Here is a 72089-nt window from a genome sequence, read left to right on the forward strand (position 1 = left end):
AAGCCGTAACACTCAGCAATACATAAGAACGCCCACTTTACATTACACACAGCCGTAACACTAAGCACTACATAAGAACGCCCACTTTACATTACACACAGCAGTAACACTCAGCACTACATAAGAACGCCCACTTTACATTACACACAGCCGTAACACTCAGTACTACATAAGAACGCCCACTTTACATTACACACAGCCGTAACACTCAGTACTACATAAGAACGCCCACTTTACATGCACTACATAAGAACGCCCACTTTACATTACACACGGCCGTAACACTCAGGACTACATAAGAACTCCCACTTTACATTACACACAGCCGTAACACTCAGCACTACATAAGAATGCCCACTTTACATTACACACAGCCGTAGCACTCAGCACTACAAAAGAACGCTCACATTACATTACAAACAGCCGTAACACTCAGCACTACATAAGAACGCCCACTTTACATTACACACAGCCGTAATACTCAGCACTACATAAGAACGCCCACTTTACATTACACACAGCCGTAACACTCAGCACTACATAAGAACGCCCACTTTACATTACACACAGCCGTAATACTCAGCACTAAATAAGAACACCCACTTTACATTACACACAGCCGTAACACTCAGCACTAAATAAGAACACCCACTTTACATTACACTTAGCCGTAACACTCAGCACTACATAAGAACACTCACTTTACATTACACACAGCCGTAACACTCAGCACTACATAAAAATGCCCACTTTACATTACACACAGCCGTAACACTCAGCACTACATAAGAACGACCACTTTACATTACACACAGCCGTAACACTCAGCACTACATAAGAACGCCCACTTTACATTACACACAGCCGTAACACTCAGCACTACATAAGAACGTCCACTTTACATTATACATGGCCGACACACTCATCACTACATAAGAACGCCGACTTTACATTACACACGGCCGTAACACTCAGCACTACATAAGAACGCTCACTTTACATTACACACAGCCGTAACACTCAGCACTACATAAGAACGCCCACTTTACATTACACACAGCCTTAACACTCAGCACTACATAAGAACGCCCACTTTACATTACACACGGCCGTAACACTCAGCACTACATAAGAACGCCCACTTTACATTACACACAGCCATAACACTCAGCACTACATAAGAACGCCCACTTTACATTACACACAGCCGTAACACTCAGCACTACGTAAAAACGCCCACTTTACATTACACACAGCCGTAACACTCAGCACTACATAAAAACGCCCACTTTACATTACACACGGCCGTAATACTTAGCACTACATAAGAACGCCCACTTTAATTTACACACAGCCGTAACACTCAGCACTACATAAGAACGCCCACTTTACATTACACACAGCCGTAACACTCAGCACTACATAAGAACGCCCACTTTACATTACACACAGCCGTAACACTCAGCACTACATAAGAACGCCCACTTTACATTACACACAGCCGTAACACTCAGCACTACATAAAAACGCTCACTTTACATTACACACAGCCGTAACACTCAGCACTACATAAGAACGCCCACTTTATATTACACACAGCCGTAACACTCAGCACTACATAAGAACGCCCACTTTACATTACACACAGCCGTAACACTCAGCACTACATAAGAACGCCCACTTTACATTACACACAGCCATAACATTCAGCACTACATAAGAACGCCCACTTTACATTACACACGGCCGTAACACTCAGCACTACATAAGAACGCCCACTTTACATTACACACAGCCGTAGCACTCAGCACTACATAAAAACGGCAACTTTACATTACACACAGCCGACACACTCAGCACTACATAAGAACGCCCACTTTACATTACACACAGCCATAATACTCAGCACTACATAAGAACGCCCACTTTACATTACACACAGCCGTAACACTCAGCACTACATAAGAACGCCCACTTTACATTACACACAGCCGTAGCACTCAGCACTACATAAGAACGCCCTCTTTACATTACACACAGCCGTAATACTCAGCTCTACATAAGAATGCCCACTTTACATTACACAAGGCCGTAATACTCAGCTCTACATAAGAATTCCCACTTTATATTACACACAGCCGTAATACTCAGCTCTACATAAGAATGCCCACTTTACATTACACACGCCCGTTACACTCAGCACTACATAAGAACGCCCACTTTACATTACACACAGCCTTAACACTCAGCACTACATAAGAACGCCCACTTTACATTACACACAGCCGTAACACTCAGCACTACATAAGAACGCCCTCTTTACATTACACAGAGCCGTAACACTCAGCACTACATAAGAACGCCCACTTTACATTACACACAGCCATAACACTCAGCACTACATAAGAACGCCCACTTTACATTACACACGGCCGCAACACTCAGCACTACATAAGAACGCCCACTTTACATTACACACAGCCGTAACACTCAGCACTACATAAGAACGCCCACTTTACATTACACACAGCCGTAACATTCAGCACTACATAAGAACGCCCACTTTACATTACACACGGCCGTAACACTCAGCACTACATAAGAACGCCCACTTTACATTACACACAGCCGTAGCACTCAGCACTACATAAAAATGGCAACTTTACATTACACACAGCTGACACACTCAGCACTACATAAGAACGCCCACTTTACATTACACACAGCCATAATACTCAGCACTACATAAGAACGCCCACTTTACATTACACACAGCCGTAACACTCAGCACTACATAAGAACGCCCACTTTACATTACACACAGCCGTAGCACTCAGCACTACATAAGAACGCCCTCTTTACATTACACACAGCCGTAATACTCAGCTCTACATAAGAATGCCCACTTTACATTACACAAGGCCGTAATACTCAGCTCTACATAAGAATTCCCACTTTATATTACACACAGCCGTAATACTCAGCTCTACATAAGAATGCCCACTTTACATTACACACGGCCGTAACACTCAGCACTACATAAGAACGCCCACTTTACATTACACACAGCCTTAACACTCAGCACTACATAAGAACGCCCACTTTACATTACACACAGACGTAACACTCAGCACTACATAAGAACGCCCTCTTTACATTACACACAGCCGTAACACTCAGCACTACATAAGAACGCCCACTTTACATTACACACAGCCATAACACTCAGCACTACATAAGAACGCCCACTTTACATTACACACGGCCGTAACACTCAGCACTACATAAGAACGCCCACTTTACATTACACACAGCCGTAGCACTCAGCACTACATAAAAACGGCAACTTTACATTACACACAGCCGACACACTCAGCACTACATAAGAACGCCCTCTTTACATTACACACAGCCGTAATACTCAGCTCTACATAAGAATGCCCACTTTACATTACACAAGACCGTAATACTCAGCTCTACATAAAAATTCCCACTTTATATTACACACAGCCGTAATACTCAGCTCTACATAAGAATGCCCACTTTACATTACACACGGCCGTAACACTCAGCACTACATAAGAACGCCCACTTTACATTACACACAGCCGTAACACTCAGCACTACATAAGAACGCCCACTTTACATTACACACAGCCGTAACACTCAGCACTACATAAGAACGCCCTCTTTACATTACACACAGCCGTAACACTCAGCACTACATAAGAACGCCCACTTTACATTACACACAGCCGTAACACTCAGTACTACATAAGAACGCCCACTTTAAATTACACACAGCCCTAACACTCAGCACTACATAAGAACGCCCACTTTACATTACACAAGACCGTAACACTCAGCACTACATAAGAACTCCCACTTTACATTACACACGGCCGTAACACTCAGCACTACATAAGAACGCCCACTTTACATTACACACGGCCATAACACTCAGCACTACATAAGAACGCCCAGTTTACATTACACACGGCCGTAACACTCAGCACTACATAAGAACGCCCACTTTACATTACACACAGCCGTAACACTCAGCACTACATAAGAACGCCCACTTTACATTACACACAGCCGTAATACTCAGCACTACATAAGAACGCCCACTTTACATTACCCACAGCCGTAATACTCAGCACTACATAAGAACGCCCACTTTACATTACACACAGCCGTAACACTCAGCACTACATAAGAACGCCCACTTTACATTACACATGGCCGTAATACTCAGCACTACATAAGAACGCCCACTTTACATTACACACGGCCGTAATACTCAGCACTACATAAGAACGCCCACTTTACATTACACACAGCCGTAACACTCAGCACTACATAAGAACGCCCACTTTACATTACACAAAGCCGTAACACTCAGCAATACATAAGAACGCCCACTTTACATTACACACAGCCGTAACACTAAGCACTACATAAGAACGCCCACTTTACATTACACAAAGCAGTAACACTCAGCACTACATAAGAACGCCCACTTTACATTACACACAGCCGTAACACTCAGTACTACATAAGAACGCCCACTTTACATTACACACAGCCGTAACACTCAGTACTACATAAGAACGCCCACTTTACATGCACTACATAAGAACGCCCACTTTACATTACACACGGCCGTAACACTCAGGACTACATAAGAACTCCCACTTTACATTACACACAGCCGTAACACTCAGCACTACATAAGAATGCCCACTTTACATTACACACAGCCGTAGCACTCAGCACTACAAAAGAACGCTCACATTACATTACAAACAGCCGTAACACTCAGCACTACATAAGAACGCCCACTTTACATTACACACAGCCGTAATACTCAGCACTACATAAGAACGCCCACTTTACATTACACACAGCCGTAACACTCAGCACTACATAAGAACGCCCACTTTACATTACACACAGCCGTAAAACTCAGCACTAAATAAGAACACCCACTTTACATTACACACAGCCGTAACACTCAGCACTAAATAAGAACACCCATTTACATTACACACAGCCGTAACACTCAGCACTACATAAGAACACTCACTTTACATTACACACAGCCGTAACACTCAGCACTACATAAAAACGCCCACTTTACATTACACACAGCCGTAACACTCAGCACTACATAAGAACGCCCACTTTACATTACACACAGCCGTAACACTCAGCACTACATAAGAACGCCCACTTTACATTACACACAGCCGTAACACTCAGCACTACATAAGAACGTCCACTTTACATTATACATGGCCGACACACTCATCACTACATAAGAACGCCCACTTTACATTACACACGGCCGTAACACTCAGCACTACATAAGAACGCTCACTTTACATTACACACAGCCGTAACACTCAGCACTACATAAGAACACCCACTTTACATTACACACAGCCTTAACACTCAGCACTACATAAGAACGCCCACTTTACATTACACACGGCCGTAACACTCAGCACTACATAAGAACGCCCACTTTACATTACACACAGCCATAACACTCAGCACTACATAAGAACGCCCACTTTACATTACACACAGCCGTAACACTCAGCACTACATAAAAACGCCCACTTTACATTACACACAGCCGTAACACTCAGCACTACATAAAAACGCCCACTTTACATTACACACGGCCGTAATACTTAGCACTACATAAGAAAGCCCACTTTAATTTACACACAGCCGTAACACTCAGCACTACATAAGAACGCCCACTTTACATTACACACAGCCGTAACACTCAGCACTACATAAGAACGCCCACTTTACATTACACACAGCCGTAACACTCAGCACTACATAAGAACGCCCACTTTACATTACACACAGCCGTAACACTCAGCACTACATAAAAACGCTCACTTTACATTACACACAGCCGTAACACTCAGCACTACATAAGAACGCCCACTTTATATTACACACAGCCGTAACACTCAGCACTACATAAGAACGCCCACTTTACATTACACACAGCCGTAACACTCAGCACTACATAAGAACGCCCACTTTACATTACACACAGCCGTAAAATTCAGCACTACATAAGAACGCCCACTTTACATTACACACGGCCGTAACACTCAGCACTACATAAGAACGCCCACTTTACATTACACACAGCCGTAGCACTCAGCACTACATAAAAACGGCAACTTTACATTACACACAGCCGACACACTCAGCACTACATAAGAACGCCCACTTTACATTACACACAGCCATAATACTCAGCACTACATAAGAACGCCCTCTTTACATTATACACAGCCGTAGCACTCAGCACTACATAAGAACGCCCACTTTACATTACACACAGCCGTAGCACTCAGCACTACATAAGAACGCCCTCTTTACATTACACACAGCCGTAATACTCAGCTCTACATAAGAATGCCCACTTTACATTACACAAGGCCGTAATACTCAGCTCTACATAAGAATTCCCACTTTATATTACACACAGCCGTAATACTCAGCTCTACATAAGAATGCCCACTTTACATTACACACGCCCGTTACACTCAGCACTACATAAGAACGCCCACTTTACATTACACACAGCCTTAACACTCAGCACTACATAAGAACGCCCACTTTACATTACACACAGCCGTAACACTCAGCACTACATAAGAACGCCCTCTTTACATTACACAGAGCCGTAACACTCAGCACTACATAAGAACGCCCACTTTACATTACACACAGCCATAACACTCAGCACTACATAAGAACGCCCACTTTACATTACACACGGCCGCAACACTCAGCACTACATAAGAACGCCCACTTTACATTACACACAGCCGTAGCACTCAGCACTACATAAAAACGGCAACTTTACATTACACACAGCCGACACACTCAGCACTACATAAGAACGCCCTCTTTACATTACACACAGCCGTAATACTCAGCTCTACATAAGAATGCCCACTTTACATTACACAAGGCCGTAATACTCAGCTCTACATAAAAATTCCCACTTTATATTACACACAGCCGTAATACTCACCTCTACATAAGAATGCCCACTTTACATTACACACGGCCGTAACACTCAGCACTACATAAGAACGCCCACTTTACATTACACACAGCCGTAACACTCAGCACTACATAAGAACGCCCACTTTACATTACACACAGCCGTAACACTCAGCACTACATAAGAACGCCCTCTTTACATTACACACAGCCGTAGCACTCAGCACTACATAAGAACGCCCACTTTACATTACACACAGCCGTAACACTCAGTACTACATAAGAATGCCCACTTTACATTACACACAGCCCTAACACTCAGCACTACATAAGAACGCCCACTTTACATTACACACGGCCGTAACACTCAGCACTACATAAGAACGCCCACTTTACATTACACACGGCCGTAACACTCAGCACTACATAAGAACGCCCAGTTTACATTACACACGGCCGTAACACTCAGCACTACATAAGAACGCCCACTTTACATTACACACAGCCGTAACACTCAGCACTACATAAGAATGCCCACTTTACATTACACACAGCTGTAATACTCAGCACTACATAAGAACGCCCACTTTACATTACACACAGCCGTAATACTCAGCACTACATAAGAACGCCCACTTTACATTACACACAGCCGTAACACTCAGCACTACATAAGAACGCCCACTTTACATTACACATGGCCGTAATACTCAGCACTACATAAGAACGCCCACTTTACATTACACACGGCCGTAATACTCAGCACTACATAAGAACGCCCACTTTACATTACACACAGCCGTAACACTCAGCACTACATAAGAACGCCCACTTTACATTACACAAAGCCGTAACACTCAGCACTACATAAGAACGCCCACTTTACATTACACACGGCCGTAATACTCAGCCCTACATAAGAATGCCCACTTTACATTACACACAGCCGTAATACTCAGCTCTACATAAGAATGCCCACTTTACATTACACACGGCTGTAATACTCAGCTCTACATAAGAATGCCCACTTTACATTACACACGGCCGTAACACTCAGCACTACATAAGAACGCCCACTTTACATTACACACAGCCGTAACACTCAGCACTACATAAGAACGCCCACTTAACATTACACACGGCCGTAACACTCAGCACTACATAAGAACGCCCACTTTATATTACACACAGCCGTAACACTAAGCACTACATAAGAACGCCCACTTTACATTACACACAGCCGTAACACTCAGCACTACATAAGAACGCCCACTTTACATTACACACGGCCGTAACACTCAGCACAGCATAAGAACGCCCACTTTACATTACACACAGCCATAACACTCAGCACTATATAAGAACGCCCACTTTACATTACACAAAGCCATAACACTCAGCACTACATAAAAACGCCCACTTTACATTATAAACGGCCGACACACTCATCACTACATAAGAACGCCCACTTTACATTACACACGGCCGTAACACTCAGCACTACATAAGAACGTCCACTTTACATTACACACAGCCGTAACACTCAGCACTACATAAGAACGCTCACTTTACATTACACACAGCCGTAACACTCAGCATTACATAAGAACGCCCACTTTACATTACACACAGCCTTAACACTCAGCACTACATAAGAACGCCCACTTTACATTACACACAGCCATAACACTCAGCACTACATAAGAACGCCCACTTTACATTACACACAGCCGTAACACTCAGCACTACATAAAAACGCCCACTTTACATTACACACAGCCGTAACACTCAGCACTACATAAAAACGCCCACTTTACATTACACACGGCCGTAATACTTAGCACTACATAAGAACGCACACTTTAGATTACACACAGCCGTAACACTCAGCACTACATAAGAACGCCCACTTTACATTACACACAGCCGTAACACTCAGCACTACATAAGAACGCCCACTTTACATTACACACAGCCGTAACACTCAGCACTACATAAGAACGCCCACTTTACATTACACACAGCCGTAACACTCAGCACTACATAAAAACGCTCACTTTACATTACACACAGCCGTAACACTCAGCACTACATAAGAACGCCCACTTTATATTACACACAGCCGTAACACTCAGCACTACATAAGAACGCCCACTTTACATTACACACAGCCGTAACACTCAGCACTACATAAGAACGCCCACTTTACATTACACACAGCCGTAACATTCAGCACTACATAAGAACGCCCACTTTACATTACACACGGCCGTAACACTCAGCACTACATAAGAACGCCTACATTACATTACACACAGCCGTAGCACTCAGCACTACATAAAAACGGCAACTTTACATTACACACAGCCGACACACTCAGCACTACATAAGAACGCCCACTTTACATTACACACAGCCATAATACTCAGCACTACATAAGAACGCCCACTTTACATTACACACAGCCGTAACACTCAGCACTACATAAGAACGCCCACTTTACATTACACACAGCCGTAATACTCAGCTCTACATAAGAATGCCCACTTTACATTACACAAGGCCGTAATACTCAGCTCTACATAAGAATTCCCACTTTATATTACACACAGCCGTAATACTCAGTTCTACATAAGAATGCCCACTTTACATTACACACGGCCGTAACACTCAGCACTACATAAGAACGCCCACTTTACATTACACACAGCCTTAACACTCAGCACTACATAAGAACGCCCACTTTACATTACACACAGCCGTAACACTCAGCACTACATAAGAACGCCCTCTTTACATTACACACAGCCGTAACACTCAGCACTACATAAGAACGCCCACTTTACATTACACACAGCCATAACACTCAGCACTACATAAGAACGCCCACTTTACATTACACACGGCCGTAACACTCAGCACTACATAAGAACGCCCACTTTACATTACACACAGCCGTAGCACTCAGCACTACATAAAAACGGCAACTTTACATTACACACAGCCGACACACTCAGCACTACATAAGAACACCCTCTTTACATTACACACAGCCGTAATACTCAGCTCTACATAAGAATGCCCACTTTACATTACACAAGGCCGTAATACTCAGCTCTACATAAAAATTCCCACTTTATATTACACACAGCCGTAATACTCAGCTTTACATAAGAATGCCCACTTTACATTACACACGGCCGTAACACTCAGCACTACATAAGAACGCCCACTTTACATTACACACAGCCGTAACACTCAGCACTACATAAGAACGCCCACTTTACATTACACACAGCCGTAACACTCAGCACTACATAAGAACGCCCTCTTTACATTACACACAGCCGTAACACTCAGCACTACATAAGAACGTCCAATTTACATTACACACAGCCGTAACACTCAGTACTACATAAGAACGCCCACTTTACATTACACACAGCCCTAACACTCAGGACTACATAAGAACGCCCACTTTACATTACACACGACCGTAACACTCAGCACTACATAAGAACGCCCACTTTACATTACACACGGCCGTAACACTCAGCACTACATAAGAACGCCCACTTTACATTACACACGGCCGTAACACTCAGCACTACATAAGAACGCCCAGTTTACATTACACACGGCCGTAACACTCAGCACTACATAAGAACGCCCACTTTACATTACACACAGCCGTAACACTCAGCACTACATAAGAACGCCCACTTTACATTACACACAGCCGTAATACTCAGCACTACATAAGAACGCCCACTTTACATTACCCACAGCCGTAATACTCAGCACTACATAAGAACGCCCACTTTACATTACACACAGCCGTAACACTCAGCACTACATAAGAACGCCCACTTTACATTACACATGGCCGTAATACTCAGCACTACATAAGAACGCCCACTTTACATTACACACGGCCGTAATACTCAGCACTACATAAGAACGCCCACTTTACATTACACACAGCCGTAACACTCAGCACTACATAAGAACGCCCACTTTACATTACACAAAGCCGTAACACTCAGCACTACATAAGAACGCCCACTTTACATTACACACAGCCGTAACACTAAGCACTACATAAGAACGCCCACTTTACATTACACACAGCAGTAACACTCAGCACTACATAAGAACGCCCACTTTACATTACACACAGCCGTAACACTCAGTACTACATAAGAACGCCCACTTTACATTACACACAGCCGTAACACTCAGTACTACATAAGAACGCCCACTTTACATTACACACAGCCGTAATACTCAGCACTACATAAGAATGCCCACTTTACATTACACACAGCCGTAGCACTCAGCACTACATAAGAACGTCCTCTTTACATTACACACAGCCGTAATACTCAGCTCTACATAAGAACGCCCACTTTACATTACACACAGCCGTAATACTCAGCACTACATAAGAACGCCCACTTTACATTACACACAGCCGTAACACTCAGCACTACATAAGAACGCCCACTTTACATTACACACGGCCATAACACTCAGCACTACATAAGAACGCCCACTTTACATTACACACGGCCGTAACACTCAGCACTACATAAGAACGCCCACTTTACATTACACACGGCCGTAACACTCAGCACTACATAAGAACGCCCACTTTACATTACACACAGCCGTAACACTCAGCACTACATAAGAACGCCCACTTTACATTACACACAGCCGTAACACTCAGCACCACATAAGAACGCCCACTTTACATTACACACAGCCATTATACTCAGCACCACATAAGAACACCCACTTTACATTACACACAGCCGTAACACTCAGCACTACATAAGAACGCCCACTTTACATTACACACAGCCGTAATACTCAGCACTACATAAGAATGCCCACTTTACATTACACACAGCCGTAACACTCAGCACTACATAAGAACGCCCACTTTACATTACACACAGCCGTAACACTCAGCACTACATAAGAACGCCCACTTAACATTACACACGGCCGTAACACTCAGCACTACATAAGAACGCCCACTTTATATTACACACAGCCGTAACACTAAGCACTACATAAGAACGCCCACTTTACATTACACACGGCCGTAACACTCAGCACTACATAAGAACGCCCACTTTACATTACACACAGCCGTAACACTCAGCACTACATAAAAACGCTCACTTTACATTACACACGGCCATAACACTCAGCACTACATAAGAACGCCCACTTTATATTACACACAGCCGTAACACTCAGCACTACATAAGAACGCCCACTTTACATTACACACAGCCGTAACACTCAGCACTACATAAGATCGCCCGCTTTACATTACACACAGCCGTAACACTAAGCACTACATAAGAATGCCCACTTTACATTACACACGGCCGTAACACTCAGCACTACATAAGAACGCCCACTTTACATTACACACGGCCGTAACACTCAGCACTACATAAGAATGCTCACTTTACATTACACACGGCCGTAACACTCAGCACTACATAAGAACGCCCACTTTACATTACACACAGCCGTAACACTCAGCACTACATAAGAACGCCCACTTTACATTACACACAGCCGTAACACTCAGCACTACATAAGAACGCCCACTTTACATTACACACAGCCGTAACACTCAGCACTACATAAGAACGCCCACTTTACATTACACACGGCCGTAATACTCAGCCCTACATAAGAACGCCCACTTTACATTACACACGGCCGTAATACTCAGCCCTACATAAGAATGCCCACTTTACATTACACACAGCCATAATACTCAGCTCTACATAAGAATGCCCACTTTACATTACACACGGCCGTAATACTCAGCTCTACATAAGAATGCCCACTTTACATTACACACGGCCGTAACACTCAGCACTACATAAGAACGCCCACTTTACATTACACACAGCCGTAACACTCAGCACTACATAAGAACGCCCACTTTACATTACACACAGCCATAACACTCAGCACTACATAAAAACGCCCACTTTACATTACACACAGCCGTAATACTCAGCACTACATAAGAACGCCCATTTTACATTACACACAGCCGTAACACTCATCACTACATAAGAACGCCCACTTTACATTACACACAGCCGTAACACTCAGCACTACATAAGAACGCCCACTTTACATTACACACAGCCGTAACACTCAGCACTACATTAGAACGCCCACTTTACATTACACATGGCCGTAACACTCAGCACTACATAAGAACGCCCACTTTACATTACACACAGCCGTAACACTCAGCACTACATAAGAACGCTCACTTTACATTACACACAGCCGTAACACTCAGCAGTACATAAGAACGCCCACTTTACATTACACACAGCCGTAACACTCAGCACTACATAAGAACGCCCACTTTACATTACACACAGCCATAACACTCAGCACTACATAAGAATGCCCACTTAACATTACACACGGCCGTAACACTCAGCACTACATAAGAACGCCCACTTTATATTACACACAGCCGTAACACTAAGCACTACATAAGAACGCCCACTTTACATTACACACGGCCGTAACACTCAGCACTACATAAGAATGCCCACTTTACATAACACACAGCCGTAACACTCAGCACTACATAAAAACGCTCACTTTACATTACACACGGCCATAACACTCAGCACTACATAAGAACGCCCACTTTGTATTACACACAGCCGTAACACTCAGCACTACATAAGAACGCCCACTTTACATTACACACAGCCGTAACACTCAGCACTACATAAGATCGCCCCCTTTACATTACACACAGCCGTAACACTAAGCACTACATAAGAACGCCCACTTTACATTACACACGGCCGTAACACTCAGCACTACATAAGAACGCCCACTTTACATTACACACGGCCGTAACACTCAGCACTACATAAGAAGGCTCACTTTACATTACACACGGCCGTAACACTCAGCACTACATAAGAACGCCCACTTTACATTACACACAGCCGTAACACTCAGCACTACATAAGAACGCCCACTTTACATTACACACAGCCGTAACACTCAGCACTACATAAGAACGCCCACTTTACATTACACACAGCCGTAACACTCAGCACTACATAAGAACTCCCACTTTACATTAAACACGGCCGTAATACTCAGCCCTACATAAGAACGCCCACTTTACATTACACACAGCCGTAACACTCAGCACTACATAAGAACGCCCACTTTACATTACACACAGCCGTAACACTCAGCACTACATAAGAACGCCCACTTTACATTACACACAGCCGTAACACTCAGCACTACATAAGAACGCCCACTTTACATTACACACGGCCGTAATACTCAGCCCTACATAAGAACGCCCACTTTACATTACACACGGCCGTAATACTCAGCCCTACATAAGAATGCCCACTTTACATTACACACAGCCGTAATACTCAGCACTACATAAGAACGCCCACTTTACATTACACACAGCCGTAACACTCAGCACTACATAAGAACGCCCACTTTACATTACACACGGCCGTAACACTCAGCACTACATAAGAACGCCCACTTTACATTACACACGGCCGTAATACTCAGCACTACATAAGAACGCCCACTTTACATTACACACAGCCGTAACACTCAGCACTACATAAGAACGCCCACTTTACATTACACACAGCCGTAACACTCAGCACTACATAAGAACGCCCACTTTACATTACACACAGCCGTAACACTCAGCACTACATAAGAACGCCCACTTTACATTACACACAGCAGTAACACTCAGCACTACATAAGAATGCCCACTTTACATTACACACAGCCGTAACACTCAGTACTACATAAGAACGCCCACTTTACATGCACTACATAAGAACGCCCACTTTACATTACACACGGCCGTAACACTCAGCACTACATAAGAACTCCCACTTTACATTACACACAGCCGTAACACTCAGCACTACATAAGAATGCCCACTTTACATTACACACAGCCGTAGCACTCAGCACTACAAAAGAACGCTCACATTACATTACAAACAGCCGTAACACTCAGCACTACATAAGAACGCCGACTTTACATTACACACAGCCGTAATACTCAGCACTACATAAGAACGCCCACTTTACATTACACACAGCCGTAACACTCAGCACTACATAAGAACGCCCACTTTACATTACACACAGCCGTAATACTCAGCACTAAATAAGAACACTCACTTTACATTACACACAGCCGTAACACTCAGCACTACATAAGAACGCCCACTTTACTTTACACACAGCCGTAACACTCAGCACTACATAAGAACGCCCACTTTACTTTACACACAGCCGTAACACTCAGCACTACATAAGAACGCACACTTTCCATACACACAGCCGTAATACTCAGCACTACATAAGAACGCCCACTTTACATTACACACAGCCGTAACACTCAGCACTACATAAGAACGCCCACTTTACATTACACACAGCCGTAGCACTCAGCACTACATAAGAACGTCCTCTTTACATTACACACAGCCGTTATACTCAGCTCTACATAAGAACGCCCACTTTACATTACACACGGCCGTAATACTCAGCACTACATAAGAACGCCCACTTTACGTTACACACGGCCGTAATACTCAGCACTACATAAGAACGCCCACTTTACATTACACACGGCCGTAGCACTCAGCACTACATAAGAACGCCCACTTTACATTACACACGGCCATAACACTCAGCACTACATAAGAACGCCCACTTTACATTACACACGGCCGTAACACTCAGCACTACATAAGAACGCCCACTTTACATTACACACAGCCGTAACACTCAGCACTACATAAGAACGCCCACTTTACATTACACACGGCCGTAATACTCAGCACTACATAAGAACGCCCACTTTACATTACACACGGCCGTAATACTCAGCACTACATAAGAACGCCCACTTTACATTACACACAGCCGTAACACTCAGCACTACATAAGAACGCCCACTTTACATTACACACAGCAGTAACACTCAGCACTACATAAGAACGCCCACTTTACATTACACACAGCCGTAACACTCAGCACTACATAAGAACGCCCACTTTACATTACACACAGCAGTAACACTCAGCACTACATAAGAACGCCCACTTTACATTACACACAGCCGTAACACTCAGTACTACATAAGAACGCCCACTTTACATGCACTACATAAGAACGCCCACTTTACATTACACACGGCCGTAACAGTCAGCACTACATAAGAACTCCCACTTTACATTACACACAGCCGTAACACTCAGCACTACATAAGAATGCCCACTTTACATTACACACAGCCGTAGCACTCAGCACTACAAAAGAACGCTCACATTACATTACAAACAGCCGTAACACTCAGCACTACATAAGAACGCCCACTTTACATTACACACAGCCGTAATACTCAGCACTACTTAAGAACGCCCACTTTACATTACACACAGCCGTAACACTCAGCACTACATAAGAACGCCCACTTTACATTACACACAGCCGTAATACTCAGCACTAAATAAGAACACTCACTTTACATTACACACAGCCGTAACACTCAGCACTACATAAGAACACTCACTTTACATTACACACAGCCGTAACACTCAGCACTACATAAGAACGCCCACTTTACATTACACACAGCTGTATCACTCAGCACTACATAAGAATGCCCACTTTACATTACACACAGCCGTAACACTCAGCACTACATAAAAACGCCCACTTTACATTACACACAGCCGTAACACTCAGCACTACATAAGAACGCCCACTTTACTTTACACACAGCCGTAACACTCAGCACTACATAAGAACGCCCACTTTACATTACACACAGCCGTAATACTCAGCACTACATAAGAACGCCCACTTTACATTACACACAGCCGTAACACTCAGCACTACATAAGAACGCCCATTTTACATTACACACAGCCGTAGCACTCAGCACTACATAAGAACGTCCTCTTTACATTACACACAGCCGTTATACTCAGCTCTACATAAGAACGCCCACTTTACATTACACACGGCCGTAATACTCAGCACTACATAAGAACGCCCACTTTACGTTACACACGGCCGTAATATTTAGCACTACATAAGAACGCCCACTTTACATTACACACGGCCGTAACACTCAGCACTACATAAGAACGCCCACTTTACATTACACACGGCCATAACACTCAGCACTACATAAGAACGCCCACTTTACATTACACACAGCCGTAACACTCAGCACTACATAAGAACGCCCACTTTACATTACACACAGCCGTAACACTCAGCACTACATTAGAACGCCCACTTTACATTACACATGGCCGTAACACTCAGCACTACATAAGAACGCCCACTTTACATTACACACAGCCGTAACACTCAGCACTACATAAGAACGCTCACTTTACATTACACACAGCCGTAACACTCAGCACTACATAAGAACGTCCACTTTACATTATACACGGCCGACACACTCATCACTACATAAGAACGCCCACTTTACATTACACACAGCCGTAACACTCAGCACTACATAAGAACGCCCACTTTACATTACACACGGCCGTAACACTCAGCACTACATTAGAACGCCCACTTTACATTACACATGGCCGTAACACTCAGCACTACATAAGAACGTCCACTTTACATTACACACAGCCGTAACACTCAGCACTACATAAGAACGCTCACTTTACATTACACACAGCCGTAACACTCAGCACTACATAAGAACGCCCACTTTACATTACACACAGCCGTAACACTCAGCACTACATAAGAACGCTCACTTTACATTACACACAGCCGTAACACTCAGCACTACATAAGAACGCCCACTTTACATTACACACAGCCGTAACACTCAGCACTACATAAGAACGCCCACTTTACATTACACACAGCCGTAACACTCAGCACTACATAAGAACGCCCACTTTACATTACACACGGCCGTAATACTCAGCCCTACATAAGAACGCCCACTTTACATTACACACGGCCGTAATACTCAGCCCTACATAAGAATGCCCACTTTACATTACACACAGCCGTAATACTCAGCTCTACATAAGAATGCCCACTTTACATTACACACGGCCGTAATACTCAGCTCTACATAAGAATGCCCACTTTACATTACACACGGCCGTAACACTCAGCACTACATAAGAACGCCCACTTTACATTACACACAGCCGTAACACTCAGCACTACATAAGAACGCCCACTTTACATTACACACAGCCATAACACTCAGCACTACATAAAAACGCCCACTTTACATTACACACAGCCGTAACACTCAGCACTACATAAGAACACCCATTTTACATTACACACAGCCGTAACACTCATCACTACATAAGAACGCCCACTTTACATTACACACAGCCGTAACACTCAGCACTACATTAGAACGCCCACTTTACATTACACACGGCCGTAACACTCAGCACTACATAAGAACGCCCACTTTACATTACACACAGCCGTAACACTCAGCACTACATAAGAACGCTCACTTTACATTACACACAGCCGTAACACTCAGCACTACATAAGAACGCCCACTTTACATTACACACAGCCGTAACACTCAGCACTACATAAGAACGCCCACTTTACATTACACACGGCCGTAACACTCAGCACAACATAAGAACTCCCACTTTACATTACACACAGCCATAACACTCAGCACTATATAAGAACGCCCACTTTACATTACACAAAGCCATAACACTCAGCACTACATAAAAACGCCCACTTTACATTACACACAGCCGTAACACTCAGCACTACATAAGAACGCCCACTTTACATTACACACAGCCGTAAAACTCAGCACTACATAAGAACGCCCACTTTACATTACACACAGCCGTAACACTCAGCACTACATAAGAACGCCCACTTTACATTACACACAGCCGTAACACTCAGCACTACATAAGAACGTCCACTTTACATTATACACGGCCGACACACTCATCACTACATAAGAACGCCCACTTTACATTACACACAGCCGTAACACTCAGCACTACATAAGAACGCCCACTTTACATTACACACGGCCGTAACACTCAGCACTACATTAGAACGCCCACTTTACATTACACATGGCCGTAACACTCAGCACTACATAAGAACGTCCACTTTACATTACACACAGCCGTAACACTCAGCACTACATAAGAACGCTCACTTTACATTACACACAGCCGTAACACTCAGCACTACATAAGAACGCCCACTTTACATTACACACAGCCTTAACACTCAGCACTACATAAGAATGCCCACTTTACATTACACACAGCCGTAACACTCAGCACTACATAAGAACGCCCACTTTACATTACACACAGCCATAACACTCAGCACTATATAAGAACGTTCACTTTACATTACACACGGCCGTAACACTCAGCACTACATAAGAACGCCCACTTTACATTACACACAGCCGTAACACTCAGCACTACATAAGAACGCCCACTTTACATTACACACAGCCGTAACAATCAGCACTACATAAGAACGCCCACTTTACATTACACACAGCCGTAACACTCAGCACTACATAAGAACGCCCACTTTACTTTACACACGGCCGTAATACTCAGCTCTACATAAGAATGCCCAATTTACATTACACACGGCCGTAATACTCAGCTCTACATAAGAAAGCCCACTTTACATTACACACAGCCGTAATACTCAGCTCTACATAAGAATGCCCACTTTACATAACACACGGCCGTAACACTCAGCACTACATAAGAACGCCCACTTTACATTACACACAGCCGTAACACTCAGCACTACATAAGAACGCCCACTTTACATTACACACAGCCGTAACACTCAGCACTACATAAGAACGCCCACTTTACATTACACACAGCCATAACACTCAGCACTACATAAGAACGCCCACTTTACATTACACACGACCGTAACACTCAGCACTACATAAGAACGCCCACTTTACATTACACACGGCCGTAACACTCAGCACTACATAAGAACGCCCACTTTACATTACACACGGCCGTAACACTCAGCACTACATAAGAACGCCCAGTTTACATTACACACGGCCGTAACACTCAGCACTACATAAGAACGCCCACTTTACATTACACACAGCCGTAACACTCAGCACTACATAAGAACGCCCACTTTACATTACACACAGCCGTAATACTCAGCACTACATAAGAACGCCCACTTTACATTACACACAGCCGTAATACTCAGCACTACATAAGAACGCCCACTTTACATTACACACAGCCGTAACACTCAGCACTACATAAGAACGCCCACTTTACATTACACACGGCCGTAACACTCAGCACTACATAAGAACGCCCACTTTACATTACACACGGCCGTAATACTCAGCACTACATAAGAACGCCCACTTTACATTACACACAGCCGTAACACTCAGCACTACATAAGAACGCCCACTTTACATTACACACAGCCGTAACACTCAGCACTACATAAGAACGCCCACTTTACATTACACACAGCCGTAACACTCAGCACTACATAAGAACGCCCACTTTACATTACACACAGCAGTAACACTCAGCACTACATAAGAATGCCCACTTTACATTACACACAGCCGTAACACTCAGTACTACATAAGAACGCCCACTTTACATGCACTACATAAGAACGCCCACTTTACATTACACACGGCCGTAACACTCAGCACTACATAAGAACTCCCACTTTACATTACACACAGCCGTTACACTCAGCACTACATAAGAATGCCCACTTTACATTACACACAGCCGTAGCACTCAGCACTACAAAAGAACGCTCACATTACATTACAAACAGCCGTAACACTCAGCACTACATAAGAACGCCGACTTTACATTACACACAGCCGTAATACTCAGCACTACATAAGAACGCCCACTTTACATTACACACAGCCGTAACACTCAGCACTACATAAGAACGCCCACTTTACATTACACACAGCCGTAATACTCATCACTAAATAAGAACACTCACTTTACATTACACACAGCCGTAACACTCAGCACTACATAAGAACACTCACTTTACATTACACACAGCCGTAACACTCAGCACTACATAAGAACGCCCACTTTACATTACACACAGCCGTAACACTCAGCACTACATAAGAACGCCCACTTTACATTACACACAGCCGTAACACTCAGCACTACATAAAAACGCCCACTTTACATTACACACAGCCGTAACACTCAGCACTACATAAGAACGCCCACTTTACACACAGCCGTAACACTCAGCACTACATAAGAACGCCCACTTTACATTACACACAGCCGTAATACTCAGCACTACATAAGAACGCCCACTTTACATTACACACAGCCGTAACACTCAGCACTACATAAGAACGCCCACTTTACATTACACACAACCGTAGCACTCAGCACTACATAAGAACGTCCTCTTTACATTACACACAGCCGTAATACTCAGCTCTACATAAGAACGCCCACTTTACATTACACACAGCCGTAATACTCAGCACTACATAAGAACGCCCACTTTACATTACACACAGCCGTAACACTCAGCACTACATAAGAACGCCCACTTTACATTACACACGGCAATAACACTCAGCACTACATAAGAACGCCCACTTTACATTACACACGGCCGTAACACTCAGCACTACATAAGAACGCCCACTTTACATTACACACGGCCGTAACACTCAGCACTACATAAGAACGCCCACTTTACATTACACACAGCCGTAACACTCAGCACTACATAAGAACGCCCACTTTACATTACACACAGCCGTAACACTCAGCACCACATAAGAACGCCCACTTTACATTACACACAGCCATAATACTCAGCACCACATAAGAATGCCCACTTTACATTACACACAGCCGTAACACTCAGCACTACATAAGAACGCCCACTTTACATTACATACAGCCGTAATACTCAGCACTACATAAGAACGCCCACTTTACATTACACATGGCCGTAACACTCAGCACTACATAAGAATGCCCACTTTACATTACTCACAGCCGTAACACTCAGCACTACATAAGAACGCCCACTTTACTTTACACACAGCCGTAACACTCAGCACTACATAAGAACGCCCTCTTTACATTACACACAGCCGTAACACTCAGCACTACATAAGAACGCCCACTTTACATTACACACAGCCGTAACACTCAGCACTACATAAGAACGCCCACTTTACATTACACACAGCCATAACACTCAGCACTACATAAGAACGCCCACTTTACATTACACACGACCGTAACACTCAGCACTACATAAGAACGCCCACTTTACATTACACACGGCCGTAACACTCAGCACTACATAAGAACGCCCACTTTACATTACACACGGCCGTAACACTCAGCACTACATAAGAACGCCCAGTTTACATTACACACGGCCGTAACACTCAGCACTACATAAGAACGCCCACTTTACATTACACACAGCAGTAACACTCAGCACTACATAAGAACGCCCACTTTACATTACACACAGCCGTAATACTCAGCACTACATAAGAACGCCCACTTTACATTACACACAGCCGTAATACTCAGCACTACATAAGAACGCCCACTTTACATTACACACAGCCGTAACACTCAGCACTACATAAGAACGCCCACTTTACATTACACACGGCCGTAATACTCAGCACTACATAAGAACGCCCACTTTACATTACACACGGCCGTAATACTCAGCACTACATAAGAACGCCCACTTTACATTACACACAGCCGTAACACTCAGCACTACATAAGAACGCCCACTTTACATTACACACAGCAGTAACACTCAGCACTACATAAGAACGCCCACTTTACATTACACACAGCCGTAACACTCAGCACTACATAAGAACGCCCACTTTACATTACACACAGCAGTAACACTCAGCACTACATAAGAACGCCCACTTTACATTACACACAGCCGTAACACTCAGTACTACATAAGAACGCCCTCTTTACATGCACTACATAAGAACGCCCACTTTACATTACACACGGCCCTAACACTCAGCACTACATAAGAACTCCCACTTTACATTACACACAGCCGTAACACTCAGCACTACATAAGAATGCCCACTTTACATTACACACAGCCGTAGCACTCAGCACTACAAAAGAACGCTCACATTACATTACAAACAGCCATAACACTCAGCACTACATAAGAACGCCCACTTTACATTACACACAGCCGTAATACTCAGCACTACTTAAGAACGCCCACTTTACATTACACACAGCCGTAACACTCAGCACTACATAAGAACGCCCACTTTACATTACACACAGCCGTAATACTCAGCACTAAATAAGAACACTCACTTTACATTACACACAGCCGTAACACTCAGCACTACATAAGAACACTCACTTTACATTACACACAGCCGTAACACTCAGCACTACATAAGAACGCCCACTTTACATTACACACAGCCGTAACACTCAGCACTACATAAGAACGCCCACTTTACATTACACACAGCCGTAACACTCAGCACTACATAAAAACGCCCACTTTACATTACACACAGCCGTAACACTCAGCACTACATAAGAACGCCCACTTTACTTTACACACAGCCGTAACACTCAGCACTACATAAGAACGCACACTTTACATTACACACAGCCGTAATACTCAGCACTACATAAGAACGCCCACTTTACATTACACACAGCCGTAACACTCAGCACTACATAAGAACGCCCACTTTACATTACACACAGCCGTAGCACTCAGCACTACATAAGAACGTCCTCTTTACATTACACACAGCCGTTATACTCAGCTCTACATAAGAACGCCCACTTTACATTACACACGGCCGTAATACTCAGCACTACATAAGAACGCCCACTTTACGTTACACACGGCCGTAATACTCAGCACTACATAAGAACGCCCACTTTACATTACACACGGCCGTAGCACTCAGCACTACATAAGAACGCCCACTTTACATTACACACGGCCATAACACTCAGCACTACATAAGAACGCCCACTTTACATTACACACGGCCGTAACACTCAGCACTACATAAGAACGCCCACTTTACATTACACACGGCCGTAATACTCAGCACTACATAAGAACGCCCACTTTACATTACACACGGCCGTAATACTCAGCACTACATAAGAACGCCCACTTTACATTACACACAGCCGTAACACTCAGCACTACATAAGAACGCCCACTTTACATTACACACAGCAGTAACACTCAGCACTACATAAGAACGCCCACTTTACATTACACACAGCCGTAACACTCAGCACTACATAAGAACGCCCACTTTACATTACACACAGCAGTAACACTCAGCACTACATAAGAACGCCCACTTTACATTACACACAGCCGTAACACTCAGTACTACATAAGAACGCCCACTTTACATGCACTACATAAGAACGCCCACTTTACATTACACACGGCCGTAACAGTCAGCACTACATAAGAACTCCCACTTTACATTACACACAGCCGTAACACTCAGCACTACATAAGAATGCCCACTTTACATTACACACAGCCGTAGCACTCAGCACTACAAAAGAACGCTCACATTACATTACAAACAGCCGTAACACTCAGCACTACATAAGAACGCCCACTTTACATTACACACAGCCGTAATACTCAGCACTACTTAAGAACGCCCACTTTACATTACACACAGCCGTAACACTCAGCACTACATAAGAACGCCCACTTTACATTACACACAGCCGTAATACTCAGCACTAAATAAGAACACTCACTTTACATTACACACAGCCGTAACACTCAGCACTACATAAGAACACTCACTTTACATTACACACAGCCGTAACACTCAGCACTACATAAGAACGCCCACTTTACATTACACACAGCCGTATCACTCAGCACTACATAAGAATGCCCACTTTACATTACACACAGCCGTAACACTCAGCACTACATAAAAACGCCCACTTTACATTACACACAGCCGTAACACTCAGCACTACATAAGAACGCCCACTTTACTTTACACACAGCCGTAACACTCAGCACTACATAAGAACGCCCACTTTACATTACACACAGCCGTAATACTCAGCACTACATAAGAACGCCCACTTTACATTACACACAGCCGTAACACTCAGCACTACATAAGAACGCCCATTTTACATTACACACAGCCGTAGCACTCAGCACTACATAAGAACGTCCTCTTTACATTACACACAGCCGTTATACTCAGCTCTACATAAGAACGCCCACTTTACATTACACACGGCCGTAATACTCAGCACTACATAAGAACGCCCACTTTACGTTACACACGGCCGTAATATTTAGCACTACATAAGAACGCCCACTTTACATTACACACGGCCGTAACACTCAGCACTACATAAGAACGCCCACTTTACATTACACACGGCCATAACACTCAGCACTACATAAGAACGCCCACTTTACATTACACACAGCCGTAACACTCAGCACTACATAAGAACGCCCACTTTACATTACACACAGCCGTAACACTCAGCACTACATTAGAACGCCCACTTTACATTACACATGGCCGTAACACTCAGCACTACATAAGAACGCCCACTTTATATTACACACAGCCGTAACACTCAGCACTACATAAGAACGCTCACTTTACATTACACACAGCCGTAACACTCAGCACTACATAAGAACGTCCACTTTACATTATACACGGCCGACACACTCATCACTACATAAGAATGCCCACTTTACATTACACACAGCCGTAACACTCAGCACTACATAAGAACGCCCACTTTACATTACACACGGCCGTAACACTCAGCACTACATTAGAACGCCCACTTTACATTACACATGGCCGTAACACTCAGCACTACATAAGAACGTCCACTTTACATTACACACAGCCGTAACACTCAGCACTACATAAGAACGCTCACTTTACATTACACACAGCCGCAACACTCAGCACTACATAAGAACGCCCACTTTACATTACACACAGCCTTAACACTCAGCACTACATAAGAATGCCCACTTTACATTACACACAGCCGTAACACTCAGCACTACATAAGAACGCCCACTTTACATTACACACAGCCATAACACTCAGCACTATATAAGAACGTTCACTTTACATTACACACGGCCGTAACACTCAGCACTACATAAGAACGCCCACTTTACATTACACACAGCCGTAACACTCAGCACTACATAAGAACGCCCACTTTACATTACACACAGCCGTAACAATCAGCACTACATAAGAACGCCCACTTTACATTACACACAGCCGTAACACTCAGCACTACATAAGAACGCCCACTTTACTTTACACACGGCCGTAATACTCAGCTCTACATAAGAATGCCCAATTTACATTACACACGGCCGTAATACTCAGCTCTACATAAGAAAGCCCACTTTACATTACACACAGCCGTAATACTCAGCTCTACATAAGAATGCCCACTTTACATAACACACGGCCGTAACACTCAGCACTACATAAGAACGCCCACTTTACATTACACACAGCCGTAACACTCAGCACTACATAAGAACGCCCACTTTACATTACACACAGCCGTAACACTCAGCACTACATAAGAACGCCCACTTTACATTACACACAGCCATAACACTCAGCACTACATAAGAATGCCCACTTTACATTACACACGACCGTAACACTCAGCACTACATAAGAACGCCCACTTTACATTACACACGGCCGTAACACTCAGCACTACATAAGAACGCCCACTTTACATTACACACGGCCGTAACACTCAGCACTACATAAGAACGCCCAGTTTACATTACACACGGCCGTAACACTCAGCACTACATAAGAACGCCCACTTTACATTACACACAGCCGTAACACTCAGCACTACATAAGAACGCCCACTTTACATTACACACAGCCGTAATACTCAGCACTACATAAGAACGCCCACTTTACATTACACACAGCCGTAATACTCAGCACTACATAAGAACGCCCACTTTACATTACACACAGCCGTAACACTCAGCACTACATAAGAACGCCCACTTTACATTACACACGGCCGTAACACTCAGCACTACATAAGAACGCCCACTTTACATTACACACGGCCGTAATACTCAGCACTACATAAGAACGCCCACTTTACATTACACACAGCCGTAACACTCAGCACTACATAAGAACGCCCACTTTACATTACACACAGCCGTAACACTCAGCACTACATAAGAACGCCCACTTTACATTACACACAGCCGTAACACTCAGCACTACATAAGAACGCCCACTTTACATTACACACAGCAGTAACACTCAGCACTACATAAGAATGCCCACTTTACATTACACACAGCCGTAACACTCAGTACTACATAAGAACGCCCACTTTACATGCACTACATAAGAACGCCCACTTTACATTACACACGGCCGTAACACTCAGCACTACATAAGAACTCCCACTTTACATTACACACAGCCGTAACACTCAGCACTACATAAGAATGCCCACTTTACATTACACACAGCCGTAGCACTCAGCACTACAAAAGAACGCTCACATTACATTACAAACAGCCGTAACACTCAGCACTACATAAGAACGCCGACTTTACATTACACACAGCCGTAATACTCAGCACTACATAAGAACGCCCACTTTACATTACACACAGCCGCAACACTCAGCACTACATAAGAACGCCCACTTTACATTACACACAGCCGTAATACTCAGCACTAAATAAGAACACTCACTTTACATTACACACAGCCGTAACACTCAGCACTACATAAGAACGCTCACTTTACATTACACACAGCCGTAACACTCAGCACTACATAAGAACGCCCACTTTACATTACACACAGCCGTATCACTCAGCACTACATAAGAATGCCCACTTTACATTACACACAGCCGTAACACTCAGCACTACATAAAAACGCCCACTTTACATTACACACAGCCGTAACACTCAGCACTACATAAGAACGCCCACTTTACTTTACACACAGCCGTAACACTCAGCACTACATAAGAACGCCCACTTTACATTACACACAGCCGTAATACTCAGCACTACATAAGAACGCCCACTTTACATTACACACAGCCGTAACACTCAGCACTACATAAGAACGCCCATTTTACATTACACACAGCCGTAGCACTCAGCACTACATAAGAACGTCCTCTTTACATTACACACAGCCGTTATACTCAGCTCTACATAAGAACGCCCACTTTACATTACACACGGCCGTAATACTCAGCACTACATAAGAACGCCCACTTTACGTTACACACGGCCGTAATATTTAGCACTACATAAGAACGCCCACTTTACATTACACACGGCCGTAACACTCAGCACTACATAAGAACGCCCACTTTACATTACACACGGCCATAACACTCAGCACTACATAAGAACGCCCACTTTACATTACACACAGCCGTAACACTCAGCACTACATAAGAACGCCCACTTTACATTACACACAGCCGTAACACTCAGCACTACATTAGAACGCCCACTTTACATTACACATGGCCGTAACACTCAGCACTACATAAGAACGCCCACTTTATATTACACACAGCCGTAACACTCAGCACTACATAAGAACGCTCACTTTACATTACACACAGCCGTAACACTCAGCACTACATAAGAACGTCCACTTTACATTATACACGGCCGACACACTCATCACTACATAAGAATGCCCACTTTACATTACACACAGCCGTAACACTCAGCACTACATAAGAACGCCCACTTTACATTACACACGGCCGTAACACTCAGCACTACATTAGAACGCCCACTTTACATTACACATGGCCGTAACACTCAGCACTACATAAGAACGTCCACTTTACATTACACACAGCCGTAACACTCAGCACTACATAAGAACGCTCACTTTACATTACACACAGCCGTAACACTCAGCACTACATAAGAACGCCCACTTTACATTACACACAGCCTTAACACTCAGCACTACATAAGAATGCCCACTTTACATTACACACAGCCGTAACACTCAGCACTACATAAGAACGCCCACTTTACATTACACACAGCCATAACACTCAGCACTATATAAGAACGTTCACTTTACATTACACACGGCCGTAACACTCAGCACTACATAAGAACGCCCACTTTACATTACACACAGCCGTAACACTCAGCACTACATAAGAACGCCCACTTTACATTACACACAGCCGTAACAATCAGCACTACATAAGAACGCCCACTTTACATTACACACAGCCGTAACACTCAGCACTACATAAGAACGCCCACTTTACTTTACACACGGCCGTAATACTCAGCTCTACATAAGAATGCCCAATTTACATTACACACGGCCGTAATACTCAGCTCTACATAAGAAAGCCCACTTTACATTACACACAGCCGTAATACTCAGCTCTACATAAGAATGCCCACTTTACATAACACACGGCCGTAACACTCAGCACTACATAAGAACGCCCACTTTACATTACACACAGCCGTAACACTCAGCACTACATAAGAACGCCCACTTTACATTACACACAGCCGTAACACTCAGCACTACATAAGAACGCCCACTTTACATTACACACAGCCATAACACTCAGCACTACATAAGAACGCCCACTTTACATTACACACGACCGTAACACTCAGCACTACATAAGAACGCCCACTTTACATTACACACGGCCGTAACACTCAGCACTACATAAGAACGCCCACTTTACATTACACACGGCCGTAACACTCAGCACTACATAAGAACGCCCAGTTTACATTACACACGGCCGTAACACTCAGCACTACATAAGAACGCCCACTTTACATTACACACAGCCGTAACACTCAGCACTACATAAGAACGCCCACTTTACATTACACACAGCCGTAATACTCAGCACTACATAAGAACGCCCACTTTACATTACACACAGCCGTAATACTCAGCACTACATAAGAACGCCCACTTTACATTACACACAGCCGTAACACTCAGCACTACATAAGAACGCCCACTTTACATTACACACGGCCGTAACACTCAGCACTACATAAGAACGCCCACTTTACATTACACACGGCCGTAATACTCAGCACTACATAAGAACGCCCACTTTACATTACACACAGCCGTAACACTCAGCACTACATAAGAACGCCCACTTTACATTACACACAGCCGTAACACTCAGCACTACATAAGAACGCCCACTTTACATTACACACAGCCGTAACACTCAGCACTACATAAGAACGCCCACTTTACATTACACACAGCAGTAACACTCAGCACTACATAAGAATGCCCACTTTACATTACACACAGCCGTAACACTCAGTACTACATAAGAACGCCCACTTTACATGCACTACATAAGAACGCCCACTTTACATTACACACGGCCGTAACACTCAGCACTACATAAGAACTCCCACTTTACATTACACACAGCCGTAACACTCAGCACTACATAAGAATGCCCACTTTACATTACACACAGCCGTAGCACTCAGCACTACAAAAGAACGCTCACATTACATTACAAACAGCCGTAACACTCAGCACTACATAAGAACGCCGACTTTACATTACACACAGCCGTAATACTCAGCACTACATAAGAACGCCCACTTTACATTACACACAGCCGCAACACTCAGCACTACATAAGAACGCCCACTTTACATTACACACAGCCGTAATACTCAGCACTAAATAAGAACACTCACTTTACATTACACACAGCCGTAACACTCAGCACTACATAAGAACACTCACTTTACATTACACACAGCCGTAACACTCAGCACTACATAAGAACGCCCACTTTACATTACACACAGCCGTAACACTCAGCACTACATAAGAACGCCCACTTTACATTACACACAGCCGTAACACTCAGCACTACATAAAAACGCCCACTTTACATTACACACAGCCGTAACACTCAGCACTACATAAGAACGCCCACTTTACTTTACACACAGCCGTAACACTCAGCACTACATAAGAACGCCCACTTTACATTACACACAGCCGTAATATTCAGCACTACATAAGAACGCCCACTTTACATTACACACAGCCGTAACACTCAGCACTACATAAGAACGCCCACTTTACATTACACACAACCGTAGCACTCAGCACTACATAAGAACGTCCTCTTTACATTACACACAGCCGTAATACTCAGCTCTACATAAGAACGCCCACTTTACATTACACACAGCCGTAATACTCAGCACTACATAAGAACGCCCACTTTACATTACACACAGCCGTAACACTCAGCACTACATAAGAACGCCCACTTTACATTACACACGGCCATAACACTCAGCACTACATAAGAACGCCCACTTTACATTACACACGGCCGTAACACTCAGCACTACATAAGAACGCCCACTTTACATTACACACGGCCGTAACACTCAGCACTACATAAGAATGCCCACTTTACATTACACACAGCCGTAACACTCAGCACTACATAAGAACGCCCACTTTACATTACACACAGCCGTAACACTCAGCACCACATAAGAACGCCCACTTTACATTACACACAGCCATAATACTCAGCACCACATAAGAATGCCCACTTTACATTACACACAGCCGTAACACTCAGCACTACATAAGAACACCCACTTTACATTACACACAGCCGTAATACTCAGCACTACATAAGAACGCCCACTTTACATTACACATGGCCGTAACACTCAGCACTACATAAGAATGCCCACTTTACATTACTCACAGCCGTAACACTCAGCACTACATAAGAACGCCCACTTTACTTTACACACAGCCGTAACACTCAGCACTACATAAGAACGCCCTCTTTACATTACACACAGCCCTAACACTCAGCACTACATAAGAACGCCCACTTTACATTACACACAGCCGTAACACTCAGCACTACATAAGAACGCCCACTTTACATTACACACAGCCATAACACTCAGCACTACATAAGAACGCCCACTTTACATTACACACGACCGTAACACTCAGCACTACATAAGAACGCCCACTTTACATTACACACGGCCGTAACACTCAGCACTACATAAGTATGCCCACTTTACATTACACACGGCCGTAACACTCAGCACTACATAAGAACGCCCAGTTTACATTACACACGGCCGTAACACTCAGCACTACATAAGAACGCCCACTTTACATTACACACAGCAGTAACACTCAGCACTACATAAGAACGCCCACTTTACATTACACACAGCCGTAATACTCAGCACTACATAAGAACGCCCACTTTACATTACACACAGCCGTAATACTCAGCACTACATAAGAACGCCCACTTTACATTACACACAGCCGTAACACTCAGCACTACATAAGAACGCCCACTTTACATTACACACGGCCGTAATACTCAGCACTACATAAGAACGCCCACTTTACATTACACACGGCCGTAATACTCAGCACTACATAAGAACGCCCACTTTACATTACACACAGCCGTAACACTCAGCACTACATAAGAACGCCCACTTTACATTACACACAGCAGTAACACTCAGCACTACATAAGAACGCCCACTTTACATTACACACAGCCGTAACACTCAGCACTACATAAGAACGCCCACTTTACATTACACACAGCAGTAACACTCAGCACTACATAAGAACGGCCACTTTACATTACACACAGCCGTAACACTCAGTACTACATAAGAACGCCCTCTTTACATGCACTACATAAGAACGCCCACTTTACATTACACACGGCCCTAACACTCAGCACTACATAAGAACTCCCACTTTACATTACACACAGCCGTAACACTCAGCACTACATAAGAATGCCCACTTTACATTACACACAGCCGTAGCACTCAGCACTACAAAAGAACGCTCACATTACATTACAAACAGCCGTAACACTCAGCACTACATAAGAACACCCACTTTACATTACACACAGCAGTAATACTCAGCACTACTTAAGAACGCCCACTTTACATTACACACAGCCGTAACACTCAGCACTACATAAGAACGCCCACTTTACATTACACACAGCCGTAATACTCAGCACTAAATAAGAACACTCACTTTACATTACACACAGCCGTAACACTCAGCACTACATAAGAACACTCACTTTACATTACACACAGCCGTAACACTCAGCACTACATAAGAACGCCCACTTTACATTACACACAGCCGTAACACTCAGCACTACATAAGAACGCCCACTTTACATTACACACAGCCGTAACACTCAGCACTACATAAAAACGCCCACTTTACATTACACACAGCCGTAACACTCAGCACTACATAAGAACGCCCACTTTACTTTACACACAGCCGTAACACTCAGCACTACATAAGAACGCACACTTTACATTACACACAGCCGTAATACTCAGCACTACATAAGAACGCCCACTTTACATTACACACAGCCGTAACACTCAGCACTACATAAGAACGCCCACTTTACATTACACACAGCCGTAGCACTCAGCACTACATAAGAACGTCCTCTTTACATTACACACAGCCGTTATACTCAGCTCTACATAAGAACGCCCACTTTACATTACACACGGCCGTAATACTCAGCACTACATAAGAACGCCCACTTTACGTTACACACGGCCGTAATACTCAGCACTACATAAGAACGCCCACTTTACATTACACACGGCCGTAACACTCAGCACTACATAAGAACGCCCACTTTACATTACACACGGCCATAACACTCAGCACTACATAAGAACGCCCACTTTACATTACACACGGCCGTAACACTCAGCACTACATAAGAACGCCCACTTTACATTACACACAGCCGTAACACTCAGCACTACATAAGAACGCCCACTTTACATTACACACGGCCGTAATACTCAGCACTACATAAGAACGCCCACTTTACATTACACACGGCCGTAATACTCAGCACTACATAAGAACGCCCACTTTACATTACACACAGCCGTAACACTCAGCACTACATAAGAACGCCCACTTTACATTACACACAGCAGTAACACTCAGCACTACATAAGAACGCCCACTTTACATTACACACAGCCGTAACACTCAGCACTACATAAGAACGCCCACTTTACATTACACACAGCAGTAACACTCAGCACTACATAAGAACGGCCACTTTACATTACACACAGCCGTAACACTCAGTACTACATAAGAACGCCCTCTTTACATGCACTACATAAGAACGCCCACTTTACATTACACACGGCCCTAACACTCAGCACTACATAAGAACTCCCACTTTACATTACACACAGCCGTAACACTCAGCACTACATAAGAATGCCCACTTTACATTACACACAGCCGTAGCACTCAGCACTACAAAAGAACGCTCACATTACATTACAAACAGCCGTAACACTCAGCACTACATAAGAACACCCACTTTACATTACACACAGCAGTAATACTCAGCACTACTTAAGAACGCCCACTTTACATTACACACAGCCGTAACACTCAGCACTACATAAGAACGCCCACTTTACATTACACACAGCCGTAATACTCAGCACTAAATAAGAACACTCACTTTACATTACACACAGCCGTAACACTCAGCACTACATAAGAACACTCACTTTACATTACACACAGCCGTAACACTCAGCACTACATAAGAACGCCCACTTTACATTACACACAGCCGTAACACTCAGCACTACATAAGAACGCCCACTTTACATTACACACAGCCGTAACACTCAGCACTACATAAAAACGCCCACTTTACATTACACACAGCCGTAACACTCAGCACTACATAAGAACGCCCACTTTACTTTACACACAGCCGTAACACTCAGCACTACATAAGAACGCACACTTTACATTACACACAGCCGTAATACTCAGCACTACATAAGAACGCCCACTTTACATTACACACAGCCGTAACACTCAGCACTACATAAGAACGCCCACTTTACATTACACACAGCCGTAGCACTCAGCACTACATAAGAACGTCCTCTTTACATTACACACAGCCGTTATACTCAGCTCTACATAAGAACGCCCACTTTACATTACACACGGCCGTAATACTCAGCACTACATAAGAACGCCCACTTTACGTTACACACGGCCGTAATACTCAGCACTACATAAGAACGCCCACTTTACATTACACACGGCCGTAACACTCAGCACTACATAAGAACGCCCACTTTACATTACACACGGCCATAACACTCAGCACTACATAAGAACGCCCACTTTACATTACACACGGCCGTAACACTCAGCACTACATAAGAACGCCCACTTTACATTACACACAGCCGTAACACTCAGCACTACATAAGAACGCCCACTTTACATTACACACGGCCGTAATACTCAGCACTACATAAGAACGCCCACTTTACATTACACACGGCCGTAATACTCAGCACTACATAAGAACGCCCACTTTACATTACACACAGCCGTAACACTCAGCACTACATAAGAACGCCCACTTTACATTACACACAGCAGTAACACTCAGCACTACATAAGAACGCCCACTTTACATTACACACAGCCGTAACACTCAGCACTACATAAGAACGCACACTTTACATTACACACAGCAGTAACACTCAGCACTACATAAGAACGCCCACTTTACATTACACACAGCCGTAACACTCAGTACTACATAAGAACACCCACTTTACATGCACTACATAAGAACGCCCACTTTACATTACACACGGCCGTAACAGTCAGCACTACATAAGAACTCCCACTTTACATTACACACAGCTGTAACACTCAGCACTACATAAGAATGCCCACTTTACATTACACACAGCCGTAGCACTCAGCACTACAAAAGAACGCTCACATTACATTACAAACAGCCGTAACACTCAGCACTACATAAGAACGCCCACTTTACATTACACACAGCCGTAATACTCAGCACTACTTAAGAACGCCCACTTTACATTACACACAGCCGTAACACTCAGCACTACATAAGAACGCCCACTTTACATTACACACAGCCATAATACTCAGCACTAAATAAGAACACTCACTTTACATTACACACAGCCGTAACACTCAGCACTACATAAGAACACTCACTTTACATTACACACAGCTGTAACACTCAGCACTACATAAGAACGCCCACTTTACATTACACACAGCCGTATCACTCAGCACTACATAAGAACGCCCACTTTACATTACACACAGCCGTAACACTCAGCACTACATAAAAACGCCCACTTTACATTACACACAGCCGTAACACTCAGCACTACATAAGAACGCCCACTTTACTTTACACACAGCCGTAACACTCAGCACTACATAAGAACGCCCACTTTACATTACACACAGCCGTAATACTCAGCACTACATAAGAACGCCCACTTTACATTACACACAGCCGTAACACTCAGCACTACATAAGAACGCCCATTTTACATTACACACAGCCGTAGCACTCAGCACTACATAAGAACGTCCTCTTTACATTACACACAGCCGTTATACTCAGCTCTACATAAGAACGCCCACTTTACATTACACACGGCCGTAATACTCAGCACTACATAAGAACGCCCACTTCACGTTACACACGGCCGTAATATTTAGCACTACATAAGAACGCCCACTTTACATTACACACGGCCGTAACACTCAGCACTACATAAGAACGCCCACTTTACATTACACACGGCCATAACACTCAGCACTACATAAGAACGCCCACTTTACATTACACACGGCCGTAACACTCAGCACTACATAAGAACGCCCACTTTACATTACACACGGCCGTAACACTCAGCACTACATAAGAACGCCCACTTTACATTACACACAGCCGTAACACTCAGCACTACATAAGAATGGCCACTTTACATTACACACAGCCGTAACACTCAGCACCACATAAGAACGCCCACTTTACATTACACACAGCCATAATACTCAGCACTACATAAGAACGCCCACTTTACATTACACACAGCCGAAACACTCAGCACTACATAAGAACGCCCACTTTACATTACACACAGCCGTATCATTCAGCACTACATAAGAACGCCCACTTTACATTACACACGGCCGTAATACTCAGCACTACATAAGAACACCCACTTTACATTACAAACGGCCGTAATACTCAGCACTACATAAGAACGCCCACTTTACATTACACACAGCCGTAACACTCAGCACTACATAAGAACGCCCACTTTACATTACACACAGCAGTAACACTCAGCACTACATAAGAACGCGCACTTTACATTACACACAGCCGTAACACTCAGCACTACATAAGAACGCCCACTTTACATTACACACAGCAGTAACACTCAGCACTACATAAGAACGCCCACTTTACATTACACACAGCCGTAACACTCAGTACTACATAAGAACGCCCACTTTACATGCACTACATAAGAACGCCCACTTTACATTACACACGGCCGTAACAGTCAGCACTACATAAGAACGCCCACTTTACATTACACACAGCCGTAACACTCAGCACTACATAAGAATGCCCACTTTACATTACACACAGCCGTAGCACTCAGCACTACAAAAGAACGCTCACATTACATTACAAACAGCCGTAACACTCAGCACTACATAAGAACGCCCACTTTACATTACACACAGCAGTAACACTCAGCACTACATAAGAACGGCCACTTTACATTACACACAGCCGTAACACTCAGTACTACATAAGAACGCCCTCTTTACATGCACTACATAAGAACGCCCACTTTACATTACACACGGCCCTAACACTCAGCACTACATAAGAACTCCCACTTTACATTACACACAGCCGTAACACTCAGCACTACATAAGAATGCCCACTTTACATTACACACAGCCGTAGCACTCAGCACTACAAAAGAACGCTCACATTACATTACAAACAGCCGTAACACTCAGCACTACATAAGAACACCCACTTTACATTACACACAGCAGTAATACTCAGCACTACTTAAGAACGCCCACTTTACATTACACACAGCCGTAACACTCAGCACTACATAAGAACGCCCACTTTACATTACACACAGCCGTAATACTCAGCACTAAATAAGAACACTCACTTTACATTACACACAGCCGTAACACTCAGCACTACATAAGAACACTCACTTTACATTACACACAGCCGTAACACTCAGCACTACATAAGAACGCCCACTTTACATTACACACAGCCGTAACACTCAGCACTACATAAGAACGCCCACTTTACATTACACACAGCCGTAACACTCAGCACTACATAAAAACGCCCACTTTACATTACACACAGCCGTAACACTCAGCACTACATAAGAACGCCCACTTTACTTTACACACAGCCGTAACACTCAGCACTACATAAGAACGCACACTTTACATTACACACAGCCGTAATACTCAGCACTACATAAGAACGCCCACTTTACATTACACACAGCCGTAACACTCAGCACTACATAAGAACGCCCACTTTACATTACACACAGCCGTAGCACTCAGCACTACATAAGAACGTCCTCTTTACATTACACACAGCCGTTATACTCAGCTCTACATAAGAACGCCCACTTTACATTACACACGGCCGTAATACTCAGCACTACATAAGAACGCCCACTTTACGTTACACACGGCCGTAATACTCAGCACTACATAAGAACGCCCACTTTACATTACACACGGCCGTAACACTCAGCACTACATAAGAACGCCCACTTTACATTACACACGGCCATAACACTCAGCACTACATAAGAACGCCCACTTTACATTACACACGGCCGTAACACTCAGCACTACATAAGAACGCCCACTTTACATTACACACAGCCGTAACACTCAGCACTACATAAGAACGCCCACTTTACATTACACACGGCCGTAATACTCAGCACTACATAAGAACGCCCACTTTACATTACACACGGCCGTAATACTCAGCACTACATAAGAACGCCCACTTTACATTACACACAGCCGTAACACTCAGCACTACATAAGAACGCCCACTTTACATTACACACAGCAGTAACACTCAGCACTACATAAGAACGCCCACTTTACATTACACACAGCCGTAACACTCAGCACTACATAAGAACGCACACTTTACATTACACACAGCAGTAACACTCAGCACTACATAAGAACGCCCACTTTACATTACACACAGCCGTAACACTCAGTACTACATAAGAACACCCACTTTACATGCACTACATAAGAACGCCCACTTTACATTACACACGGCCGTAACAGTCAGCACTACATAAGAACTCCCACTTTACATTACACACAGCCGTAACACTCAGCACTACATAAGAATGCCCACTTTACATTACACACAGCCGTAGCACTCAGCACTACAAAAGAACGCTCACATTACATTACAAACAGCCGTAACACTCAGCACTACATAAGAACGCCCACTTTACATTACACACAGCCGTAATACTCAGCACTACTTAAGAACGCCCACTTTACATTACACACAGCCGTAACACTCAGCACTACATAAGAACGCCCACTTTACATTACACACAGCCATAATACTCAGCACTAAATAAGAACACTCACTTTACATTACACACAGCCGTAACACTCAGCACTACATAAGAACACTCACTTTACATTACACACAGCTGTAACACTCAGCACTACATAAGAACGCCCACTTTACATTACACACAGCCGTATCACTCAGCACTACATAAGAACGCCCACTTTACATTACACACAGCCGTAACACTCAGCACTACATAAAAACGCCCACTTTACATTACACACAGCCGTAACACTCAGCACTACATAAGAACGCCCACTTTACTTTACACACAGCCGTAACACTCAGCACTACATAAGAACGCCCACTTTACATTACACACAGCCGTAATACTCAGCACTACATAAGAACGCCCACTTTACATTACACACAGCCGTAACACTCAGCACTACATAAGAACGCCCATTTTACATTACACACAGCCGTAGCACTCAGCACTACATAAGAACGTCCTCTTTACATTACACACAGCCGTTATACTCAGCTCTACATAAGAACGCCCACTTTACATTACACACGGCCGTAATACTCAGCACTACATAAGAACGCCCACTTCACGTTACACACGGCCGTAATATTTAGCACTACATAAGAACGCCCACTTTACATTACACACGGCCGTAACACTCAGCACTACATAAGAACGCCCACTTTACATTACACACGGCCATAACACTCAGCACTACATAAGAACGCCCACTTTACATTACACACGGCCGTAACACTCAGCACTACATAAGAACGCCCACTTTACATTACACACGGCCGTAACACTCAGCACTACATAAGAACGCCCACTTTACATTACACACAGCCGTAACACTCAGCACTACATAAGAATGGCCACTTTACATTACACACAGCCGTAACACTCAGCACCACATAAGAACGCCCACTTTACATTACACACAGCCATAATACTCAGCACTACATAAGAACGCCCACTTTACATTACACACAGCCGAAACACTCAGCACTACATAAGAACGCCCACTTTACATTACACACAGCCGTATCATTCAGCACTACATAAGAACGCCCACTTTACATTACACACGGCCGTAATACTCAGCACTACATAAGAACACCCACTTTACATTACAAACGGCCGTAATACTCAGCACTACATAAGAACGCCCACTTTACATTACACACAGCCGTAACACTCAGCACTACATAAGAACGCCCACTTTACATTACACACAGCAGTAACACTCAGCACTACATAAGAACGCGCACTTTACATTACACACAGCCGTAACACTCAGCACTACATAAGAACGCCCACTTTACATTACACACAGCAGTAACACTCAGCACTACATAAGAACGCCCACTTTACATTACACACAGCCGTAACACTCAGTACTACATAAGAACGCCCACTTTACATGCACTACATAAGAACGCCCACTTTACATTACACACGGCCGTAACAGTCAGCACTACATAAGAACGCCCACTTTACATTACACACAGCCGTAACACTCAGCACTACATAAGAATGCCCACTTTACATTACACACAGCCGTAGCACTCAGCACTACAAAAGAACGCTCACATTACATTACAAACAGCCGTAACACTCAGCACTACATAAGAACGCCCACTTTACATTACACACAGCCGTAATACTCAGCACTACATAAGAACGCCCACTTTACATTACACACAGCCGTAATACTCAGCACTAAATAAGAACACTCACTTTACATTACACACAGCCGTAACACTCAGCACTACATAAGAACACTCACTTTACATTACACACAGCCGTAACACTCAGCACTATGTAAGAATGCCCACTTTACATTACACACAGCCGCAACACTCAGCACTACATAAGAACGCCCACTTTACATTACACACAGCCGTAACACTCAGCACTACATAAAAACGCCCACTTTACATTACACACAGCCGTAACACTCAGCACTACATAAGAAAGCCCACTTTACTTTACACACAGCCGTAACACTCAGCACTACATAAGAATGCCCACTTTACATTACACACAGCCGTAATACTCAGCACTACATAAGAACGCCCACTTTACATTACACACAGCCGTAACACTCAGCACTACATAAGAACGCCCACTTTACATTACACACAGCCGTAGCACTCAGCACTACATAAGAACGTCCTCTTTACATTACACACAGCCGTAATACTCAGCTCTACATAAGAACGCCCACTTTACATTACACACGGCCGTAATACTCAGCACTACATAAGAACGCCCACTTTACATTACACACGGCGGTAATACTCAGCACTACATAAGAAAGCCCACTTTACATTACACACAGCCGTAACACTCAGCACTACATAAGAACGCCCACTTTACATTACACACGGCCATAACACTCAGCACTACATAAGAACGCCCACTTTACATTACACACGGCCGTAACACTCAGCACTACATAAGAACGCCCACTTTACATTACACACGGCCGTAACACTCAGCACTACATAAGAACGCCCACTTTACATTACACACAGCCGTAACACTCAGCACTACATAAGAACGCCCACTTTACATTACACACAGCCATAACACTCAGCACCACATAAGAACGCCCACTTTACATTACACACAGCCGTAACACTCAGCACCACATAAGAACGCCCACTTTACATTACACACAGCCATAATACTAAGCACTACATAAGAACGCCCACTTTACATTACACACAGCCATAACACTCAGCACTACATAAGAACGCCCACTTTACATTACACACAGCCGTAACACTCAGCACTACATAAGAACGCCCACTTTACATTACACACAGCCATAATACTCAGCACTACATAAGAACGCCCACTTTACATTACACACAGCCGTAACACTCAGCACTACATAAGAACGCCCACTTTACATTACACACAGCCGTAACACTCAGCACTACATAAGAACGCCCATTTTACATTACACACAGCCGTAACACTCAGCACTACATAAGAACGCCCACTTTACATTACACACAGCCGTAACACTCAGCACTACATAGGAACGCCCACTTTACATTACACACAGCCGTAACACTCAGCACTACATAAGAACGCCCACTTTACATTACACACAGCCGTAACACTCAGCACTACATAAGAACGCCCACTTTACATTACACACGGCCGTAACACTCAGCACTACATAAGAACGCCCACTTTACATTACACACGGCCGTAGCACTCAGCACTACATAAGAATGCCCACTTTACATTACACACGGCCGTAACACTCAGCACTACATAAGAACGCCCAGTTTACATTACACACAGCCGTAACACTCAGCACTACATAAGAACGCCCACTTTACATTACACACAGCCGTAACACTCAGCACTACATAAGAACGCCCACTTTACATTACACACAGCCGTAACACTCAGCACTACATAAGAACGCCCACTTTACATTACACACAGCCGTAACACTCAGCACTACATAAGAACGTCTACTTTACATTATACACGGCCGACAAACTCATCACTACATAAGAACGCCAACTTTACATTAAACACACCCGTAACACTCAGCACTACATAAGAACGCCAACTTTACATTACACACGGCCGTAACACTCAGCACTACATAAGAACGCCCACTTTACATTACACACAGCCGTAACACTCAGCACTACATAAGAACGCCCACTTTACATTACACAGAGCCGTAACACTCAGCACTACATAAGAACGCCCACTTTACATTACACATGGCCGTAACACTCAGCACTACATAAGAACGCCCACTTTACATTACACACAGCCGTAACACTCAGCACTACATAAGAACGCCCACTTTACATTACACACAGCCGTAACACTCAGCACTACATAAGAACGCCCACTTTACTTTACACACAGCCGTAACACTCAGCACTACATAAGAACGCCCACTTTACATTACACACGGCCGTAACACTCAGCACTACATAAAAACGCCCACTTTACATGCACTACATAAGAACGCCCACTTTACATTACAAACAGCCGTAACACTCAGCACTACATAAGAATGCCCACTTTACATTACACACAGCCGTAGCACTCAGCACTACAAAAGAACGCTCACATTACATTACAAACAGCCGTAACACTCAGCACTACATAAGAACGCCCACTTTACATTACACACAGCCGTAATACTCAGCACTACATAAGAACGCCCACTTTACATTACACACGGCAATAACACTCAGCACTACATAAGAACGCCCACTTTACATTACACACAGCCGTAACACTCAGCACTACATAAGAACGCCCACTTTACATTACACACAGCCGTAATACTCAGCACTAAATAAGAACACTCACTTTACATTACACACAGCCGTAACACTCAGCACTACATAAGAACACTCACTTTACATTACACACAGCCGTAACACTCAGCACTACATAAGAACGCCCACCTTACATTACACACAGCCGTAACACTCAGCACTACATAAAAACGCCCACTTTACATTACACACAGCCGTAACACTCAGCACTACATAAGAACGCCCACTTTACTTTACACACAGCCGTAACACTCAGCACTACATAAGAACGCCCACTTTACATTACACACAGCCGTAATACTCAGCACTACATAAGAACGCCCACTTTACATTACACACAGCCGTAACACTCAGCACTACATAAGAACGCCCACTTTACATTACACACAGCCGTAGCACTCAGCACTACATAAGATCGCCCTCTTTACATTACACACAGCCGTAATACTCAGCTCTACATAAGAACGCCCACTTTACATTACACATGGCCGTAACACTCAGCACTACATAAGAACGCCCACTTTACATTACACACAGCCATAACAATCAGCACTACTTAAGAACGCCCACTTTACATTACACACGGCCGTAACACTCAGCACTACATAAGAACGTCCACTTTACATTACACACAGCCGTAACACTCAGCACTACATAAGAACGCCCACTTTACATTACACACAGCCTTAACACTCAGCACTACATAAGAACGCCCTATTTACATTACACACAGCCGTAACACTCAGCACCACATAAGAACGCCCACTTTACATTACACACAGCCATAATACTCAACACTACATAAGAACGCCCACTTTACATTGCACACAGCCGTAACACTCAGCACTACATAAGAACGCCCACTTTACATTGCACACGGCCGTAACATTCAGCACTACATAAGAACGCCCACTTTACATTACACACAGCCGTAACACTCAGCACTACATAAGAACGCCCACTTTACATTACACACAGCCGTAACACTCAGCACTACATAAGAACGGCCACTTTACATTACACACAGCCATAACACTCAGCACTACATAAGAACGCCCACTTTACATTACACACGGCCGTAACACTCAGCACTACATAAGAACGCCCACTTTACATTACACACAGCCGTAACACTCAGCACTACATAAGAACGCCCACTTTACATTACACACGGCCGTAATACTCAGCACTACATAAGAACGCCCACTTTACATTACACACGGCCGTAATACTCAGCACTACATAAGAACGCCCACTTTACATTACACACAGCCGTAACACTCAGCACTACATAAGAACGCCCACTTTACATTACACACAGCAGTAACACTCAGCACTACATAAGAACGCCCACTTTACATTACACACAGCCGTAACACTCAGCACTACATAAGAACGCCCACTTTACATTACACACAGCAGTAACACTCAGCACTACATAAGAACGGCCACTTTACATTACACACAGCCGTAACACTCAGTACTACATAAGAACGCCCTCTTTACATGCACTACATAAGAACGCCCACTTTACATTACACACGGCCCTAACACTCAGCACTACATAAGAACTCCCACTTTACATTACACACAGCCGTAACACTCAGCACTACATAAGAATGCCCACTTTACATTACACACAGCCGTAGCACTCAGCACTACAAAAGAACGCTCACATTACATTACAAACAGCCGTAACACTCAGCACTACATAAGAACACCCACTTTACATTACACACAGCAGTAATACTCAGCACTACTTAAGAACGCCCACTTTACATTACACACAGCCGTAACACTCAGCACTACATAAGAACGCCCACTTTACATTACACACAGCCGTAATACTCAGCACTAAATAAGAACACTCACTTTACATTACACACAGCCGTAACACTCAGCACTACATAAGAACACTCACTTTACATTACACACAGCCGTAACACTCAGCACTACATAAGAACGCCCACTTTACATTACACACAGCCGTAACACTCAGCACTACATAAGAACGCCCACTTTACATTACACACAGCCGTAACACTCAGCACTACATAAAAACGCCCACTTTACATTACACACAGCCGTAACACTCAGCACTACATAAGAACGCCCACTTTACTTTACACACAGCCGTAACACTCAGCACTACATAAGAACGCACACTTTACATTACACACAGCCGTAATACTCAGCACTACATAAGAACGCCCACTTTACATTACACACAGCCGTAACACTCAGCACTACATAAGAACGCCCACTTTACATTACACACAGCCGTAGCACTCAGCACTACATAAGAACGTCCTCTTTACATTACACACAGCCGTTATACTCAGCTCTACATAAGAACGCCCACTTTACATTACACACGGCCGTAATACTCAGCACTACATAAGAACGCCCACTTTACGTTACACACGGCCGTAATACTCAGCACTACATAAGAACGCCCACTTTACATTACACACGGCCGTAACACTCAGCACTACATAAGAACGCCCACTTTACATTACACACGGCCATAACACTCAGCACTACATAAGAACGCCCACTTTACATTACACACGGCCGTAACACTCAGCACTACATAAGAACGCCCACTTTACATTACACACAGCCGTAACACTCAGCACTACATAAGAACGCCCACTTTACATTACACACGGCCGTAATACTCAGCACTACATAAGAACGCCCACTTTACATTACACACGGCCGTAATACTCAGCACTACATAAGAACGCCCACTTTACATTACACACAGCCGTAACACTCAGCACTACATAAGAACGCCCACTTTACATTACACACAGCAGTAACACTCAGCACTACATAAGAACGCCCACTTTACATTACACACAGCCGTAACACTCAGCACTACATAAGAACGCACACTTTACATTACACACAGCAGTAACACTCAGCACTACATAAGAACGCCCACTTTACATTACACACAGCCGTAACACTCAGTACTACATAAGAACACCCACTTTACATGCACTACATAAGAACGCCCACTTTACATTACACACGGCCGTAACAGTCAGCACTACATAAGAACTCCCACTTTACATTACACACAGCCGTAACACTCAGCACTACATAAGAATGCCCACTTTACATTACACACAGCCGTAGCACTCAGCACTACAAAAGAACGCTCACATTACATTACAAACAGCCGTAACACTCAGCACTACATAAGAACGCCCACTTTACATTACACACAGCCGTAATACTCAGCACTACTTAAGAACGCCCACTTTACATTACACACAGCCGTAACACTCAGCACTACATAAGAACGCCCACTTTACATTACACACAGCCATAATACTCAGCACTAAATAAGAACACTCACTTTACATTACACACAGCCGTAACACTCAGCACTACATAAGAACACTCACTTTACATTACACACAGCTGTAACACTCAGCACTACATAAGAACGCCCACTTTACATTACACACAGCCGTATCACTCAGCACTACATAAGAACGCCCACTTTACATTACACACAGCCGTAACACTCAGCACTACATAAAAACGCCCACTTTACATTACACACAGCCGTAACACTCAGCACTACATAAGAACGCCCACTTTACTTTACACACAGCCGTAACACTCAGCACTACATAAGAACGCCCACTTTACATTACACACAGCCGTAATACTCAGCACTACATAAGAACGCCCACTTTACATTACACACAGCCGTAACACTCAGCACTACATAAGAACGCCCATTTTACATTACACACAGCCGTAGCACTCAGCACTACATAAGAACGTCCTCTTTACATTACACACAGCCGTTATACTCAGCTCTACATAAGAACGCCCACTTTACATTACACACGGCCGTAATACTCAGCACTACATAAGAACGCCCACTTCACGTTACACACGGCCGTAATATTTAGCACTACATAAGAACGCCCACTTTACATTACACACGGCCGTAACACTCAGCACTACATAAGAACGCCCACTTTACATTACACACGGCCATAACACTCAGCACTACATAAGAACGCCCACTTTACATTACACACGGCCGTAACACTCAGCACTACATAAGAACGCCCACTTTACATTACACACGGCCGTAACACTCAGCACTACATAAGAACGCCCACTTTACATTACACACAGCCGTAACACTCAGCACTACATAAGAATGGCCACTTTACATTACACACAGCCGTAACACTCAGCACCACATAAGAACGCCCACTTTACATTACACACAGCCATAATACTCAGCACTACATAAGAACGCCCACTTTACATTACACACAGCCGAAACACTCAGCACTACATAAGAACGCCCACTTTACATTACACACAGCCGTATCATTCAGCACTACATAAGAACGCCCACTTTACATTACACACGGCCGTAATACTCAGCACTACATAAGAACACCCACTTTACATTACAAACGGCCGTAATACTCAGCACTACATAAGAACGCCCACTTTACATTACACACAGCCGTAACACTCAGCACTACATAAGAACGCCCACTTTACATTACACACAGCAGTAACACTCAGCACTACATAAGAACGCGCACTTTACATTACACACAGCCGTAACACTCAGCACTACATAAGAACGCCCACTTTACATTACACACAGCAGTAACACTCAGCACTACATAAGAACGCCCACTTTACATTACACACAGCCGTAACACTCAGTACTACATAAGAACGCCCACTTTACATGCACTACATAAGAACGCCCACTTTACATTACACACGGCCGTAACAGTCAGCACTACATAAGAACGCCCACTTTACATTACACACAGCCGTAACACTCAGCACTACATAAGAATGCCCACTTTACATTACACACAGCCGTAGCACTCAGCACTACAAAAGAACGCTCACATTACATTACAAACAGCCGTAACACTCAGCACTACATAAGAACGCCCACTTTACATTACACACAGCCGTAATACTCAGCACTACATAAGAACGCCCACTTTACATTACACACAGCCGTAATACTCAGCACTAAATAAGAACACTCACTTTACATTACACACAGCCGTAACACTCAGCACTACATAAGAACACTCACTTTACATTACACACAGCCGTAACACTCAGCACTATGTAAGAATGCCCACTTTACATTACACACAGCCGCAACACTCAGCACTACATAAGAACGCCCACTTTACATTACACACAGCCGTAACACTCAGCACTACATAAAAACGCCCACTTTACATTACACACAGCCGTAACACTCAGCACTACATAAGAAAGCCCACTTTACTTTACACACAGCCGTAACACTCAGCACTACATAAGAACGCCCACTTTACATTACACACAGCCGTAATACTCAGCACTACATAAGAACGCCCACTTTACATTACACACAGCCGTAACACTCAGCACTACATAAGAACGCCCACTTTACATTACACACAGCCGTAGCACTCAGCACTACATAAGAACGTCCTCTTTACATTACACACAGCCGTAATACTCAGCTCTACATAAGAACGCCCACTTTACATTACACACGGCCGTAATACTCAGCACTACATAAGAACGCCCACTTTACATTACACACGGCGGTAATACTCAGCACTACATAAGAAAGCCCACTTTACATTACACACAGCCGTAACACTCAGCACTACATAAGAACGCCCACTTTACATTACACACGGCCATAACACTCAGCACTACATAAGAACGCCCACTTTACATTACACACGGCCGTAACACTCAGCACTACATAAGAACGCCCACTTTACATTACACACGGCCGTAACACTCAGCACTACATAAGAACGCCCACTTTACATTACACACAGCCGTAACACTCAGCACTACATAAGAACGCCCACTTTACATTACACACAGCCATAACACTCAGCACCACATAAGAACGCCCACTTTACATTACACACAGCCGTAACACTCAGCACCACATAAGAACGCCCACTTTACATTACACACAGCCATAATACTAAGCACTACATAAGAACGCCCACTTTACATTACACACAGCCATAACACTCAGCACTACATAAGAACGCCCACTTTACATTACACACAGCCGTAACACTCAGCACTACATAAGAACGCCCACTTTACATTACACACAGCCATAATACTCAGCACTACATAAGAACGCCCACTTTACATTACACACAGCCGTAACACTCAGCACTACATAAGAACGCCCACTTTACATTACACACAGCCGTAACACTCAGCACTACATAAGAACGCCCATTTTACATTACACACAGCCGTAACACTCAGCACTACATAAGAACGCCCACTTTACATTACACACAGCCGTAACACTCAGCACTACATAGGAACGCCCACTTTACATTACACACAGCCGTAACACTCAGCACTACATAAGAACGCCCACTTTACATTACACACAGCCGTAACACTCAGCACTACATAAGAACGCCCACTTTACATTACACACGGCCGTAACACTCAGCACTACATAAGAACGCCCACTTTACATTACACACGGCCGTAGCACTCAGCACTACATAAGAATGCCCACTTTACATTACACACGGCCGTAACACTCAGCACTACATAAGAACGCCCAGTTTACATTACACACAGCCGTAACACTCAGCACTACATAAGAACGCCCACTTTACATTACACACAGCCGTAACACTCAGCACTACATAAGAACGCCCACTTTACATTACACACAGCCGTAACACTCAGCACTACATAAGAACGCCCACTTTACATTACACACAGCCGTAACACTCAGCACTACATAAGAACGTCTACTTTACATTATACACGGCCGACAAACTCATCACTACATAAGAACGCCAACTTTACATTAAACACACCCGTAACACTCAGCACTACATAAGAACGCCAACTTTACATTACACACGGCCGTAACACTCAGCACTACATAAGAACGCCCACTTTACATTACACACAGCCGTAACACTCAGCACTACATAAGAACGCCCACTTTACATTACACAGAGCCGTAACACTCAGCACTACATAAGAACGCCCACTTTACATTACACATGGCCGTAACACTCAGCACTACATAAGAACGCCCACTTTACATTACACACAGCCGTAACACTCAGCACTACATAAGAACGCCCACTTTACATTACACACAGCCGTAACACTCAGCACTACATAAGAACGCCCACTTTACTTTACACACAGCCGTAACACTCAGCACTACATAAGAACGCCCACTTTACATTACACACGGCCGTAACACTCAGCACTACATAAAAACGCCCACTTTACATGCACTACATAAGAACGCCCACTTTACATTACACACGGCCGTAACTCTCAGCACTACATAAGAACTCCCACTTTACATTACAAACAGCCGTAACACTCAGCACTACATAAGAATGCCCACTTTACATTACACACAGCCGTAGCACTCAGCACTACAAAAGAACGCTCACATTACATTACAAACAGCCGTAACACTCAGCACTACATAAGAACGCCCACTTTACATTACACACAGCCGTAATACTCAGCACTACATAAGAACGCCCACTTTACATTACACACGGCAATAACACTCAGCACTACATAAGAACGCCCACTTTACATTACACACAGCCGTAACACTCAGCACTACATAAGAACGCCCACTTTACATTACACACAGCCGTAATACTCAGCACTAAATAAGAACACTCACTTTACATTACACACAGCCGTAACACTCAGCACTACATAAGAACACTCACTTTACATTACACACAGCCGTAACACTCAGCACTACATAAGAACGCCCACCTTACATTACACACAGCCGTAACACTCAGCACTACATAAAAACGCCCACTTTACATTACACACAGCCGTAACACTCAGCACTACATAAGAACGCCCACTTTACTTTACACACAGCCGTAACACTCAGCACTACATAAGAACGCCCACTTTACATTACACACAGCCGTAATACTCAGCACTACATAAGAACGCCCACTTTACATTACACACAGCCGTAACACTCAGCACTACATAAGAACGCCCACTTTACATTACACACAGCCGTAGCACTCAGCACTACATAAGATCGCCCTCTTTACATTACACACAGCCGTAATACTCAGCTCTACATAAGAACGCCCACTTTACATTACACATGGCCGTAACACTCAGCACTACATAAGAACGCCCACTTTACATTACACACAGCCATAACAATCAGCACTACTTAAGAACGCCCACTTTACATTACACACGGCCGTAACACTCAGCACTACATAAGAACGTCCACTTTACATTACACACAGCCGTAACACTCAGCACTACATAAGAACGCCCACTTTACATTACACACAGCCTTAACACTCAGCACTACATAAGAACGCCCTATTTACATTACACACAGCCGTAACACTCAGCACCACATAAGAACGCCCACTTTACATTACACACAGCCATAATACTCAACACTACATAAGAACGCCCACTTTACATTGCACACAGCCGTAACACTCAGCACTACATAAGAACGCCCACTTTACATTGCACACGGCCGTAACATTCAGCACTACATAAGAACGCCCACTTTACATTACACACAGCCGTAACACTCAGCACTACATAAGAACGCCCACTTTACATTACACACAGCCGTAACACTCAGCACTACATAAGAACGGCCACTTTACATTACACACAGCCATAACACTCAGCACTACATAAGAACGCCCACTTTACATTACACACAGCCGTAACACTCAGCACTACATAAGAACGCCCACTTTACATTACACACAGCCGTAACACTCAGCACTACATAAGAACGCCCACTTTACATTACACACAGCCGTAACACTCAGCACTACATAAGAACGCCCACTTTACATTACACACAGCCGTAACACTCAGCACTACATAAGAACGCCCACTTTACATTACACACAGCCGTAACACTCAGCACTACATAAGAACGCCCACTTTACATTACACACAGCCGTAACACTCAGCACTACATAAGAACGCCCACTTTACATTACACACGGCCGTAACACTCAGCACTACATAAGAACGCCCACTTTACTTTACACACGGCCGTAACACTCAGCACTACATAAGAACGCACAATTTACATTACACACGGCCGTAACACTCAGCACTACATAAGAACTCCCACTTTACATTACACACGGCCGTAACACTCAGCACTACATAAGAACGCCCACTTTACATTACACACAGCCATAACACTCAGCACTACATAAGAACGCCCACTTTACATTACACATGGCCGTAACACTCAGCACTATGTAAGAACGCCCACTTTACATTACACACAGCCACAACACTCAGCACTACATAAGAACGCCCACTTTACATTACACACAGCCGTAACACTCAGCACTACATAAAAACGCCCACTTTACATTACACACAGCCGTAACACTCAGCACTACATAAGAAAGCCCACTTTACTTTACACACAGCCGTAACACTCAGCACTACATAAGAACGCCCACTTTACATTACACACAGCCGTAATACTCAGCACTACATAAGAACGCCCACTTTACATTACACACAGCCGTAACACTCAGCACTACATAAGAACGCCCACTTTACATTACACACAGCCGTAGCACTCAGCACTACATAAGAACGTCCTCTTTACATTACACACAGCCGTAATACTCAGCTCTACATAAGAACGCCCACTTTACATTACACACGGCCGTAATACTCAGCACTACATAAGAACGCCCACTTTACATTACACACGGCGGTAATACTCAGCACTACATAAGAACGCCCACTTTACATTACACACAGCCGTAACACTCAGCACTACATAAGAACGCCCACTTTACATTACACACGGCCATAACACTCAGCACTACATAAGAACGCCCACTTTACATTACACACGGCCGTAACACTCAGCACTACATAAGAACGCCCACTTTACATTACACACGGCCGTAACACTCAGCACTACATAAGAACGCCCACTTTACATTACACACAGCCGTAACACTCAGCACTACATAAGAACGCCCACTTTACATTACACACAGCCGTAACACTCAGCACCACATAAGAACGCCCATTTTACATTACACACAGCCATAACACTCAGCACCACATAAGAACGCCCACTTTACATTACACACAGCCATAATACTCAGCACTACATAAGAATGCCCACTTTACATTACACACAGCCATAACACTCAGCACTACATAAGAACGCCCACTTTACATTACACACAGCCGTAACACTCAGCACTACATAAGAACGCCCACTTTACATTACACACAGCCGTAATACTCAGCACTACATAAGAACGCCCACTTTACATTACACACAGCCGTAACACTCAGCACTACATAAGAACGCCCACTTTACATTACACACAGCCGTAACACTCAGCACTACATAAGAATGCCCATTTTACATTACACACAGCCGTAACACTCAGCACTACATAAGAACGCCCACTTTACATTACACACAGCCGTCACACTCAGCACTACATAGGAACGCCCACTTTACATTACACACAGCCGTAACACTCAGCACTACATAAGAACGCCCACTTTACATTACACACGGCCGAAACACTCAGCACTACATAAGAACGCCCACTTTACATTACACACGGCCGTAACACTCAGCACTACATAAGAACGCCCACTTTACATTACACACGGCCGTAGCACTCAGCACTACATAAGAACGCCCACTTTACATTACACACGGCCGTAACACTCAGCACTACATAAGAACGCCCACTTTACATTACACACAGCCGTAACACTCAGCACTACATAAGAACGCCCACTTTACATTACACACAGCCGTAACACTCAGCACTACATAAGAACGCCCACTTTACATTACACACAGCCGTAACACTCAGCACTACATAAGAATGTCCACTTTACATTATACACGGCCGACAAACTCATCACTACATAAGAACGCCCACTTTACATTAAACACACCTGTAACACTCAGCACTACATAAGAACGCCAACTTTACATTACACACGGCCGTAACACTCAGCACTACATAAGAACGCCCACTTTACATTACACACAGCCGTAACACTCAGCACTACATAAGAATGCCCACTTTACATTACACAGAGCCGTAACACTCAGCACTACATAAGAACGCCCACTTTACATTACACATGGCCGTAACACTCAGCACTACATAAGAACGCCCACTTTACATTACACACAGCCGTAACACACAGCACTACATAAGAACGCTCACTTTACATTACACACAGCCGTAACACTCAGCACTACATAAGAACGCCCACTTTACTTTACACACAGCCGTAACACTCAGCACTACATAAGAACGCCCACTTTACATTACACACGGCCGTAACACTCAGCACTACATAAAAACGCCCACTTTACATGCACTACATAAGAACGCCCACTTTACATTACACACGGCCGTAACTCTCAGCACTACATAAGAACTCCCACTTTACATTACACACAGCCGTAACACTCAGCACTACATAAGAATGCCCACTTTACATTACACACAGCCGTAGCACTCAGCACTACAAAAGAACGCTCACATTACATTACAAACAGCCGTAACACTCAGCACTACATAAGAACGCCCACTTTACATTACACACAGCTGTAATACTCAGCACTACATAAGAACGCCCACTTTACATTACACACAGCCGTAACACTAAGCACTACATAAGAACGCCCACTTTACATTACACACAGCCGTAATACTCAGCACTAAATAAGAACACTCACTTTACATTACACACAGCCGTAACACTCAGCACTACATAAGAACACTCACTTTACATTACACACAGCCGTAACACTCAGCACTACATAAGAACGCCCACCTTACATTACACACAGCCGTAACACTCAGCACTACATAAAAACGCCCACTTTACATTACACACAGCCGTAACACTCAGCACTACATAAGAACGCCCACTTTACTTTACACACAGCCGTAACACTCAGCACTACATAAGAACGCCCACTTTACATTACACACAGCCGTAATACTCAGCACTACATAAGAACGCCCACTTTACATTACACACAGCCGTAACACTCAGCACTACATAAGAACGCCCACTTTACATTACACACAGCCATAACACTCAGCACTACATAAGAACGCCCACTTTACATTACACATGGCCGTAACACTCAGCACTATGTAAGAACGCCCACTTTACATTACACACAGCCACAACACTCAGCACTACATAAGAACGCCCACTTTACATTACACACAGCCGTAACACTCAGCACTACATAAAAACGCCCACTTTACATTACACACAGCCGTAACACTCAGCACTACATAAGAAAGCCCACTTTACTTTACACACAGCCGTAACACTCAGCACTACATAAGAACGCCCACTTTACATTACACACAGCCCTAATACTCAGCACTACATAAGAACGCCCACTTTACATTACACACAGCCGTAACACTCAGCACTACATAAGAACGCCCACTTTACATTACACACAGCCGTAGCACTCAGCACTACATAAGAACGTCCTCTTTACATTACACACAGCCGTAATACTCAGCTCTACATAAGAACGCCCACTTTACATTACACACGGCCGTAATACTCAGCACTACATAAGAACGCCCACTTTACATTACACACAGCCGTAACACTCAGCACTACATAAGAACGCCCACTTTACATTACACACGGCCATAACACTCAGCACTACATAAGAACGCCCACTTTACATTACACACGGCCGTAACACTCAGCACTACATAAGAACGCCCACTTTACATTACACACGGCGTAACACTCAGCACTACATAAGAACGCCCACTTTACATTACACACAGCCGTAACACTCAGCACTACATAAGAACGCCCACTTTACATTACACACAGCCGTAACACTCAGCACCACATAAGAATGCCCATTTTACATTACACACAGCCATAACACTCAGCACCACATAAGAACGCCCACTTTACATTACACACAGCCATTATACTCAGCACTACATAAGAACGCCCACTTTACATTACACACGGCCGTACCACTCAGCACTACATAAAAACGCCCACTTTACATGCACTACATAAGAACGCCCACTTTACATTACACACGGCCGTAACTCTCAGCACTACATAAGAACTCCCACTTTACATTACACACAGCCGTAACACTCAGCACTACATAAGAATGCCCACTTTACATTACACACAGCCGTAGCACTCAGCACTACAAAAGAACGCTCACATTACATTACAAACAGCCGTAACACTCAGCACTACATAAGAACGCCCACTTTACATTACACACAGCCGTAATACTCAGCACTACATAAGAACGCCCACTTTACATTACACACAGCCGTAACACTAAGCACTACATAAGAACGCCCACTTTACATTACACACAGCCGTAATACTCAGCACTAAATAAGAACACTCACTTTACATTACACACAGCCGTAACACTCAGCACTACATAAGAACACTCACTTTACATTACACACAGCCGTAACACTCAGCACTACATAAGAACGCCCACCTTACATTACACACAGCCGTAACACTCAGCACTACATAAAAACGCCCACTTTACATTACACACAGCCGTAACACTCAGCACTACATAAGAACGCCCACTTTACTTTACACACAGCCGTAACACTCAGCACTACATAAGAACGCCCACTTTACATTACACACAGCCGTAATACTCAGCACTACATAAGAACGCCCACTTTACATTACACACAGCCGTAACACTCAGCACTACATAAGAACGCCCACTTTACATTACACACAGCCATAACACTCAGCACTACATAAGAACGCCCACTTTACATTACACATGGCCGTAACACTCAGCACTATGTAAGAACGCCCACTTTACATTACACACAGCCACAACACTCAGCACTACATAAGAACGCCCACTTTACATTACACACAGCCGTAACACTCAGCACTACATAAAAACGCCCACTTTACATTACACACAGCCGTAACACTCAGCACTACATAAGAAAGCCCACTTTACTTTACACACAGCCGTAACACTCAGCACTACATAAGAACGCCCACTTTACATTACACACAGCCGTAATACTCAGCACTACATAAGAACGCCCACTTTACATTACACACAGCCGTAACACTCAGCACTACATAAGAACGCCCACTTTACATTACACACAGCCGTAGCACTCAGCACTACATAAGAACGTCCTCTTTACATTACACACAGCCGTAATACTCAGCTCTACATAAGAACGCCCACTTTACATTACACACGGCCGTAATACTCAGCACTACATAAGAACGCCCACTTTACATTACACACGGCGGTAATACTCAGCACTACATAAGAACGCCCACTTTACATTACACACAGCCGTAACACTCAGCACTACATAAGAACGCCCACTTTACATTACACACGGCCATAACACTCAGCACTACATAAGAACGCCCACTTTACATTACACACGGCCGTAACACTCAGCACTACATAAGAACGCCCACTTTACATTACACACGGCCGTAACACTCAGCACTACATAAGAACGCCCACTTTACATTACACACAGCCGTAACACTCAGCACTACATAAGAACGCCCACTTTACATTACACACAGCCGTAACACTCAGCACCACATAAGAACGCCCATTTTACATTACACACAGCCATAACACTCAGCACCACATAAGAACGCCCACTTTACATTACACACAGCCATAATACTCAGCACTACATAAGAATGCCCACTTTACATTACACACAGCCGTAACACTCAGCACTACATAAGAACGCCCACTTTACATTACACACAGCCGTAACACTCAGCACTACATAAGAACGCCCACTTTACATTACACACAGCCGTAATACTCAGCACTACATAAGAACGCCCACTTTACATTACACACAGCCGTAACACTCAGCACTACATAAGAACGCCCACTTTACATTACACACAGCCGTAACACTCAGCACTACATAAGAACGCCCATTTTACATTACACACAGCCGTAACACTCAGCACTACATAAGAACGCCCACTTTACATTACACACAGCCGTAACACTCAGCACTACATAGGAACGCCCACTTTACATTACACACAGCCGTAACACTCAGCACTACATAAGAACGCCCACTTTACATTACACACGGCCGTAACACTCAGCACTACATAAGAACGCCCACTTTACATTACACACGGCCGTAACACTCAGCACTACATAAGAACGCCCACTTTACATTACACACGGCCGTAGCACTCAGCACTACATAAGAACGCCCACTTTACATTACACACGGCCGTAACACTCAGCACTACATAAGAACGCCCACTTTACATTACACACAGCCGTAACACTCAGCACTACATAAGAACGCCCACTTTACATTACACACAGCCGTAACACTCAGCACTACATAAGAACGCCCACTTTACATTACACACAGCCGTAACACTCAGCACTACATAAGAATGTCCACTTTACATTATACACAGCCGTAACACTCAGCACTACATAAGAACGCCCACTTTACATTACACACAGCCGTAACACTCAGCACTACATAAGAACGCCCACTTTACATTACACACAGCCGTAACACTCAGCACTACATAAGAACGCCCACTTTACATTACACACAGCCGTAACACTCAGCACTACATAAGAACGCCCACTTTACATTACACACGGCCGTAACACTCAGCACTACATAAGAACGCCCACTTTACATTACACACAGCTGTAACACTCAGCACTACATAAGAACGCCCACTTTACATTACACACAGCCGTAACACTCAGCACTACATAAGAACGCCCACTTTACATTACACACAGCCGTAACACTCAGCACTACATAAGAATGTCCACTTTACATTATACACGGCCGACAAACTCATCACTACATAAGAACGCCCACTTTACATTAAACACACCTGTAACACTCAGCACTACATAAGAACGCCAACTTTACATTACACACGGCCGTAACACTCAGCACTACATAAGAACGCCCACTTTACATTACACACAGCCGTAACACTCAGCACTACATAAGAATGCCCACTTTACATTACACAGAGCCGTAACACTCAGCACTACATAAGAACGCCCACTTTACATTACACATGGCCGTAACACTCAGCACTACATAAGAACGCCCACTTTACATTACACACAGCCGTAACACACAGCACTACATAAGAACGCTCACTTTACATTACACACAGCCGTAACACTCAGCACTACATAAGAACGCCCACTTTACTTTACACACAGCCGTAACACTCAGCACTACATAAGAACGCCCACTTTACATTACACACGGCCGTAACACTCAGCACTACATAAAAACGCCCACTTTACATGCACTACATAAGAACGCCCACTTTACATTACACACGGCCGTAACTCTCAGCACTACATAAGAACTCCCACTTTACATTACACACAGCCGTAACACTCAGCACTACATAAGAATGCCCACTTTACATTACACACAGCCGTAGCACTCAGCACTACAAAAGAACGCTCACATTACATTACAAACAGCCGTAACACTCAGCACTACATAAGAACGCCCACTTTACATTACACACAGCCGTAATACTCAGCACTACATAAGAACGCCCACTTTACATTACACACAGCCGTAACACTAAGCACTACATAAGAACGCCCACTTTACATTACACACAGCCGTAATACTCAGCACTAAATAAGAACACTCACTTTACATTACACACAGCCGTAACACTCAGCACTACATAAGAACACTCACTTTACATTACACACAGCCGTAACACTCAGCACTACATAAGAACGCCCACCTTACATTACACACAGCCGTAACACTCAGCACTACATAAAAACGCCCACTTTACATTACACACAGCCGTAACACTCAGCACTACATAAGAACGCCCACTTTACTTTACACACAGCCGTAACACTCAGCACTACATAAGAACGCCCACTTTACATTACACACAGCCGTAATACTCAGCACTACATAAGAACGCCCACTTTACATTACACACAGCCGTAACACTCAGCACTACATAAGAACGCCCACTTTACATTACACACAGCCGTAGCACTCAGCACTACATAAGATCGCCCTCTTTACATTACACACAGCCGTAATACTCAGCTCTACATAAGAACGCCCACTTTACATTACACATGGCCGTAACACTCAGCACTACATAAGAACGCCCACTTTACATTACACACAGCCATAACAATCAGCACTACATAAGAACGCCCACTTTACATTACACACAGCCGTAACACTCAGCACTACATAAGAACGCCCACTTTACATTACACACAGCCGTAACACTCAGCACTACATAAGAAAGGCCACTTTACATTACACACAGCCATAACACTCAGCACTACATAAGAACGCCCACTTTACATTACACACAGCCGTAACACTCAGCACTACATAAGAACGCCCACTTTACATTACACACAGCCGTAACACTCAGCACTACATAAGAACGCCCACTTTACATTACACACAGCCGTAACACTCAGCACTACATAAGAACGCCCACTTTACATTACACACAGCCGTAACACTCAGCACTACATAAGAACGCCCACTTTACATTACACACAGCCGTAACACTCAGCACTACATAAGAACGCCCACTTTACATTACACACAGCCGTAACACTCAGCACTACATAAGAACACCCACTTTACATTACACACGGCCGTAACACTCAGCACTACATAAGAACGCCCACTTTACTTTACACACGGCCGTAACACTCAGCACTACATAAGAATGCACAATTTACATTACACACGGCCGTAACACTCAGCACTACATAAGAACTCCCACTTTACATTACACACAGCCGTAACACTCAGCACTACATAAGAACGCCCACTTTACATTACACACAGCCATAACACTCAGCACTACATAAGAACGCCCACTTTACTTTACACACAGCCGTAACACTCAGCACTACATAAGAACGCCCACTTTACATTACACACGGCCGTAACACTCAGCACTACATAAAAATGGCAACTTTACATTACACACGGCCGTAACACTCAGCACTACATAAGAACGCCCACTTTACATTACACACAGCCATAACACTCAGCACTACATAAGAACGCCCACTTTACATTACACACAGCTATAACACTCAGCACTACATAAAAACGCCCACTTTACATTACACACAGCCGTAATACTCAGCACTACATAAGAACGCCCATTTTACATTACACACGGCCGTAATACTTAGCACTACATAAGAACGCCCACTTTACATTACACACAGCCGTAACACTCAGCACTACATAAGAACGCCCACTTTACATTACACACAGCCGTAACACTCAGCACTACATAAGAACGCCCATTTTACATTACACACGGCCGTAATACTCAGCACTACATAAGAACGCCCACTTTACATTACACACAGCCGTAACATTCAGCACTACATAAGAACGCCCACTTTACATTACACACGGCCGTAACACTCAGCACTACATAAGAACGCCCACTTTACATTACACACAGCCGTAGCACTCAGCACTACATAAAAACGGCAACTTTACATTACACACAGCCGACACACTCAGCACTACATAAGAACGCCCACTTTACATTACACACAGCCGTAATACTCAGCACTACATAAGAACGCCCACTTTACATTACACACAGCCGTAGCACTCAGCACTACATAAGAACGCCCTCTTTACATTACACACAGCAGTAATACTCAGCTCTACATAAGAATGCCCACTTTACATTACACACGACCGTAATACTCAGCTCTACATAAGAATGTCCACTTTACATTACACACAGCCGTAATACTCAGCTCTACATAAGAATACCCACTTTACATTACACATGGCCGTAACACTCAGCACTACATAAGAACGCCCACTTTACATTACACACAGCCGTAACACTCAGCACTACATAAGAACGCCCACTTTACATTACACACAGCCATAACACTCAGCACTACATAAGAACGCCCACTTTACTTTACACACAGCCGTAACACTCAGCACTACTTAAGAACGCCCACTTTACATTACACACGGCCGTAACACTCAGCACTACATAAAAATGGCAACTTTACATTACACACGGCCGTAACACTCAGCACTACATAAGAACGCCCACTTTACATTACACACAGCCATAACACTCAGCACTACATAAGAACGCCCACTTTACATTACACACGACCGTAACACTCAGCACTACATAAGAACGCCCACTTTACATTACACACGGCCGTAACACTCAGCACTACATAAGAACGCCCACTTTGCATTACACACGGCCGTAACACTCAGCACTACATAAGAACGCCCATTTTACATTACACACAGCCGTAACACTCAGCACTACATAAGAACGCCCACTTTACATTACACACAGCCGTAACACTCAGCACTACATAGGAATGCCCACTTTACATTACACACAGCCGTAACACTCAGCACTACATAAGAACGCCCACTTTACATTACACACGGCCGTAACACTCAGCACTACATAAGAACGCCCACTTTACATTACACACGACCGTAACACTCAGCACTACATAAGAACGCCCACTTTACATTACACACGGCCGTAGCACTCAGCACTACATAAGAACGCCCACTTTACATTACACACGGCCGTAACACTCAGCACTACATAAGAATGCCCACTTTACCTTACACACAGCCGTAACACTCAGCACTACATAAGAACGCCCACTTTACATTACACACAGCCGTAACACTCAGCACTACATAAGAACGCCCACTTTACATTACACACAGCCGTAACACTCAGCACTACATAAGAACGTCCACTTTACATTATACACGGCCGACAAACTCATCACTACATAAGAACGCCCACTTTACATTAAACACACCCGTAACACTCAGCACTACATAAGAACGCCAACTTTACATTACACACGGCCGTAACACTCAGCACTACATAAGAACGCCCACTTTACATTACACAGAGCCATAACACTCAGCACTACATAAGAACGCCCACTTTACATTACACATGGCCGTAACACTCAGCACTACATAAGAACGCCCACTTTACATTACACACAGCCGTAACACTCAGCACTACATAAGAACGCCCACTTTACATTACACACAGCCGTAACACTCAGCACTACATAAGAACGCCCACTTTACTTTACACACAGCCGTAACACTCAGCACTACATAAGAACGCCCACTTTACATTACACACGGCCGTAACACTCAGCACTACATAAAAATGCCCACTTTACATGCACTACATAAGAACGCCCACTTTACATTACACACGGCCGTAACTCTCAGCACTACATAAGAACTCCCACTTTACATTACACACAGCCGTAACACTCAGCACTACATAAGAATGCCCACTTTACATTACACACAGCCGTAGCACTCAGCACTACAAAAGAACGCTCACATTACATTACAAACAGCCGTAACACTCAGCACTACATAAGAACGCCCACTTTACATTACACACAGCCGTAATACTCAGCACTACATAAGAACGCCCACTTTACATTACACACAGCCGTAACACTAAGCACTACATAAAAACACTCACTTTACATTACACACAGCCGTAACACTCAGCACTACATAAGAACGCCCACCTTACATTACACACAGCCGTAACACTCAGCACTACATAAAAACGCCCACTTTACATTACACACAGCCGTAGCACTCAGCACTACATAAGAACGCCCACTTTACTTTACACACAGCCGTAACACTCAGCACTACATAAGAACGCCCACTTTACATTACACACAGCCGTAATACTCAGCACTACATAAGAACGCCCACTTTACATTACACACAGCCGTAACACTCAGCACTACATAAGAACGCCCACTTTACATTACACACAGCCGTAGCACTCAGCACTACATAAGATCGCCCTCTTTACATTACACACAGCCGTAATACTCAGCTCTACATAAGAACGCCCACTTTACATTACACATGGCCGTAACACTCAGCACTACATAAGAACGCCCACTTTACATTACACACAGCCATAACAATCAGCACTACTTAAGAACGCCCACTTTACATTACACATGGCCGTAACACTCAGCACTACATAAGAACGTCCACTTTACATTACACACAGCCGTAACACTCAGCACTACATAAGAACGCCCACTTTACATTACACACAGCCTTAACACTCAGCACTACATAAGAACGCCCTATATACATTACACACAGCCGTAACACTCAGCACCACATAAGAACGCCCACTTTACATTACACACAGCCATAATACTCAGCACTACATAAGAACGCCCACTTTACATTGCACACAGCCGTAACACTCAGCACTACATAAGAACGCCCACTTTACATTGCACACGGCCGGAACACTCAGCACTACATAAGAACGCCCACTTTACATTACACACAGCCGTAACACTCAGCACTACATAAGAACGCCCACTTTACATTACACACAGCCGTAACACTCAGCACTACATAAGAACGGCCACTTTACATTACACACAGCCATAACACTCAGCACTACATAAGAACGCCCACTTTACATTACACACAGCCGTAACACTCAGCAGTACATAAGAACGCCCACTTTACATTACACACAGCCGTAACACTCAGCACTACATAAGAACGCCCACTTTACATTACACACAGCCGTAACACTCAGCACTACATAAGAACGCCCACTTTACATTACACACAGCCGTAACACTCAGCACTACATAAGAACGCCCACTTTACATTACACACAGCCGACACACTCAGCACTACATAAGAACGCCCACTTTACATTACACACGGCCGTAACACTCAGCACTACATAAGAACGCCCACTTTACTTTACACACGGCCGTAACACTCAGCACTACATAAGAACGCACAATTTACATTACACACGGCCGTAACACTCAGCACTACATAAGAACTCCCACTTTACATTACACACAGCCGTAACACTCAGCACTACATAAGAACGCCCACTTTACATTACACACAGCCATAACACTCAGCACTACATAAGAACGCCCACTTTACTTTACACACAGCCGTAACACTCAGCACTACATAAGAACGCCCACTTTACATTACACACGGCCGTAACACTCAGCACTACATAAAAATGGCAACTTTACATTACACACGGCCGTAACACTCAGCACTACATAAGAACGCCCACTTTACATTACACACACCCATAACACTCAGCACTACATAAGAACGCCCACTTTACATTACACACAGCTATAACACTCAGCACTACATAAAAACGCCCACTTTACATTACACACAGCCGTAATACTCAGCACTACATAAGAACGCCCATTTTACATTACACACGGCCGTAATACTTAGCACTACATAAGAACGCCCACTTTACATTACACACAGCCGTAACACTCAGCACTACATAAGAACGCCCACTTTACATTACACACAGCCGTAACACTCAGCACTACATAAGAACGCCCATTTTACATTACACACGGCCGTAATACTCAGCACTACATAAGAACGCCCACTTTACATTACACACAGCCGTAACATTCAGCACTACATAAGAACGCCCACTTTACATTACACACAGCCGTAACACTCAGCACTACATAAGAATGCCCACTTTACATTACACACAGCCGTAGCACTCAGCACTACATAAAAACGGCAACTTTACATTACACACAGCCGACACACTCAGCACTACAGAAGAACGCCCACTTTACATTACACACAGCCGTAATACTCAGCACTACATAAGAACGCCCACTTTACATTACACACAGCCGTAACACTCAGCACTACATAAGAACGCCCACTTTACATTACACACAGCCGTAGCACTCAGCACTACATAAGAACGCCCTCTTTACATTACACACAGCAGTAATACTCAGCTCTACATAAGAATGCCCACTTTACATTACACACGACCGTAATACTCAGCTCTACATAAGAATGCCCACTTTACATTACACACAGCCGTAATACTCAGCTCTACATAAGAATACCCACTTTACATTACACACGGCCGTAACACTCAGCACTACATAAGAACGCCCACTTTACATTACACACAGCCGTAACACTCAGCATTACATAAGAACGCCCACTTTACATTACACACAGCCGTAACACTCAGCACTACATAAGAACGCCCACTTTACTTTACACACAGCCGTAACACTCAGCACTACTTAAGAATGCCCACTTTACATTACACATGGCCGTAACACTCAGCACTACATAAAAATGGCAACTTTACATTACACACGGCCGTAACACTCAGCACTACATAAGAACGCCCACTTTACATTACACACAGCCATAACACTCAGCACTACATAAGAACGCCCACTTTACATTACACACGACCGTAACACTCAGCACTACATAAGAACGCCCACTTTACATTACACACGGCCGTAACACTCAGCACTACATAAGAACGCCCACTTTACATTACACACGGCCGTAACACTCAGCACTACATAAGAACGCCCACTTTACATTACACACAGCCATACCACTCAGCACTACATAAGAACGCCCACTTTACATTACACACAGCCGTAACACTCAGCACTACATAAGAAGGCCCACTTTACATTACACACGGCCGTAACACTCAGCACTACATAAAAACGGCAACTTTAAATTACACACGGCCGTAACACTCAGCACTACATAAGAACGCCCACTTTACATTACACACAGCCATAACACTCAGCACTACATAAGAACTCCCACTTTACATTACACACAGCTATAACACTCAGCACTACATAAAAACGCCCACTTTACATTACACACAGCCGTAATACTCAGCACTACATAAGAACGCCCATTTTACATTACACACGGCCGTAATACTTAGCACTACATAAGAACGCCCACTTTACATTACACACAGCCGTAACACTCAGCACTACATAAGAACGCCCACTTTACATTACACACAGCCGTAACACTCAGCACTACATAAGAACGCCCACTTTACATTACACACAGCCGTAACACTCAGCACTACATAAGAACGCCCACTTTACATTACACACAGCCGTAACACTCAGCACTACATAAGAACGCCCACTTTACATTAAACATGGCCGTAACACTCAGCACTACATAAGAACGCCCACTTTACATTACACACAGCCGTAACACTCAGCACTACATAAGAACGCCCACTTTACATTACACACAGCCGTAACACTCAGCACTACATAAGAACGCCCACTTTACTTTACACACAGCCGTAACACTCAGCACTAGATAAGAACGCCCACTTTACATAACACACGGCCGTAACACTCAGCACTACATAAAAACGCCCACTTTACATGCAATACATAAGAACGCCCACTTTACATTACACACGGCCGTAACACTCAGCACTACATAAGAACTCCCACTTTACATTACACACAGCCGTAACACTCAGCACTACATAAGAATGCCCACTTTACATTACACACAGCCGTAGCACTCAGCACTACAAAAGAACGCTCACATTACATTACAAACAGCCGTAACACTCAGCACTACATAAGAACGCCCACTTTACATTACACACAGCCGTAATACTCAGCACTACATAAGAACGCCCACTTTACATTACACACAGCCGTAACACTCAGCACTACATAAGAACGCCCACTTTACATTACACACAGCCGTAATACTCAGCACTAAATAAGAACACTCACTTTACATTACACACAGCCGTAACACTCAGCACTACATAAGAACACTCACTTTACATTACACACAGCCGTAACACTCAGCACTACATAAGAACGCCCACCTTACATTACACACAGCCGTAACACTAAGCACTACATAAGAACGCCCACTTTACATTACACACAGCCGTAACACTCAGCACTACATAAAAACGCCCACTTTACATTACACACAGCCGTAACACTCAGCACTACATAAGAACGTCCACTTTACATTATACATGGCCGACAAACTCATCACTACATAAGAACGCCCACTTTACATTAAACACACCCGTAACACTCAGCACTACATAAGAACGCCAACATTACATTACACACGGCCGTAACACTCAGCACTACATAAGAACGCCCACTTTACATTACACACAGCCGTAACACTCAGCACTACATAAGAACGCCCACTTTACATTACACAGAGCCGTAACACTCAGCACTACATAATAACGCCCACTTTACATTACACATGGCCGTAACACTCAGCACTACATAAGAACGCCCACTTTACATTACACACAGCCGTAACACTCAGCACTACATAAGAACGCCCACTTTACATTACACACAGCCGTAACACTCAGCACTACATAAGAACACCCACTTTACTTTACACACAGCCGTAACACTCAGCACTACATAAGAACGCCCACTTTACATTACACACGGCCGTAACACTCAGCACTACATAAAAACGCCCACTTTACATGCACTACATAAGAAAGCCCACTTTACATTACACACGGCCGTAACTCTCAGCACTACATAAGAACTCCCACTTTACATTACACACAGCCGTAACACTCAGCACTACATAAGAATGCCCACTTTACATTACACACAGCCGTAGCACTCAGCACTACAAAAGAACGCTCACATTACATTACAAACAGCCGTAACACTCAGCACTACATAAGAACGCCCACTTTACATTACACACAGCCGTAATACTCAGCACTACATAAGAACGCCCACTTTACATTACACACAGCCGTAATACTAAGCACTACATAAGAACGCCCACTTTACATTACACACAGCCGTAATACTCAGCACTAAATAAGAACACTCACTTTACATTACACACAGCCGTAACACTCAGCACTACATAAGAACAATCACTTTACATTACACACAGCCGTAACACTCAGCACTACATAAGAACGCCCACCTTACATTACACACAGCCGTAACACTAAGCACTACATAAGAACGCCCACTTTACATTACACACAGCCGTAACACTCAGCACTACATAAAAACGCCCACTTTACATTACACACAGCCGTAACACTCAGCACTACATAAGAACGCCCACTTTACTTTACACACAGCCGTAACACTCAGCACTACATAAGAACGCCCACTTTACATTACACACAGCCGTAATACTCAGCACTACATAAAAACGCCCACTTTACATTACACACAGCCGTAACACTCAGCACTACATAAGAACGCCCACTTTACATTACACACAGCCATAGCACTCAGCACTACATAAGATCGCCCTCTTTACATTACACACAGCCGTAATACTCAGCTCTACATAAGAATGCCCACTTTACATTACACATGGCCGTAACACTCAGCACTACATAAGAACGCCCACTTTACATTACACACAGCCATAACAATCAGCACTACTTAAGAACGCCCACTTTACATTACACACGGCCGTAACACTCAGCACTACATAAGAACATCCACTTTACATTACACACAGCCGTAACACTCAGCACTACATAAGAACGCCCACTTTACATTACACACAGCCTTAACACTCAGCACTACATAAGAACGCCCTATTTACATTACACACAGCCGTAACACTCAGCACCACATAAGAACGCCCACTTTACATTACACACAGCCATAATACTCAGCACTACATAAGAACGCCCACTTTACATTGCACACAGCCGTAACACTCAGCACTACATAAGAACGCCCACTTTACATTGCACACGGCCGTAACACTCAGCACTACATAAGAACGCCCACTTTACATTACACACAGCCGTAACACTCAGCACTACATAAGAACGCCCACTTTACATTACACACAGCCGTAACACTCAGCACTACATAAGAACGCCCACTTTACATTACACACAGCCATAACACTCAGCACTACATAAGAACGCCCACTTTACATTACACACAGCCGTAACACTCAGCACTACATAAGAACGCCCACTTTACATTACACACAGCCGTAACAATCAGCACTACATAAGAACGCCCACTTTACATTACACACAGCCGTAACACTCAGCACTACATAAGAACGTCCACTTTACATTACACACAGCCGTAACACTCAGCACTACATAAGAACGCCCACTTTACATTACACACAGCCGTAACACTCAGCACTAAATAAGAACGCCCACTTTACTTTACACACGGCCGTAACACTCAGCACTACATAAGAACGCACAATTTACATTACACACGGCCGTAACACTCAGCACTACATAAAAATGGCAACTTTACATTACACACGGCCGTAACACTCAGCACTACATAAGAACGCCCACTTTACATTACACACAGCCATAACACTCAGCACTACATAAGAACGCCCACTTTACATTACACACAGCTATAACACTCAGCACTACATAAAAACGCCCACTTTACATTACACACAGCCGTAATACTCAGCACTACATAAGAACGCCCATTTTACATTACACACGGCCGTAATACTTAGCACTACATAAGAACGCCCACTTTACATTACACACAGCCGTAACACTCAGCACTACATAAGAACGCCCACTTTACATTACACACAGCCGTAACACTCAGCACTACATAAGAATGCCCATTTTACATTACACACGGCCGTAATACTCAGCACTACATAAGAACGCCCACTTTACATTAC

This window comes from Taudactylus pleione, unplaced genomic scaffold (genome assembly GCF_031769625.1).
Source record: "Taudactylus pleione unplaced genomic scaffold, aTauple2 ptg001181l, whole genome shotgun sequence".
Lineage (NCBI taxonomy): Eukaryota > Metazoa > Chordata > Amphibia > Anura > Myobatrachidae > Taudactylus > Taudactylus pleione.